The sequence below is a fragment of the Medicago sativa genome, chromosome 8 (assembly GCF_051527215.1).
Source record: "Medicago sativa cultivar Bolivia chromosome 8, Bolivia_mono, whole genome shotgun sequence".
In the NCBI taxonomy this organism is placed as follows: Eukaryota; Viridiplantae; Streptophyta; class Magnoliopsida; order Fabales; family Fabaceae; genus Medicago; species Medicago sativa.
Window position 1 is genome coordinate 68,321,425 of NC_140756.1, and position 72,089 is coordinate 68,393,513.

The 72,089-nt window shown below is 32.3% G+C and overlaps 6 protein-coding genes and 3 long non-coding RNA genes across 21 annotated transcripts; 6 read left to right on the forward strand and 3 right to left on the reverse strand.

Annotated features, from left to right (window-relative positions):
- The first annotated feature begins 2,281 nt into the window (after positions 1–2,281).
- Positions 2,282–2,650, forward strand: LOC146900868 (uncharacterized). The gene has a single exon (XM_085736987.1). It carries the CDS (start codon positions 2,282–2,284, stop codon positions 2,648–2,650), a length of 369 nt encoding a protein of 122 aa, XP_085593113.1.
- Positions 2,651–3,604: 954 nt separating this feature from the next.
- Positions 3,605–10,797, forward strand: LOC146900869 (uncharacterized). 9 transcript variants are annotated; one of them, XM_085738441.1, is made up of 12 exons: positions 3,605–3,685; positions 5,956–6,104; positions 6,217–6,487; positions 6,578–6,668; positions 6,753–6,877; positions 7,535–7,596; positions 8,064–8,171; positions 8,253–8,338; positions 8,471–8,558; positions 9,589–9,688; positions 10,049–10,318; positions 10,410–10,797. In XM_085738441.1, exons 1-11 carry the CDS (start codon positions 3,613–3,615, stop codon positions 10,099–10,101), a joined length of 1,206 nt encoding a protein of 401 aa, XP_085594567.1. In that variant the 5' UTR covers positions 3,605–3,612; the 3' UTR covers positions 10,102–10,318; positions 10,410–10,797. The 9 variants fall into 9 exon arrangements, with proteins under 9 accessions (XP_085594567.1, XP_085594573.1, XP_085594569.1 ...); XM_085738447.1 differs by lacking the exon at positions 10,049–10,318 and having other exon boundaries at positions 8,438–8,558; positions 10,487–10,797; XM_085738443.1 differs by lacking the exon at positions 10,049–10,318 and having other exon boundaries at positions 10,487–10,797.
- Positions 10,798–11,687: 890 nt separating this feature from the next.
- Positions 11,688–19,797, reverse strand: LOC146900870 (uncharacterized). 3 transcript variants are annotated; one of them, XM_085738438.1, is made up of 4 exons: positions 19,658–19,797; positions 17,692–17,810; positions 15,652–15,716; positions 11,688–14,282 (listed from the first exon to the last, which is right to left on the reverse strand). In XM_085738438.1, the coding sequence occupies exon 4, from the start codon at positions 14,254–14,256 to the stop codon at positions 11,968–11,970; it is 2,289 nt and encodes a 762-aa protein (XP_085594564.1). In that variant the 5' UTR covers positions 14,257–14,282; positions 15,652–15,716; positions 17,692–17,810; positions 19,658–19,797; the 3' UTR covers positions 11,688–11,967. The 3 variants fall into 3 exon arrangements, with proteins under 3 accessions (XP_085594564.1, XP_085594563.1, XP_085594565.1); XM_085738437.1 differs by lacking the exon at positions 15,652–15,716; XM_085738439.1 differs by lacking the exons at positions 15,652–15,716; positions 17,692–17,810.
- A 5,768-nt stretch (positions 19,798–25,565) lies between these two features.
- Positions 25,566–26,147, reverse strand: LOC146900871 (uncharacterized). The gene is made up of 2 exons (XM_085736988.1): positions 25,896–26,147; positions 25,566–25,811 (listed from the first exon to the last, which is right to left on the reverse strand). Exons 1-2 carry the CDS (start codon positions 26,145–26,147, stop codon positions 25,566–25,568), a joined length of 498 nt encoding a protein of 165 aa, XP_085593114.1.
- Positions 26,148–28,415: 2,268 nt separating this feature from the next.
- LOC146900872 (geranylgeranyl pyrophosphate synthase, chloroplastic-like) lies at positions 28,416–29,986 on the forward strand. The gene has a single exon (XM_085732072.1). It carries the CDS (start codon positions 28,658–28,660, stop codon positions 29,768–29,770), a length of 1,113 nt encoding a protein of 370 aa, XP_085588198.1. The 5' UTR covers positions 28,416–28,657; the 3' UTR covers positions 29,771–29,986.
- Positions 29,987–41,184: 11,198 nt separating this feature from the next.
- LOC146900873 (UPF0496 protein At2g18630-like) lies at positions 41,185–42,908 on the forward strand. Its single transcript, XM_085733983.1, has 2 exons — positions 41,185–41,330; positions 41,573–42,908. Exon 2 carries the CDS (start codon positions 41,608–41,610, stop codon positions 42,733–42,735), a length of 1,128 nt encoding a protein of 375 aa, XP_085590109.1. The 5' UTR covers positions 41,185–41,330; positions 41,573–41,607; the 3' UTR covers positions 42,736–42,908.
- A 2,732-nt stretch (positions 42,909–45,640) lies between these two features.
- LOC146900874 (uncharacterized) lies at positions 45,641–52,442 on the reverse strand. 3 transcript variants are annotated; one of them, XR_015022425.1, is made up of 10 exons: positions 52,220–52,442; positions 51,217–51,347; positions 51,040–51,124; positions 50,877–50,954; positions 48,745–48,875; positions 48,481–48,611; positions 47,838–47,895; positions 47,422–47,478; positions 45,963–46,169; positions 45,641–45,873 (listed from the first exon to the last, which is right to left on the reverse strand). It is a non-coding gene; the product is annotated as an uncharacterized LOC146900874 (long non-coding RNA). The 3 variants fall into 3 exon arrangements; XR_015022423.1 differs by lacking the exons at positions 45,641–45,873; positions 47,838–47,895 and having other exon boundaries at positions 45,986–46,169; positions 52,220–52,441; XR_015022424.1 differs by lacking the exons at positions 45,641–45,873; positions 47,422–47,478; positions 47,838–47,895 and having other exon boundaries at positions 45,986–46,169; positions 52,220–52,440.
- Positions 45,951–46,491, forward strand: LOC146900875 (uncharacterized). The gene is made up of 2 exons (XR_015022426.1): positions 45,951–46,089; positions 46,176–46,491. It is a non-coding gene; the product is annotated as an uncharacterized LOC146900875 (long non-coding RNA).
- Positions 48,979–50,882, forward strand: LOC146900876 (uncharacterized). The gene is made up of 4 exons (XR_015022427.1): positions 48,979–49,355; positions 49,604–49,787; positions 49,943–50,030; positions 50,767–50,882. It is a non-coding gene; the product is annotated as an uncharacterized LOC146900876 (long non-coding RNA).
- Positions 52,443–72,089: the final 19,647 nt, after the last annotated feature.

Consider the following 72,089-nt stretch of genomic DNA (forward strand, 5'->3'; position numbering starts at 1 on the left):
CATGCGACATCATCCAGAGTAACGATCATCTGCCCCAAGGGCATGTGAAAACTGTTGGTCTCGGTATGCCACCTCTCGCATAAAATCATCAGCAAAGCATGAGGCACTATGGCGTAGCCCGTGTAAACCAAATCATGTAGCCCGCTCGCCCTAAGCGGACCCCAAAACCATTCTTGATTATCGTGTGGACGTCGGAGATCCAAAATCTTAGCCCCATGATTAATGGCTTTTACTTTAAGCTTTTTACGAATCTAAAATAATAATAAAAAACCATATTTTAAACAACATAAACATTGTAAACATTTAAATAAAAAAATTACAAATTAAGACATTTAAAAATAAAAATCAGGAATTTAAATTGGCGCACATATTTCTAATTTAAGACAAAAACACATTTAAAACATACAAAAATACATATAAAAAAAAATTATAACATTTAAATTGGCACGCACGTGTAATTTCAATTTATATTACGCGCTGCATTTTAAATTCGTGATTTTTATTTTTAATAAGAACTTAGATAATTAAAAAAACACATATAAAAGTTGATATAATATTTAATAAAAAACACGTATAAAAAAATTAAAACATTTAAATTGTATTGCATATGATAATTTTAAACAATTAAAAATAACACTAACGTTATTTGAATTACACCAGAGCGGCAATGTCACATGGTTGGCGTAAGAGGCCAACAGAGATGTATATCCGGTCCTCCAGGAAAGGGAGGCTGATTAGGTAACGTCTTTGGGGTTATCGCTGCTACAATGTCATCATGGTCTAATACAGGCATAGCACCCTCCGACCTTTACCTCTTCCCCTCTTTCGTATATCTGCGTTTTGCCTTGCCCGCCTGGCGCTTTGTGTCATAGTTCGTATATGTGCGTTTTGCCTTGCCCGCCTGGCGCTTTGTGTCATAGCACATCTACCACTAATAAGCTTTGATGGATCAATTGGCTGCCTCTGATTCGGATCAGACATATCTACACAAAATTTTAAAAAATTAGCATCATTCAACTTAAACCTAAGCTAAACATCATTCACAACATACATTCATTTAAAAATCAAAACCACATTCAACCTAAATATAACCTAAACATCATTTCCATCAACTACAATTATCTATAACTACATAAACTAACTAAATAATCAATATAATTCTCATTTGGGCATTTTATCAAACACTTTGTGTGCAAAGTATCAAACATATTCAAATTGTGTTCATTTGACACCATTCAAAACCACATTATACTTAAACATCATTTAAACATCAATTACAACAACTACATTCATTTATATACTACATGCAATCATCAAATTGTCAATTCCTACGTCAACCCTAACCACATGCAAACTACTCAAATTCTTTATAAAAAAACCTAAACAAACTAACATTATGATTACAATTATTAATACTACTTACTTGTGATAATGTGGAGATTGTTGCGTTGCAAATCGTGAAAATGGAGATTGGAGGATTTGGAGAGAAATTGAGAAGTTTGGAGGAAATGAGAAACTGTAAAACTGAGTTTCTATTTCTGCATATGTTCAGGACGCATCGGTAGTTAACTGCCGATGGAACCGGCGGTAGTTAACTGCCGAAGTTTTCCTCGGTAGTTAACTATCATCGGTTCTTTTTCTCGATAGTTAACTGCCGCCGAAGCATTTACGTCTTTTACTGTGTTTTTCAGCCTTCTTTAGTGTGTCAACATCAATTTTCAAAAACTTTTCTAGATTTAATATTTTTGTTCGATGCCTCCACACATTCAAACAAAACCTATATAAATCCTTCTAAAAACACTGAAGCATTGACTCTGCTCTAAAAATGTAAAATATCCTATTTTACCAAAATATCTCTAAAATTAAAAGAATTTCAAACTAAAAAATGCTTTAATCCATCCAAGCTTAGGTGTGCTTAATAATAACCATTTTGGAGAGTTACCAACATCAAAGGAATAAAACCTTCTAGGAGATAAAGCAAACTCGACAACTAATCGTTAGAGTCCAATCCCAAGGAGATAAGGAGATATCATGTATATTTAAACTTTTTAAGTATCAAAATTGTTGTGTCCATGTTACTCTATCTATCGGCATCTTTTTAAGTGCCAATCTCGAAAGAGTCATCTAGGGGTCGAATTCCCTTATGTGATAGTGTGTTGATTCTCGATAGCCAATCGTCACAAACTAAGAGATCATTTCCAAAGAGGAAAATTGCACGTATTGGAAATTCATCGCGCTCACAAGCTTCAACGCCTACTTTCGAAGATCATACAATACACAAATGTCAAAGATCATGAGACCTTACATTGAAATTATTGTGAATTTTAAAGGGGATGATAATTGTGGATTCCGGGTCATAGCTAGACACATGGGCATGGATGAGGAATATCACATATTGGTTCGTAGTGCACTTATTCATGAGTTAAAAACTAATAAGCGAGACTATTTGCCGATATTTGGTTCGGAGGAGCGTTTTGAATATATCATGAATGGTTTACACCCTCCAACAAATAGTGATGGAATTGCATACATAGATAAGTGGTTGACATTACTGGATATGGGTCACATTGTTGCAACTTGTTACAATAGAGTTGTTGTTCAATTGGTTTCGCCCGAAAGAGGCCAATGTGAGACTTTTTTCTCAATCTGAGGTGCTCCACCACTTAACCCACATGCCCACATCATGTGTCTTAGCTTAATTCCCGGCCAATTTCTTTATGTTTATTTGAAAGGCGGTTGTCCATTACCACTGCCTTGTATGGAGTGGAAGAATCACAAGATTGGTGAGGTTACATTTTGATCTAATGGGATGCAACATCCCTAAGCTTGCTCCAATCACACAAACATTCAAGCTATTAAGCACTATTAATCACAAATACTGGGTAGGTTTACGAACCTTATTCAACCTATTAAACTATTTATCACAAACACTATTTATCTATAGGGAAATACTAACAAAAATGGGACACAACAACAACCACATCTTATGCCACTAAGTGGGATCGGCTACATGGATCAAATGACGCCACAGTGTTCTATCTACTAACAAAAATGGGAACTTTGTCTTAAATTGCGCATTCAAAACATTGAAACAATAAAAGGTAATTTTTTTCTACATAAAATTTATCAATTACCTAAACAAGTTCCCTATTTGTTATAATAGAAATAGTAAGAGGTTGAGTTCCAATTTTGAATCCTAAACAAGTTCCCTATTTGTTAGCATGATCATTTATTTATAAGAAAGAGTAAGGGACATTAAAAAAAGAGTAATGATGTATGGTGCAAATTGTATCCGACTAAAAAAAAAATGAAGTGTAAATGTTTTCCATTATCACCATGATGTCACCAGCTCCCCGTGAATTTCACCACAACTCCACAAGTGTCAAAAGTTTAGGTCAAGTAAAATTTTCAATCAAAACGGTCAACCACCCAAGGCAGGCCACTTTCAGTGGCAATATAAAACTCTACTGGTATTCTACTAAACTAAATATAAAAATAAATGTCTGTGGAAATTACCATTTTACCCTTTTGAGGGGCATTTTGGTAAATTAGTAAATCCTTGCTTACCCCTATATATATGTGTTGTTGAGAACAAAAAAAAAATAAGAAAAGATGAACTACAGAGAGAGAGAGGGTCGAGCTCGCCGTCGATTTTGCCGTCGAACACACCAATATTCTTCTTCAGGTTTTCTAGATTGCATGTTAAGCTTCTTCTTCAGTTTTTCTTTTTCTGCAGTTATATAAAAGGTTGGTATTTGATTTTGATTCCGCATGCATGTTCCTTTTTTCTGTTTTTTCTTATTTTGTTTGTTTTGTTCTGGTTTTGTGCGATATCATCACAATCAACGGTGGGTGTGATGGTTTTTTCTTTCAATTGACCGAGGTTTTATTTTCCCCTTTAATCGGTTTAGATTGCATTTTTTTTGGAGGTTGTTGTTATTATTTGATTTTTTGGTTGAGAGGTTTTGGTTTGTTTTTGGTTGATTCTGATTTACTATTGAAATTTGAGAATTTTTCTGATATGGGTTTTGATTTTAATATTGGAATTTGCTTGATCTGTTTGTTGTGATTGGTGTTTTGGTTACTGTATAAGGTTTTGAATTGGACAATTTATGATATTGAATGTTTGATTATGTTTTGAATTAATTGGAATATCTTATAATAGTTCTGTCAACGGGATATATGACTAACAATGGTTCTGTTGCATTTTTGATAAGTCAATGGTTCTGATACCATATTGGGATTCTTAATTTTTTATTGTCTTAGATATCTGTCAACTAGAATCAACAACGGGATATATGACTAACAATGATATCATGACTAACAATGGTTCTGTTGCATTATACAAGAGATTGCATTTTTGATAAGTCCTACATTCAAACCTTGAACCATTGTTATAACCTTTATGTAACTAAATCAATTCTCATCTAGCTGCAATGTTGAAATTACAAAATTGTTATATGCTACTGTGCCTAGATTTCTAATTTGTTAGAGAAAAGCAATAAGTTGTGATTAAGTTGCAAATAAATAGATTATAAGTCATTTGAATCAGTGTTTGTGACCAATTGATGTTAAAGATGGCCATGGTAATTTTTGCTATTGAATCATGATTTTGTTATTTCTTTTTGAAAACAGGGAGATTTTTGCTAAATTCTTTGGAATATTGAACTGATTTCATTAGGTGTAGGGCTTATAGATATGGCTACGTGTGAAATTTGAATGAGAATGACATTTGGTTCTGACAAAAGTTTGCATACACTGATTGGATTCCTGCTTATAAATTTGCATTTCAAGATGATAGTTTTTTATTTTAAATTCTGTATGATAAGGTGTGAAAAACTGGTATAGACTTCTGATGAAGAATTTGGAACCAATATTGGGACTGGTATAGTCTTGGTTTACTTTCTTCGATATATTGAAAGGATTGTTATCTTGAAGTTTGCTGAAAATCTTAAGTTCTTGTGGTTTAGTTAGTGACTTTGACAGATAGTGTTTGTCTGAGAATAAAGTTATAATGATGGTGTTTGATACAATATTTGAGTGAAAGATAGTCTCTATTTTTTTTCAAATTCCATACAAGTTTATCCATTTGTAGTTTATGAGCTATTGGACCACTTTGGTTTTATAAAATTGATTGATTTGAATTGTTAAAATCTGATGGTTAAAAATTTGCTGGTATAGTGTTGGTTTGCTTCTTTGATACATTGTATTGAACTGATTGTTACCTGAGAAATTTGCTGAAAATCTTTAGTTTTTGTGATCTAATTGGTGACTTTGGAAGCAAGTAACTGATTGGTCTTCTTCGTAATGTGTTTTTTTATCTTTGGTTAGCTTTTGCTTAAATTTTGCTATCCTAGCTGATATGAATCTGTTGAGCTATATATATCTTGACAAATTTGATGATAAATGGACGTATTAATACCTTTACATAATTATTTGTAGCGAGAAATGGTTCGTCAAATGAGTGCCATGAGATCTTCACTATATTGAGCTGCCACTTTTCTGATAAGAACCCGACAGAGCTTCGGTTTAACTTTTGCTTATTGCAAAGCCTTGAAATTTTCATGAAAGAGTTGAAAATGATATTGTGGATGCTTTCCAATTCTATACAGATTTACATTTTTTTTGTGAACTTTCGTATGTCCATAATTGGCCTTGCTTTGCTTACTGTAGATATTTTAGATTGCTTGCATTTGTATTGGTAAACAGTTTGATGAGATGACTTGATTAAACTTGGCTGAGCTTTGTTTAGTGAGAGTTTAGATGTATTGTTGATAGATTAATTGGAGTTTTGGCAGTCAAGATTTGTTGATCGCTGTTCAGTTATTTGAATGTTGTCGATTGTCTCTCGCTTTGAATACTCTTCTCTGTTTGCAATTTTTTGGGCTGAATCTTTGGTGATAGATGTTTTTGAGAATGCTCAGTTATTATTATTGTTGTCTATTTTTTTTACAGGGTTTTCGATGTCGAGGGGTTACAATTATATCAAGCATCTCAAAAAAAATCTGGACGTGTACAAGATTGGGTTTAGAGTGTTGGATTCTTGGAATGTTAGTGCTAGCAATGGGAACCAACATATGGAGTTCATTATCGGAGATGCTAAGGTTGCAGAAATTTACTTATTTTTTGTTGCAAATCTATTAATAAATAATTTTTTTTCATCGATGTTATATATTTGGATTTACATCCGTATTTTTGTTTTGTTTGTGGGTTTAGGGTGACTGTGTTCATGTGCTTACTCGATATAAGGAATTTGAGCAGTGGAGGTCGTTGATTGAAGAATGCAAAACTTACACTTTGTATAATTGTCACGTCTTTGACAATGATGTTGTGTTTAAGCATGTAGATCATCCTTTTAAGGTGGTGTTTGGTTTTGGCACAAAGGTGCAAAGGAACGATAACCTTATCGACATTCCTGCTCATGAATTCCGCTTCAAGCCCTTCAAGGAAATTGAGGATGGAAACTTTAAGACGGATGTTTTGTATGGTATAGCTATTCTTCCTTACTGTTTGCATTTTTTTCTTCTTTATTATTCCTTTTATGAATTTTTTAAGGGTGCCTTATTTATTTTATTAGAAATAATTGGGCTGCTTCATGAAATTGTGAAAACAACAACTGGTGGAAGTGGTAAAAAACCATCCACTAACATTGTGCTGAAAGACGAGAGGTATGATTTTATAATTTTTTGATATTGTTTGAAAGATTGTTTGGTAGATTTGATATGTATTTGAAAATTTGTTTGGTTATGTAGTGGAAAGCTGATCGATGTCACATTGTTGGAAAAATATTCTCTGGCTTTGATGAAATTTCTTGCTGATCGGAAGGACACCGGTCCTGTTGTTGTCATATTAACTCATGCTCAATGCAAACTTGCAGGTTGACATTGTGTGCATGTGTTATTTTGGCTATTATATTTTATTTGTGTTATTTATTTGGTCTTTATTGTGTACATAATGGTAAGCCTAATCTCTGCAACAACTGGTTGGGTTCGAGGTTGCTGATTAACTTGAAGCATCCAATTGTTGAGACTTTTAGGGCCAGGTGAGTTTGTTTTAGGTTGCATCTGATAGAGCATCTGATGAAGATTTTGTGTTTGAGTTTGAGTTTGTGTTTTTATAACCTATTTAGTGTATACTTCCTTATCGGCGGAAATAACCATTCATATATTTGATCTTAAATACATGTAGAAATCTCAATATTGGGGTGCATTACATAACAGTTTAAGGTGTTTCAGTTCTGGTTTTGGCCTGTTAAGACTTTAGTAAGAAGTGCATTATTCCTTGATGTTTATTCTTAGTTCATTACTTGGAATTTTTTTACAAGTTATGCTTGAGTTAGATGGAATTTCATTGAAGTGATTTTAGTGTAGTTGGTTTTGTGGTGCTATTATTCTGGGAGGCAGGCCTGAATCCTTTGGCTTTATGAGACTTGCCTATTAGTCTTATGTTTAGGTTCAATAACATTTCATTCTAACTTAGTTCAATCAACATGTATTCTATTTTTTTTCCGACTCTGTTTTAAATTTTGGTGTAGGAATATTGATCTTTGCATCTATTGTTTGGAGGTATACATTAACACATCAATATGCTCAGAAGGTAACACTTTTATCGATTAATTATGCTGCATGTTTTCCATTTATATCATTATTAGGGAAGAAATGATGACTGGACATTAGGAGCTTTGTTCTGTGGTGTCATGTCCTAAGCAACACAACCCATTTGGATCTTAAGCGGCTCTAAGATACTAATTTTTATTTTCGCTGTAAAATAATGCAGTAAACCATATCAATGTAGGATTTGTTCTTGCTTTGTACAGTTTGTAGAGATGGTAACTAAGCAGGAGTTGAGAATTCAAACTCCATTGATGTACCAAAGCTAGAATAACCTCCAGTGCAGTTATGATGTTTAATAAATGATAGTAACTATAAATGTTTAACCTTTGAAATTTTACTGTTTCAATGATTATCATTGACTTGGTTTTGCTCCAGGGATGAACTTAACTTAGTCGTCCATTGATTTGGTTTTCTTCTTTGTTTGTGACTAATTTTTTTAAGCAATTGAAGTTAGCAGAAGCAAGAAAAGTTTATGCTGAAGACAGGCAAGCAGAGGTTGAACTTCTTGAGAGATCTATTGAAGAGCTGGAAACTACCGTAAATGTACTAGAAAGCAATGTAAGTTGTTATTTTTGGTAAGATTTAACTGGAAGCTTGACTACCTGCATTGACATTATGCTTCACTAATTATTTTGTCAGGCTGACTTCATTAAAGGAGAAGCAGAACGACATTGGCTGCAAAGAGAAGATCTAGAAATGGAGCTATGTGCATTAAAAGATCAGATGTAAAATCTAAGAAATGCCAATGATGATATAAAAATGTTTTGGCCGTTTCTTTTCAGCTAAAGATAGTTTCTATCTCATAAGCATATGCAAATCTGCAGGGATGATCTCTAAAAACTATTTAACTCATGTAGATTTTTAGATGAAAAAGAGAAAAGCCTCGAAGAAGCCCAAAATCACATACAGGTTCTGAAGAGTGATATAGCAGGAAAAGGTGCAGAGGTAGGATTTTTGGACAATGTTTCTTAACAAGTACTTTTTCGACACTGATTTTTTTAAATGTTTCTTAGCACACTTATGGTTGATGTGATGCTAATTCTCTAACACAGATGGTGTTTTGGCATAATTGATGAGATATAAAATTGATTAGCTTTTTGGTTATATCATTGGTGTTAGTAAAATTGGTGATGCTTGAATTGTTTACTTGATGGGATAAAACTTGATGGGACAGAAATATTTTTGTTTTTTTGCAACATCTGAATGAAGAATTCTACTAAAGAAATAGCAGTACTGATAAATGTACATGAACATTGCATCTATGACCAATAAAGAAATCCTTAGCATGACATTAATTTCATCAAGAGATTTTTATTGCCTTTTTTGATACATGATCATTATGATAGCATATGTATTAAATAATAGGTGATTGCAATTGGATTTTACCAAATCAGAATCAGAAGTAGATTTTGTGTCAAGAAATGTATGTGTAAGTCAGTTGTGTGGAAGAATGAAAGTATAGTGTGGATAAGAGGTGGGGTTGTAAATATGGGTGGGAAAGAATGAGATGATTAGTAATCTAGCTTATTCTTTTAATTCAGAACAATGAAGATTTCTAATTAATTATGCCTGTTGTTGTCTCCTCTATTATATGTATCAAATTTGTTATTTTGAACTATATCTTTTAGCTGTGACAATCAAAGTTGAGTTTGAGTATGCTTCAGTTGAGTTTATGAATTATGTATGAGTCTCCATAAGTATGAGTCTCCATAAGTTATTGATTTGTGAAGTCGGATTTGTATTGCTTAGACTTATCTGATCATAATGTCCTCTTCCCATATCTCTTTGGATGCTAGAAATCTTCTATATAAAATTAAACTAAGTTATACATGTTTAATACTATTATTTTATAATAATTTATTTGTCATAGTCTGTTTACTGCCGCTTATTCTTCTCTTCTAATTTTATCGCTATAAGTTCCATGGTAGTACTGTCTGCAAGACATAATAATATTATATATGCAATGCTATTGTAGGTTTATAATCCAGCAAATGGTGAATCTATAGCAGATGTAGCATGCATGGGTGGAAGGGAAACAAATGATGCAATTTCCTCTGCTTTTGATGCATATAGATGTAAGAAACTTCACATTTTCATGCTATTATATCATGTATTTTGGACTAGAACCAGAAATAGGAGAGGGTTAACAGATGACTTATTGTATATGTTTTTGTGTAAGAGTTAATTTAAGTATTTGACTTCTCTGACAAGTTTAAACAATATATTTTATAGCATGGATAATTATAATATGCATACCCTCTTCTTATAGCAAGGAATCTATTTTGCATTTATACTTCATTGCTTCAATGTTTTGAGACCGAATCTAATCGCATTTGAAAATAAATCAGCAACCATGACTCTGAAAATGAATTTGATGACATACCAAGCCATTAGTGCTTGAACTACATACTGTTTTTGTATCTCTCATTCTGCAGCCTTGCAGCAAATTGAAAGATGTATTTCTATGAAAATCAAAATCTTTGTCTGAGGCTTCTAAAAGAAGACCGTCTCCAAGCCCGTCAACCAGAAGAGCTCCAGTATGAGAACCAGCACCAATCACTAAATCATCCCTGTAAGACGGGCTGATTAGGCTTCACATGAACTACATATCTGTTAATCTCAACATAGTTAAAAAATTACCTGTGAATCCCATTTGGAAATTGAATGTGGTGAATGACAAGAAAGTCTAGAGAGTTGTCTGATAGGTACTCGAATAACCTGAAGCCAATAAGATATTGAGATTAGCAAAGACAGAATTTATATACTAATTGGATTCATGTTGCCTTATTGATGCAGCAAATTGTTAATCATGTGAAGTATTCTCACCGCCTTGCTGCGTGCACTCTACTAATTCTGTCTTCTGTATAAGGCAGGTCATGGAGAAGCATAGTAGCATCAACATCTTTGAGAATTTCCAGGTCTTCATAAGTCTCATCCCCACGTACTGACAGTGTGGAATAAGTTGCATTCGTTATAAGTATGCCAATGTACATGGTTGCAAGGCTCTCCAAGACAAAATATTGACAAGAGGTGGCATTGGTCTTGAAATGTTAGCTTTGTCTAATGTCTGGGCTGGACAAACAATTTAAATATATCCATATGGCATAACTTCTATCATATAAGTGTGTGTATAAATATATTTCTATAATTATATATGAAATAAAGTCAAACTATTTTCATATAAGCTTAAATTGTTTTCATAAACTATCTTTTAGAGCTTTTGGAAATAAGATGATAGCAATTTATAGACACATAATCTGTCATTTCGCAATCTATCCGTCCGATATAATATTTTGTCAAAAAAGTAGCTAACCCCCGTGCGAAGCACGGGTTTGTAACTAGTTTTCTTTGAAATTCAGATAAAAAGAAAAGGAAAAATGATCTTTTACCTATTGTGATGTATGAGCATTCATATCAATTACATTACAGCATCTTTTTTTTTTCTTGAAATTTATGATGAAAGGAACACTGTCAAAAGTTGTTACCAAGGCTAAATTGATGAAAGGAACCTATAGTTCCATTCCATAGCAAAATTTTAAGCTCAGCTTATTGTTTGTGTATTTCAAAAGTTTTACATATCGTTAATCATTAATTATTTTTTAACATTCTATTTTTTATTTCACAATCTAAGATTTCAGAAGCTTACATGAAATGGCGTATACATCTAACTTTCTGAAAGAAAGGTAGGAGAAAGAATGAGGGGGACACAAGACCATCTTCCTCTTCACCTCGGTTACAGTTGAGTTGACACACAAGAAACTTCAAGTTACCCTTATCTTCCTTCTGCAGCATAGGATTAGCATGAGACCAATAGAAATTAAATTCGAAGAACAAGTAAAAATAATGAAACTTTTCATTGGCATCCAAACGAAACAGCTTGGATGTCATAACAGTCATACCGAATTTGAAGCATTCCTTTTTTGCTGTAAAAATTCTCGAGTTTCAGAACATACTTATAGTAAATACAAGCCAATGTATTTTTTCTAACAAGATTAATTAAGCATCAAATCCCATTTTGAACATGCTCAACATCCATCATTCTAACAAAAAATTATCGGTTTTTGAGCCAATAAATAAGCATAAAAGATTATATTTCTCACCAAATGAAGTTCACGATAGAATTATTGGGTCTAACAACAGGCCATAAACAAAACCAGCAGGAATATCGAATATCAAACTATTGCTTTAATCAAAACAAACACTTGCAAATCAAGTTTAACTTGTTAAATAGGAATAAAAGAACAAGGTTACTTAACATTTCATAACAAAAAACACCTACTCATCATAGCATAATACTTTCTGGTTTAGCAAAACCATTTCATCCTATGGAAAACCAAGATAAAGGTTAGAAACCTCAACAAATCACAGGTTTGTTGTCAAAGGCCTCTCTATCTTTCAACAAGTTGGGGCAGAATCTCTTTGCAAGAACTTCAACCTGCTCAATGAATGACTTGGCGGCATGCTCCCCAATATGGTGGGTCATTTGTTCCCATCGTTTCCTGCACACATCACCAGACCTATGCTCAAGTAGATTGTCCCAGTCTACCTCCTCCATGCAGCAAGCATCCAAAGCATATAAAGCGTCTATCAAGCGGAAGTCATCAGTATCACACCAATCACCACTAGCAACCAATGTTGATGTTAATTGCTCATACCACTTCTTGCAGCAAAATGCACTGTTTCGAGTCTCCAACTTGTGACCAATTGCCTCCCAACAAATATTATCTCGCAACATACCATGTTGTGATTTTTTATAAGGCTCTTTAGCCCTCTCAAGCAGATCTAGGTTTACTAAGTTAAATAAATTTTGATACTCCTCTTGGGACCAATGTCCTTTTTTTGCTTTGGTATATTTCAATCTGCGCCACGCATCTTTTACCTGAGCTCGACTTTTACCCAAAGCGTCAGCTACTGCTCTCCAACTAGCTCCATGTTGCTCATAGGTCTTTTCAATAAATTCAAGCTCTTCAGGTGTCCACTTACACCTTCCCTCCTTTTCTAACAAAGTATGAGCACGTCGATACACACTCTCATAAGGCCTCTCAGGTATGCTTTTTGCAATTTCTTTCCAACAGCCGCTAACCTCAGGGTGTAATTTGACATTTAGAACCATATCAAGACCTTCGTCTCCCAAACCATGAGAATCTATATAGTCAAAAACAGCTGCTTTGATCTTCTCATCTTCTTCGGGTGTATACCTTTTCCCACGCAATAAGCCGTCACAACATAACTTCTCCTCCACTTCATCAGCCCAAGTTACTTGTTTGCGTTTAGATGTTCCATTATGTGCAGAGTTAGGAGTTTCATTATGTGCACAGTTAGGAGACTCGCTTGTAACTGTCGTTGCTTTCTTTTTTTTCTTCATCTTTTTGCCTTGATCATTAACATCAGTGACAGAGAAACAAGCATCAGCATCACCTTCATTGCTAGGAGTTTCATTCTGTGCACAGTTAGGAGACTCGCTTGTAACTGTCTTTGCTTTCTTTTTTTTCTTCATCTTTTTGCCTTGATCATTAACATCAGTGACAGAGAAACAAGCATCAGCATCACCTTCATTGCTAGGAGTTTCATTATGTGCACAGTTAGGAGACTCGCTTGTAACTGTCTTTGCTTTCTTTTTTTTCTTCATCTTTTTGCCTTGATCATTAACTTCAGTGACAGAGAAACAAGTATCAGCATCACCTTCTTTGCTATTAAAATCATTGTTCTCCTTACTTTTCTTTTTCTGACACGGTTTATTCTTCTTCGTCTTGCCTTGGTCACGATTCCCACCTTCCTCAATTAGTTTCTTCTTCATTTTCTTTCCTTGGCCATCATCATCTTCACATTCATTGGGTTCAAACTTGCTATACTCCTTATGTTTACTTTCTTCACTTAGTTTCTTCTTCTTTTTCTTCATCTTCTTGTCTTGCTCACCCTCTTCACCTCCATTGCTTCTAAAGTCATTACACTCAGTACGTGTGCTTCCTTCAATTAGTTTGTGCTTCTTTTTCGTCTTTTTTCCTTGGTCATCTTCACATTCATTGCTTTTGAACTCACTATACTCCTTATGTGTGCTTTCTTCACTTGGTTTCTTCTTCTTTTTCTTTATCTTTTTCTCTCGCTCACCATCTTCATCATCATTGCTTCTGAAGTCATTACATTCCTTCAGTGTGTTTCCTTCAATTAGCTTCTTTTTCATCTTCTTTCCTTGGTCATCAGCTTCACATTCATTACTTTTGAACTCGTTATACTCCTTATGTTTGCTTTCGTCACTCAATTTCTTCTTTTTCTTTTTCTTCTTTCCCTGCTCGCCATTATCACCTTCATTGCTTCTAAAGCCGTCACCTTCCTCAAGTGTGTTTCCTTCAATTAGCTTCCGCTTCTTTTTCATCTTCTTTCCTTGGTCATCATCTTCACATTCATTGCTATTGAACTCATTATACTTCTTATGATTGCTTTCTTCACTCAGTTTCTTCTTTTTCTTTTTCTTTTTGCCTTGCTCGCCATCTTCACTTTTATTGCTTTTGATCAAATGTTGATCACCATTCCTTTTGATCAAAGGCAGATCAGTTACATTGCTTTCGGACATATATGGATCGCCTCCATTGGTTTCACCCTCTTCGCCTTCAGTTCTCTTGTTTTTCTTGCTCGGAGTCTTCATCTTCGTTTTGTGCCCCTCTTCAATGACTGCAAAATAAACCCGTCCATTATAGGACACGGCATGTTTATAATACATTTCTTTAAAATTAACAGAATAATATCAAAACATAAAACAAGAGAAAATAAATAATTCAAAATTAACTTGAGTTATTATAGATGTCATAAAATGGTATTATTTATTTAATCATTGTGGCATTCCCATATATTAATTGGTATAAAGTTATTAAAAAAAACGATATGTTAGTGTATGTGAAGTGTCCAAGAAAATTGTGTGTCCAGCAAAGCTACTATGTTAAAATCTCCACAAATCATATACTTAAAGTTAAAATAATTATATACAGACTGCAACAAAAAAATAATTAAAAAAAAGTACATTTAAAACAATACCCAATCTGATCTCAAGCTTAGAAAAATCACTTTCAATTACTACTTTCACAAACACGTATCAAATAAAAGTGAAAAGGATCTCAACAAAATGTAGGAACAAGTAAACCACTAAACCAAGAGCACCAAGTTGTGATTTCAAATGAATACAGAAAGAGGCCCATTCAGGATAAAATATAATTTAAAAAAAAAGGTATCTTATCTTATTCAGAACATTAGCACAAACGGATCATTAAGTATCAAAAAAATTTCACAGTAGTTTGAAACTCTAATAATAAAAAAGATGGTTAGTTTGAAACAAAGAAAAATGAAAAAATCAGAATGATATAGTCCGATTGTTACTATACCACACTACCCCCAACCCCAACCATATCAAATGCCTCCGGGCTAAACATCATGCATATCGAAAAGAAAAAATAATAATCATAAAGAATTTAAAAACCAGGGCAGGCAGAGGAGTCTACGAAGAGGACTAAAACGGAACTAATTGAACAGTCAAGTGAATATTGTAATAAACTAACTGAACCAAAAGGAAGAGAAAGTGAAATCTTCCAACACCACCAAACATATGGAACAATAAATTACATTGAACTAAATTATGAAAGAAACTATGAACTAAATTACATTGAAAACAATAAATAACATTTTTTATGCAATGCATTTACAATGAAAATCGTCTACCATCCATTTGTTGAAAATGAGCTAAAATAACATCATTGCTAATTGGTTCAAGAACATCTCTTTCTATAAAATAACATCTCTTTCTATGTGACTTCTTATATTGCCATATAGGATCAAGCGTTTGAAATAAGATTACTTTTAACATATGTACTTAACTAACTTTCTATGATAATAAATACAACATAGATCAGATCATTGGAATAACTTCAAGCAACGGGTACAAATCATCTTACGGTAAACATTACTTCTGTGCATTTTAGGAAACAAGGAGCAAAGAAAGCTCAGGTAACCCAAAGAGAAAAAACAAATCAGTATTATTTACAAAACTCACTTAAGAATCTAGAATGACAGTTTGAAGCAGCTACAAAATGAGAATATTCTCACACCTTAGCAGCCCTGCAACTCACGGTCAATTTTTTATATTTGATGTTCAGTTTCTTTCTATATAATTAAGTAATTAAGAGAATAAACTAATGTTACTTTCCCTCTAATTAAGCATATAAACATGATGAGGCAAGTCAATTCTTGAAGATGTAAAGCTCTAGAAAGGTTTCAAGTTTAAACCACATAACAACTTAAATCACGAAGATTATTTACTCAACTGAGGCATCGAAAAGATTAACTAGAGAACATGAGCTTGGCTATGTATGTTGATTAACTAAGAGTCTGAGAAGGTTCTGGATCCTAAAGCAAGCTTTGAAGGATGCTGCTAAAACTAGAATGGTTATATTTATCAGATTGGTAATCAATCAAAACTATTTGTAAAAAATAAAATAAAAAATAAAAAAGCCCAGATTTTTTAATCAAGAATGTATTTATATTTGAATTTAACTGACCCTATTGTTGGAAACTGATGGTTTTTTTTGGGAATTGTCTTGATTAATTTTTTTTCCTTGGAATTTGATCTTTGTTTTTCTTTATTTAATTTGAATTTTTTTTTTTGTGTTGGGTTGTTTGAATACAGTTTGCATTGTACAACAGTTGAGTTAGGGACACCTGGAGTGAAGTTCATGGTGGCCCTTAAAGGAAGTGACTTGTTTTGGGTACCCTGTGATTGCACAAGATGTGCAGCTACTCATAGTTCTGCATATGCCTCTGCCTTGGCTTCGGTGTGTTCACTTTCTTCTCTTTGTTTAGTCTTTTGTCTTGTGACTCAAGTTAAGTTGTTTCATAAATTCTTACTGATTATGATGATTGTGTATCGAGTTTGGTGTGATTTCAATGAGATGTTAAGGCCTTGTTTGAATTATCAGCTTAATTAAGTGCTTATAACATAAGTGCGCTTATGTATTCTAAAAGATAAAATCATGACAAATTACGTTTCATATAAGCTATAAGCTGTCCTTGAGAGTTTATGCAAATAGGCTGAAAACAGCTTATGCACATCTCTTAAGCTATTTCCATGATATGTGAGGGATGATGGTATGCTTTAAATTATATGATAGGATGTTGGGGACATGACTTGGTCTTCAATAAAAAAATACCGTCTCACTCAGGTCAATTTATTTATTATTTCATTGATATTTTAGTTTAAAAAATCTCAGGAATTGGTATATATTGTGGGATTCTTTGGCATAGTCAAGTTACTTTTGATGCTCACACATCTCTTAAGCTAGTTCCATGCTATGTTAAATGTATTATACTATCCTGTGTTTTACTACTGTTGGTTTTGTTTTTGAATGGAATGCATTACTATTGTGGCAGGACTTTGACCTCAGTGTATATAATCCTAATGGATCTTCGACAAGTAAAAAGGTCACTTGCAACAATAGTCTCTGCATGCACCACAACCAATGCCTTGGGACATTCAGCAACTGCCCTTACATGGTTTCTTATGTCTCTGCCGAAACCTCTACATCCAGAATACTAGTGGAGGATGTTCTGCACTTAACCCAAGCAGATGATAACCATGACCTTATTGAGGCAAATGTTGTATGTGTGGGTTAGTTTCTTTGTTAAATCACTAAAACTGATCTATCCAACAATAGGGATTTGCTAAATACATTCTTTTTTTTTTTGAAGGATTGCTAAATACATTCTATAACCCAAAATTAATATTACCCAGATGAAATTTCACCATTTAACAACATGATTATCCATAACACATAATGAATCAAGATAATAAAGATCAAACCCATAATTATTTCACAAAAAAATTAGCAAAATCATTATCAAAAAATAAAATTTCCTATGAACATCAAAATCATCATCTAATCAAATATATAGTATAGAGCACATATTCTTACTTTATTACATTGATCTATTTCAAACACATTTTTTGTTTAAGAAATGAATTGAAACACAAATCTAGGTTTTTTCTAAGAACAGATATTGCACACTCAAACAGGTTAAAATCAATGAATCCACTTACTTGAAAATAATCCACAGCTCAACTGATACGAGACGATAGTGAAGCAACTGACTGACGGCGAAGGGTGAGAATGAATGACGGCGGCAATAGATCACTGCAGCGGCGACAAACTCTGATTTCTGAAGTGACAAAGGCAGAAATGTGAGAATTGTGGTGAAAAACTAGAGGCGTTTTTTTTAAGGGTTTTGCTTTATAGTTTCTAGAATCGGGCCAATCCATTTCTTGTTGGGTTACATGTTATCAAACCCAGCCAATTCCGGCCCATTTTTTTTATAACATTTACAGTATAAGAGATGTCTTAGGCAATTAAAATCGGACCTGCCGGTTGGACCAGGAACCGGACCTGTCGCCGGTCTGATTAAGCTAGAAAACCGTCTTGTATCAGAACCGGAGATCCGGGATATCAAACGGAAAACTGGGGGAAACCGATGGTTCGGAAGATTGCGATGGTCGGACAGGTTAAATTTAAAAGAGCCAATAAAATTTGATGTTAAACAGTACAGAATATGATTACATCAGTCAACTCCACTATCTCCCTTTTTAGACTGAGCCAGTAGAATTCTCTATCATGGATGACCAACAAAAGTTTACATATGAAAAATAAAATGAAAGAGGTTTCGGAATAGTATTTCTTAAAAAAGAATTTAAAACAATGATCTAAAATTAGAATATAAAAAAATACATGAAAATTGAAAAAGAACCAAACAAACTCAGGCATATTCAATGGGATGTGAGGGTTTTTTTCTTTTGTGAACGGGGAAGTAAGAAATGAACTACCAATAAATGAGCTACTTATGTCAAACTTGTGTCATGTAAAGTAAAAAATCAATTATATTAACAAAAAAAAATTATTGAACCTGTTGACAATATACCTTTATGTATCTAAAATGTTTGAACAAGTTAAACAGTAAACCAAGAGCACCCAGTTATGATTTCAAATGAATAGCAAGAGGCCCATTCAGGATAAAATATAATTAAAAAAAAGGTATATTATATTATTCAGAACACTAGCACAAACGAATCATTCAATATCAAAAACATTACACAGTAGTTTGAAACTCTACTAATAAAGAAGATGGTTAGTTTGATACAGAAAGAAAAATGACAAAATCAGAATGATATTGCCTCCTTATTACTAGACCACACTACTCAAACCCCTACCCTATGAAAGACCACCCTGCTCAACTTCAACATGCATATTGAAATTTCTTTAAAATAATTATCAAAAATAAAAAAACCAAAGCAAGCAAAAGAGTTTCAGAAGAACACTAAAACCGAACTAATTGAACAGTCAAGTGGATATTGTAATAAATTAATTGAACCAAAAGGATGAGAAACTTAAATGAATACAAATATTCATATCTTCATTATTCACCACAACCAACAAGAGTAACCATTCAAATTGGGGTTTGTAGCGAGAGAAACACTCGTCTGGTGCATGACAAAAGTAGAGCTATCAAAATAGGCTGCCCAACCTACTTCGGGCTTTCTCAAGCCACGCCATAGGTTATGTCCGATAAGACTTAATGCCCCACATTAAACACAGGCTCTCAAAAATGTGAATGAATCCGGCCCTATGCAGGCTTATCATCAACACGGCACATAATTGTTGAATTAAAATAATTTTTCCCAATTAATGTTTAAGAAAGAATATTAAAACTCAGGGTCATCCCAATCAAATTGGAGACCCGACTCTCGTGGTAAAAATGGGCCCAAAAAATTGAACCTAAAATTTTGTTTTTTCATATCTAATACATATTCTATCTCTATTTTCCTAACATCATTTTTCCATTTATTTTTGTTTAATTTCACTGATCGCAATTGTACAAGAACAATGAAAGAATCTATAGAACAAGATATAAATCACTGGGTAAAGTTACAAAATAAACAATTAAGAAACACTGAAACTCGCAAAGAATTTAGCAATTAAAAGAAGGAAAAAAGAAAGATCGATTTTCAAACTAACCTTGGTGGTGTGTGTGGCTGGACAGGGCGACTCGGCAGCGGTGGTTGAGCAAAGTCTGAAATGTGAAATGGAATGCGAAGTTGCCGTGCCGATACGAGAGGCGTTATTTTGAGGGTTTGCTCTATGGTAGCTTCTAGAGTGACTACCTATTACTTTTCTCACTCTATTATTTTCTCACTCACTCTTTTTTTCTTAACAAAAATGTTTAGACGATTGTTGTTCTGTCATTCAATGTGTGTTAGAAACATAAGTAAATGACTAAAAAAGCCAGCGGCAGTTAACGGATGCCGGTTTTTTTAGTTATAAGCCAACGGTAGTTAACTACCGTTGGGATATTTTAGTATTTTACTTGTGTATTTAGGAAATATTGAAAGTCACAAAAGCAATTTTCAAATGTTTATGAGATATCGGATTATATAATTCAGATAGGGTTCGAATGTGTTCGGATTATATAATTCAAATGTTTATGAGATATCAGACTATATAATTTGGATACGGATCGGATGTGTTCGGATTATATAGTTCAAAATAAGCTTATATGTAAGCAACCATCAGAATCTCTCACATTTTAACAGTTGTGATTTTGTTTTTAAAAACAACAAAAAAAATAAAATAAAACATGTCAAATAAAATAAAATATGAAAATACCGTCAAAAGTTTCTAAAAATCAAATAAAACTAATACAAATTAAAAAAAATTAATTTAATTTCTTTTTGGATTTTTCTAAGAATATGAAAAATTTTAAAAAAATGAAAAATGGGTCTAAATGATGAAACTTTGAATTTTGAGGGGCGGAGTCTTGCAGAAAAATTCCTTTTAGGGGAGTCTTGATCTTTGACTTTTTTTTTCTTCTGATTTTCTGAAAAAGTTTCAGAGTAATATGATCAAGTAACCTGAAAACCGGATTTTCGATTGGAAATAACTAACAATGACCTATAACATAAGGATGAGAATTTGGAAGATTAATATGGTACTTAAACTGGTTATCCATGTTACAAATTTGCTCATAATTTGTGTTGATACAATTCAGATTATATAATCCAAATTGTTTTTCCCATGTATGAGGGTGTTTAGGGGTGTTCGGATTATAAAATCTGAATTGATGAAAAACTCTTTTTTTTTCACCCCAAAACAAAGGGGAAATTCAATTTGGATTATAGAATCTGAAAGTCTCATGGCAATTAACTATTGTTGATTGTCGCTATATGGACGGGGAGTGAATTACGGTTTCATACATGTTTGATGTATCAGGTAGCTCACATATACTACAAAATTCACTCACCAAGTTTCTTCTCTCTTCCGTCCCTAATTCAAAAGTTCATTTTTTTTTTTTTTTGTAAAAACTTTTTCTCAAATATTTGAAGAATGATTGATAGAATATTTCTACACTTATTTGACGTCAAAAAACAAGTAGTTCATATTTTTACTCGTTTTGAATTAAATTAAACGATATAATGCAGAAATTGTCCTTGTTCATAATTATTTTCTTTCTAAAACATACTTTTTGTTATCACCGTAAATCTTCACCTCTCTCACTCAAAAACATTCATGAATGTGTAACCAACCTCAATGAAAGATTGAATGACAATGTTAGATTACATATTAGTGTATGTAAGTGAATTTATTAATTTTCAATTATGAGTTTATGAGTTTTTCATCTCTTTCTGTCTACGATTTCATTTTTTTTATTCATTTGACAATCGTTGAGTTCAGTTCACCTACCCGTTGTTTAATTTACAATTTAAAGGTTCATGTGAATTTATAATTTTTCTCTAAGTTTATGTAGCCTATGTTTGCTAGTTTGGATGGTTAGGGAGGGGAGAGCGTTTAAAAAAGAAAGGAGCAAGTGGAATAAATAGATAACTTTGAAAAAAGAAAGTTTTGGAGGGTTCATTTTTTTTCGTAATACATAATCCTTCTTATTTGGAGACCTTAAGAATTGTATTGGATGAGGGTTTCGAATGATTTTGTATGAATTCTTCAAATTCAATCAATTTTTTTTTAAGAAATTCAATCAATGTTGTTATAATATTTTTAAAATTAAAAATATATTAGTTACAGACATTAATTTATCATTATCTAAAAATATACTATTTCAAACGAATGTGAAAGATTTATTCATTTTTCTATATATTTTCCACCTACCAAAACTTTACATTCCTCTCAAACTCCCAAACAAAGGCTCTGTTTGGTAAAAATAAGCTATAAGCTAGCTGATAGCTGATAAGCTAGCTGATAGCTGAAAAGCTAGCTTATAGCTGATGACTGATAGTTGATAGCTTATAGCTGAAAAGCTCGCTTATTAAAAATAATGTGTTTGGTAAAATTAGCTGTTGACGTGACTGACAAATATAAAATGACATAAATGGACATGTATTTTTTTTTATTTTTTTATAAATTATATACACATTTTGTTTACTTATTTATTTAATTTTAAATATTTGAATTTATTTTAAATTACTTTCATTTCCAAAGTGATAAAAAAAAATTTATGAATTCAATTAATATTTTTTATTTAACTAAAATGGTTTTACTATTCGTTGTAGATTTTATTTAAAACTATATATTATATTATATGAATTGAAAGCAAGTTAAAAGAAAAAAGGAAAACTAACAAAGAAAATATATGGTAGTAACGTGCAAGTGGCTTTGAACCAGAAAGTTGGTAGTTTCTATTTTTTAAAGATATAAAAAGTGGGTAGTTACATATGAATATGGGTAGTTTTTTCTTATTAAAAAAATAATAAATAAAATTAATAAGGTTAAAATTGGAAGATAATATAAAAAGCTATCAGCTATAAGCTCAAAAGCTACTTGAAATAGCTTCTCAAAAAAAGCTATAAGCTCGTGAGAAAAGCTCTCTACCAAACACATCATGTTTTCATCCAACAAGCTTATAAGCTAATCCAACAAGCTATAAGCTAGCTTCTCGTAGTTACCAAACACAGCCAAAGTCACAATGCACGTAAACCGAGTTCATGTATCATACGTAATCATAATTTTTGTATAGATTGTACATAAACTCTGTTTGCAAGCATTATGTGACTTTGGATGATAATAGTTTTTAAAACAACTTACAAGATTTTCAATCAATTTAACAACCGCACGTTAAAACCAGCTCTGATATGATGTGATGTATACGCACATGCTCGACGCTTAGCAAGTGCAAGGTGAGCTACGGTGCTGGGCCACACAATTTTAAGAGCCACGTTTTTTTCTTTAATATAACACCTAAAAGTGTTAGGTATATAATAAAATATAAAAAAATCAATAGACATCTTGTAATAGTTTAGCGGTAAAATAGAATGCACTTGGGTACTTGGACTTGAGATTCAATCTTGAGCATTTGTTTGAATTTGAACCAAATATAAAAGTCTCAATTACATACACAAATACTAGGCCTTTACAATTCAATATGCATTTCAGAGTTATTTATGAATGTAGAAAATTACTATATATCTTGAATTTTTTGTCATCTATTTCCATTAACAACCAAATTAAATCCGTTAAATAATTAGTTTTTTTCCTATTGTTTCAAGTTTAATCATGCATGCTAGTACTAATTTGCTACTATTTTTCCCTGATATTAGTATTAGTTTGTCACTATTTAGATAGTAAAGACACTTTTTTTAAGCAACAATAGCTAATATACTTAAGACCCATTTTGCACTAAACAAAGTGATGATTCGTTTTAAGTTTTTGGCGTTTCTTTTCATTATGAACCCAATTATTAATATTAAAACAATTAGTGGTTAGGGAAGTTCAACACAAGTTAGTTAGTTCCTCCCATACAAACTTAGTTTTACTTAACAAGAATGACTATTTTTTTACGTTATTTACAACTTAAATAGATGATCACTGTTGCTTTAAAAAATCTTGTTTTTCCATATAAGGACCCATTTTTAATATTTGAACATAGCATCTGATTCTATCAAAACGATGTATATGCAAAATCATTTCATTGGGCATACACAAATTGAGTTTGCGTATGGTACATGAAATGAATCCGCACTTGCCACCGCCAATCCATAACACCAAAATGTAGAAAATTAAAAAATCACAACTTTTCCTACTCGAAATTGAACTAAGAATCAAGGTAATCTCAATATTAAACTCAAAGACTCAATTGAATCACGATAAAATTGTGAATGACCAAATTGAATACTTACTCTTTAAATTGTTTTCTCCACTTTAAATTTAATAATAAAAGTAATTTTTTGGTAGTGACCGGGGTTTGAACCCCAGACCTTGCATATTTTATGCATTGTCCAACCAACTGAGCTAAATTGAGGAGGACATAATAAAAGTAATTTGTTAATATTGTTACGCTCATTCTTTTATTTATAAATTCACCTTATTTTATATAAAATAATATGATTTTTTTTGACGGAATCATGACAATTCTTGTAAGACTGATGAATTAAATTTACACTTTTAGAAAACAAATGACACAATCAATGAAGCATGGTGAAGGAACGCAGTAGAAAACACCTGGCCCTTCGAATTAAACCCCAAATCTAATACAAAATCCTTCTTATTTGAAAAACTAAACAATTGTGTTTGACAAGAGTTTTGATATACTAGACCATCGACCCATGCTATCGCACGGGTCATACCACGTAGAAGTTAATCGAATCAATCGCAATAATGTAAAACAGATTTAGTTAATAGACGTTTTATAGCAATTTAAAAATATGTTCCCTCCTAAGACAACAATAGCAACAAAATCAACTGGTAGCATACATTACAAAAAGTTTTGAACATTAACCATCAAGATACAATACGAATAACTTCACCATAAACAACATTTGAGGTCATATCAGTATTCTCTCGATCTCCATCAACGATTAGTATTTTCAAACGCTGTCTTAAAGTGACCCTGGAAATTGCAACGTACAACTGACCATGCGAGAACACAGGACTCGGCAAATAAATTCCAACAATTTTAAGTGATTGCAGCCGTTTCTAAGTTTTTTTTATTAAAAATAATTCTTATTAAAAGCAATTACTACCTATTTATTGCAGCCATAAAAGCAATTAGTGCAAATTAAATGTATTTTTCTAAAAAAGTTTTTTTGTAAAGAAATTATAGCTAGGTATATTCACTTGCGTGCTTTTAATGTGAATGACTATAGTATTCTATTGGTAGTAATTCCTATTTATTGCAGACATAAAAGCAATTAGTGCAAATTAAATATATTTTTCTAAGAATTTTTTTTGTTAATATCATCATTGCAGTCATGAATGCTTTCAATACGTAGTAATTGGCAGAGCAATTAGTGCATACTGCATAAAAGCAATTCTTATTCAAAGAAAGTTTTTCTATTAAAAATAATTCTTATTAAAAGCAATTAGTACCTATTTATTGCAGCCATAAAAGCAATTAGTGCAAATTAAATGTATTTTTCTAAGAAAGTTTTTTGTAAAGGAATTATAGCTAGGTATATTCACTAGCGTGTTTTTAATGTGAATGACTATAATATTATATTGGTAGTAATTCTTATTTATTGCAGATATAAAAGCAATTAGTGCAAAATAAATGTATTTTTCTAAGAAAGTATTTTGTTAATATCATTATTACAGTCATAAATGCTTTCAATACGTAGTAATTGGCAGAGCAATTAGCGCATACTGCATAAAAGTTTTCAATTGCAATCAACTACGATTTCATCAATTTTTTTGTGATGCAATATAATTTTTGCCACTAAACAGAAAATTAAAGATGATACGGCACGAAAAAGAGAGCAAACTAAACTGAAAAGACAATAACATAAACCGCACTACATACTTTTTTTGCCTTTTTTTACCTATGCAAAGCTGATAATATTTGAAAATAAAAACTAAATTATTCTTTCTTTCAAAGAAAAACTTAAACTATTACTAATAAAAAACTCCAGTCATGTGTTTATCAATGCTTGGATACGATAACATATTTTTTGTCCATGACGCACTTGCACTTGAAAATCAACACGTCTCTGCCCTCAATACCATTGGCAGCACAAAAACTCGTCCAACCTTTTCCGAACATCACATTTGGTATGGGGTCGTCTGTATATTTGAGTCTCACAGGAATTATATTGTCATAAGGTCCACACAACATGACGTAATCGTGATGTTTCACTCTAAGGAATTTGCCAAAAGTATCAGGTAGTTCCTAAAAAAAACTATTAATGACAGACAAAAATTGTTTATTATAGCATATATCTAATTGAATAGCAACAAAAAAACAATAAACAACCTTCGGTGATTTCGTCGATCCATATCCAACGATAGGAACCTCAAAGGTACAATAACATGATGTTGCCGCACTCATGGAATGATAGGGTGGATAATCAGCTAGTGTAATAATATGAGCAAAAACAAAGATTTGAAATCTACTTCCACCTAGGTACTGGAAAGCAATAATCTTACTTCCACGAAACTCGTAGAATAATCGCAATGCACTCCAACCATCTGTCAACAACGGCCGACAAACTGATTTATTGAACATGACGTTATAAGTATTCCCATCACCATCTAGCAAGTGCCATTGCTCCGGTAGCTCGTAGAATTATTCGGCAACGAAGAATGGTTGCAGTTCTCCGACATCCTAGAAGTTAGGCAGAAAAAGATTACGGAATAAGTTTACGGAATCCGTCCATCTTATTTAAATAGAAAAAGATTAAATCATCAAGTGAAACAAACCTGATTTTGTACATGCACTGTGAAGAAAGAACATTTAACTTTAGTGGTAAAATTTGGGAGAAACTTTACCTTAAAACGCATATCTTCCTATAACTCTATTTCAGATAGCATTAAGAGTTAGGAGACGATAAAATTTGGTAAACGCATATCTTCCTATAACTTTAGTGGTAAAATTTGGGGGAAACTTCACCTTTAGCAATCATTAAGAGTTTCTGTAGATAAAAATGATGGTTGGAGACGATAATGGTGGGAGATGATAATGGTAGAAGATGGTAATCGTTAAGAGTTATGGTGATTTGATTAGCGGGAGATGACAATGGTAGGAGATGGTAATCGTTGGGAGTTATGGTGATTTGATTAGCATTAACTACGTTTTTAATGGACATTATGACATATCTGTATGAGAGAGGAAATGAGTAGTTTGAAACATAGCCTTTGAATCAACGACTGAGATTAGATTAGCAATGAATTTAAATCAACGGCTGAGATCAGATACATGCTTAGGAGGGAAAAAAGCTAGTGATTAGGGCAAACATGATAGCTTGACAACTATAGCTTTTATTATAAAGGAAGGATAAAGGATACCTACATTTTCAATTGCCATTAAAAGTGTGTTATTTGTTTTCAATTGCATTAAAAGTGTGTTATTCGTTTTCAATTAACATTAACTAAGTTATATGAGAGAAAATGAGGAGTTTGAGAATAGAGATCAAATCAACGGGTGAGATTAGATTAGCATGTTTAGGAGGGAAAAATGTTAGGGATTAGGGCAAATTAGGGCAACATGCTTGCTAACCAAGTCTAGCTTTTATAATAAAGGATGAATTTTTCAAATTCAAAATATGCTGTTTAACATTTTTAACTTTAAGAATGTATTAATTACAAGTATTAATTTATCGTTATTTAAAAGTATACTCTTTTAAAAATATGAAAGATTTATCCATTTTTCTCTATATTTTTCATCTCCAAAAGCTCTCCTCCTTCAAACTCACAAACAAAACCTTAGTATACGTAAACTAAGCTCATGTGTCATACGTAAACTGAATTTACGCATACATTGTACATAAATTCCGTTTGCGAGCATTATGTGACTTTGGATAACAATAGTTTTTCAAAACAAGTTACAAGATCTTTCCAAAAAAAAAAAAAAAACAACTTACAAGATTTTCAATCAATTTAACAACCGCACATTAAAACCAACTTCGATATGACGTATACGCAAACTCGGTCCACGTAGACATACACAAATTGAGTTTGCGTATGGTACATGAAATGAATTTGCACTTGCCACTGCCAATTCATAACACTAAAATGCAAAAAATTAAAAGATCACAACTTTCTCTACTCAAAATCGAACTAAGAATCAACATAACCTCAATATTGAACTAGGAGACTAAATTGAGTGACGATAAAATTGTGAATGACCAAATTGAATATTTACTTATAAATTGTTTTCTCTACTGTTTTTTTTTGTAGATAGACGAAATGATAAATAATCATTGAATCTCATATACACAAGTAAAAGCCTCACAATTTCGACATTTTTGTCGGTTGAACTAGAACTTCTATATAATTGTTTATCTCCACTCTAAATTTATGATAATTGACATATATCAATTTGTTTATAAAAGCAATTTGTTAAAATTGTCATGCTCATTCCTTTATTTATAATTTTTCCTTATTTTTGTTAAAGGATAATTTCTCCTTATTGAGTAGTATAGATGAATTGCATTTACATGTTTTTTTAGGCAACTTACATTTACATGCTAAATATTAAATACTTATGAAAAGAATTTATCTTTGTTGGACAAGAACCACAGAAAACAATTGACACAATTAATGGAGCAGAGTGAAGGAACACAATAGAAAACACCTATCCCTTCGAATTAAACCCCAAATCTCATACCATCCTATCTTGTATATTGTTCACTACACATCACACTCACCTCATTGGTGGAAACTGTCCTTATCTCCACCTTGCCCACACCTCTTGCCTCTTTTTTGTTCCCACTTTTCATTCCCATTCTCTTCAATTTCACCTTACAAAACACACAATCAAACCCAAAAAATCACTAAACGTGACTCACACATTCACCTACAATCCCCTCTTGAAACACATGCAGTCCTAAATCCAAACCTTTCAACTCAAATCTCAATTCTCAATTCTCAATACACCCCACCATAGTCCATATATAAAGAGAGTACAAGAGAGAATATAAGATAGCAACAACCTAAGGAAAGAACAACTCCTTAAAAAAAACATAAACATTATCATCATAACCCAAACACAAAAAAACCTAAGAAACAAACATAAACATGAGTGCTGTGAATCTTAACACATGGACACACTCCAATTTCATGTTCAATCAAGTTACTACTACTGCTACAACTAGATCCAGATCCAGAATCCCATCTTTCTATTTTACCAAAATACCCATTTCAGTTTCACCCATTAAACCATCATCAAAACCCAATTCTTCTTTTTCTGTTTCATCATTACTCACAAAACAAGAACCAATAGAAGCAGAGGAACAAAACCCAATCTTCAATTTCAAATCCTACATGATAGAAAAAGCAACTAGGGTTAACAAAGCCTTAGACGACGCCGTTTCATTACGCGAACCGTTAAAAGTTCACGAAGCGATGCGTTACTCTCTCCTCGCCGGCGGAAAACGTGTCAGGCCAGTTCTCTGTTTAGCCGCCTGCGAACTCGTCGGCGGAACCGAACCGATGGCGATGCCGGCCGCCTGCGCCGTTGAAATGATCCACACGATGTCTCTAATCCACGACGACCTTCCTTGTATGGATAACGACGATCTCCGGCGAGGTAAACCTACAAACCACAAAGTCTTCGGAGAAGACGTTGCTGTTCTCGCCGGTGACGCTCTTCTCGCTTTTGCTTTCGAACATATCGCTGTCTCCACCGCCGGTGTTTCTCCGGCGAGAATTGTCCGTGCAATCGGTGAATTAGCAAAATCAATTGGCTCGGAAGGACTCGTTGCTGGACAAGTTGTTGATATCAACTCAGAAGGTTTATCCGATGTTGGACTCGAACAGCTTGAATTCATTCATCTGCATAAAACTGCGGCTTTGTTAGAAGGTGCTGTTGTTCTTGGTGCAATATTAGGTGGTGGAAGTGATGAAGACGTTGAAAAACTGCGAAAATTCGCGAGATATATCGGTTTATTGTTTCAGGTTGTTGATGATATTCTTGATGTGACGAAATCTTCACAGGAGTTAGGGAAAACTGCTGGGAAAGATTTGGTAGCTGATAAGGTTACTTATCCTAAGCTTTTAGGAATTGAAAAATCGAAAGAGTTTGCTGAGAAATTGAACCGTGATGCACAAGAACAACTTTCTGGGTTTGATTTGAATAAATCTGCTCCTTTGATTGCTTTGGCTAATTACATTGCTTATAGGCAAAACTAATCTGTTTTGTTTATTGTTGTAATGTTAAATGATTAAACAGTTTAGGAGATTTAGATTTGTTTATGTTTTGGGGAATGTATAAACTAATTATTGAATTACTTCCCCTTTTCTATGTGTTTTTGTGTTCATTTTTGTTATAGTATGAATTTGTAATTAAAATGTTGTTATATTATATCATCCATTAGGAAAAGCATACTTGTAGTATGTTTATTTGAAGAGAAATGATATTTGAATGAAGGAGAGGATGGATTCTGTGTTAATTCTGTAGAGGTTATTGAAACTTGAAGAGCTCTACTTTTAACTCCAACTCAACGCATAACACCATCCCCAACGGTGAGGTTTTAACCATTTAAGATGAGATACGGTACCTAATGGGTACCTCATTGAGGGAATTTTTTTTTAGGGATCTTCTAAGATCGAGGGTCTCACTTAAGACTTCCATTCTTAAGTGGACCCCACACTACTTTTTATTAAAATAATGGTTGTATTGTTGGAATGTAAATGACGAAGAGTTATTGATAGAACCCATTTAGACCTTTTACCTTCATCGGAGTGACTTAATGCTTATTAGGTGTTGTTATTAAAAAATTATAAAAGAGTCCGTAAGATCCATATAAGAACTCTAAATTGAGGATCTCTATTGTGGATTGTGGATGCTCTAATACGCCTATGTTCGGTATCACGGTAGATATGTCACAATCACAGTGATCCAATGTGATTTTTCATTCAGTATCATGGTCGATATGTCACAATCACATTGATTCACTATGATTTTTCAATAGCTTCTGCAAAATCATGACGCGTAAGCTTGATTTTGACATATTAAAACATAAAACATACACTGTCATTTCAATGGCATATGATTGGTATCACTGGGGATTTATGGAGACACCCTTGTGTTGCAAAAAGTTGCATTGTCTCATGTTCCTTCTGCTGTCTAATTCTCAGCTGAGTATGAAAAACTTAGCTGCTGAGGGAATCAGTAGGTTAGCCATTTTAATTCAACATTGCTCTCAGTGATAACTTGTTTATAGGGATTGGGTAAATATTGTATCATCAATCTTGTTGACTCTTCAATAGATTCTTACAAGCAAACCGATTGGATACTGTTTGTTATTTTCAAATTTAACATAAGCATGTGATTTAGTCTGTCAAAGAAAAAAAACATGTGATAGTCGATAAAAAAACACCAGCATGTGATACACATGAACTTGAAATTGAAAGTGTTTATTACGGTTAGGTGCTTCAACCACCATCTTCTTGTCACAATTATGAGCAAAAGTCTATTTTTAAATAAAAATTTACTTTTTATTTTCATTGAATAAATGATGTGTTCCGTTTATATTATAGACCATATACGTTATTTAGTCAACAAATTTAAAAAATAAATTTTTGCTTATAACAGTGACCGGAGGGTGTATATACATGAGTTCTTTTTGTTTGTTTTTTTAGAGGAATATCGCAACCTATATTTGACTCTCATGGCTGACTTTGAAACGGGCCTTTGTGTAAAGAATTGTTAGACAAAGTCTGGTAATTCTATCTTGAATTAGTTATGATTAGTTGAATTTTATACTTGATTTGAATGTCGTACCAATGGCAACCTCTCTTAATCATTAATTGAGTCTCTTTGTCCATTCAAATTGTAGGTTCTCTGTCATTGTTCATTAACAACTCTGGGTCCACCTTTTTTGGATGATGTCAATTCTTTTTGCTCGATGCTCATCGATACTCATTTATTTTGAAGCGGAAATGATCAATATATTATGATAAACAGATAAAGTACAAAGCTAATACTGCACCAGGTCCATATTATAATTCGATTAAGCCTCAAGGTATTTTTTTAGAGGAAGCCTCAAGGTATTCTTGTTGGTTTATATGGAAAACTTGAAATCAAGCCTCAAGGTATTTGGTCTATATGGACTAAATACATCACTTGTTTAATGAAATTAAAAATTCATATTTTATTTATGAGAAATGATATTTGTACAACCATTTTGGTACAACTTTTGTACAACTTTTTCTCTCATACTCACATTATGTTTTTATTCTCTCTCTTCCTTTCTCTCTCTATTGTTTTTGACTAATGAGAAGAGAGAACAACAAAATTGTCTTAAAGGTTGTACTAAAATGGTTGTCAAAATCTCACTGATCTTTACTTATAATAAGGATTGAAGATGGTTGCATGCATTTAGGTGAAACTCGAGTCTTCTCATGCAATAAATGTGAAGCCATAGTCAAAAGATTCGTCTCTAAATGAGTGTTTGTTAATGAATTATTTATGGGGAAATGTCTATTTGAAATTAATATATTTCTTTTTTTTTTTTTTAGGAAAAATTACTATATTTCTTAAAAATTAATGTTGTTTAAGAATTTGTTTATGTTTTCCTATATTTTTTTTTTCATGTTACAACACTTTAGAAAATAAAAATCTAAATACTGTTTATGATGTTGAAAGCTATTTTTTTTCTTTTTAAAAAAAATATAAAGCTATTTTGAGTAATTGTTTTTTAGAAAATTATTGTCAATAAATCATGAAATTGTTAGTTACGGAGGACTCGAGTTCGATTCATGTATGAAATAATTCTTAATCAAAATTTACTTACCTCACGACCTAACTTCGAATCACTAGAATTCTTTTCTTTAAGAATCAGAGGATTAACATAAAAAAATGATCAACACAAATATTTTTATATAACTTTAAAATAAACTTTAAATTACTAAAATATTTTACGGAAAAATGACTTGTACTAAATGAAAGAAACTGATCCATAATAGTATATGTATCAAAATACTAGTAAACATTCCCTCAAAGAAAAAAGTAAACAAACATTTATGTCCCCAAAGTCGAGCAATCTCTAAAATTAAACAATCCAGGTATTAGATTTGATTCTCTCTTGTGCTAATTTTGGTGGACTAGTTTGTCTTCTTTAAAAAAAAATTGAAATAACAAATTAGTTTAATAAATTAAAAATATCAATCAATTTTGTCTTTCTACCCAAAAATTTATTTTAATAATCATGCGTCAATATTAATAAAATACTTACACATTAACTTGAATCGTCATAATGCAAACAAGTATGTGTGTGTTTGGTTGTGTGTTTGGTTTGACGATATGCACAACAAAGACGAGTTTACCGTGAAATGTAGAAGCTCCAAATTAGAGGATTTCGATTTGGTACATTTGGAGGATCTCAAACACATCTTATAATCTTTAGAGTATGTACGATCAGCTTCGTTGCACTTCAGTTGATCTTAGGCAAAACTGATCTAATACTTTGGAGCAGTATGATAATCTCTGCACTTCACATTTGTCAAGCACCTTGGGCACATCAAACCCTTCAGATATAAGGTTGGCATTAACGACAAGTACATCATGTTACGTAGCATCCTCAATGTAACATTTTTGGTACCTCCGTGAATCAAAGAGGACCACAACATATTCCATTCCTATGCCATATTCCGGTTTACTCCATATATAATTACTACGATTTTGCTGCAACTTGAGGGTAGATGGTAAACATTTTCTAAGGTCACACGTGCAATTAGAGAATTTTATTAGAGAGCCGCTCCAATAATTTTCAATAATAAATAAGGTCTAAAATAAGTTTTAGATATATATGGTTTTTTTGACAAAATAAATATATATGGTCTTTTTTTTAAAAAAAAAAAAAATCAAAAATGGAATATATTAACGAAGGCAATGAAACCCCCTGGCACAAGGTGTATCAAGGAGGCCATCCCAAAAGGACAAACAGTCAAGTATAATAATTACAGAAACACAGTCAGTCGATACCCAAGCACATCAAAGGGTTCGACCACCATCTATGAGAACCGTACATGAAATTGGCATTTTTAGCCTTCAGCCACCATAGCGAGTGGTACTTAACTCTATCTAAAAGCTGCAAACTTGAGGTTTGGATGTTATTAAAAATCCTGTTGTTACGCTCATTCCAAACCTGCCACACACATAAAAGCCATAAAAGCTGAAGAAACGATCGACGCTTCTTCGAGTGACCTGTACAATGAATAAACTGATAAAAGTGATCACTGATATTGTTGGGATCTACTCCTATAATACCAATTCAGGACCTGATTAACTGCCACAAGGAACCGAACACATCACAATGAAGGAACAAATGAGCCACTGATTCATCACTGGTGCACCCTGCCACACATCTCGCGGCGTCGTGGTGAATGATCCCGCGCCTCACAAGATTAATCTTGGTTGGCAACCTATCTTGCAGAAGTCTCCACGTGAAGATTAAGACCTTTAGAGGTACCTGCTTGTGCCAAACAAGATCCAACATGCCGTCACCAAAGGGGGGGTGTCTGCGTAGTCAGAATCTGATAAACACCTCGCACAGTGTAACCACCAACAATGTCAGGATCCCACTGCCACCTGTCATGAATATCAGCCTGCAAAATCAAACCATTAATAAAATTCCTACACTCCGCTAGCATCTCTTCCTCCCACACCCACAAACTTCTCCTCCACCTCCACGCCTCACCCCCTTCCTCCCAGCCAAGGAGGTGCATCTCAGCCACTGTGCTCAATTTAATCTAATAAAGATTATCTTTTTGTTAACAAATTTAAAGAAGATAACCTTATTAGCCTTACGACACTTTTTTATTATTGCATTATTCTCCAAATACATTTCATTTTGGCGAAATAGCACGTTTGGTCCTTTTAGTTTGACAAAATTTCTAAGTTAGTCCTTTAAGTTTCAAAAGTTTCAAATAGATCCTTTTAGTTTGATAGAATTCCCAAGTTAGTCCTTTAAGTTTCAAAAGTTTCAAATAGGTCCTTTTAGTTGACAAACTAATTCACCGTTACCCCCTGCTGTCAGTTAATAATTAATTGATGTTGATGTAGTAGTTAAGTTGTTGACTTGGATCAAAACGTTGCCTTTTAAAAGCTTCAGGGTCTCAAAATGTTATGTTTAATGGTCACAAATGATCATTCTAGCACTATAAATGCCGTTTAATAGTGCTAGAAAGGCGTTGTTGTAAATAGCTGGCTTTCTAACACTATAAATGATCATTTGCGATCATTAAACGTAGTGTTTTGATAGCTGGAGCTTTTAAAAGGTATCGTTTTGATCCTAGTCAACAACTTAACGGCTACATCAACATCAGTTAAACGGAGATTGACAGCAGGGGTAACGGTGAAATAGTTTATCAACTAAAAGGACCTATTTGAAACTTTTGAAGCTTAAAGGATTAACTTGGGAATTCTGTCAAACTTAAAGGACTTAATTGAAACTTTCGAAACGTAAAGGACTAACTTGAGAATTCTGTCAAACCAAAAGGACCAAAAATAATATTCTGCCTTTCATTTTTCAATAAAGTTTATTCGATAGTATAAAGTGACGTGTGAAATATAACCTAGTCAATTATTTTGAGACCGATGTAGTCATTTCTTTTATCTTTTATTCGTCTTCCACCATCATCTACAAAAATGAAAAACTGGATTGTTGAATTTTCCATAGTTTAGAGACATGGAGTGGCTCTAGACTACCATAACCATCCATCTTTCTTGAATGCCATCTCTATGAATGCCATCTCTTATCATTTACTCCCTCCGTCCCTATATGTAAGTCCCCTTTGCATTTTTCATATTTCTTAAGAAAAGATGTCTCTGTAATTAATGTGTCTGTTTTGTGTGTTAGTATTACCAAATTGTCTTTTGTTTGTATGCGTATTAAATTTGACTTTTCATATTTCAAGACAAATTAGTAGTATTAATTAGGGGTATGTTTAGGGAAAAAAAAATAAATACATCTAGTAATTTGAAAAGGGATTTACAATTAGGAACAAAAATAAAATCAAATGGGTGCTTAGATATAGGGACGGACGAGTATAACACGTTTTGACCCCGTAATAAAAGCTTATGTTTCATGTTTTTCAAAATTGGCAATGAGGCATATCGTTCTTAAACATTACTAAGACCCGAATGAAAACAATCTATATGACTTTGTGGTCTCTCTTTGATAAAAAAAAAAAGAAAATAATCAATATTTTTTTGTTATTCAAAAGAAGCAACATTCATTCATTTAAACTGGTAAAGTATATTAAAATCAAACAAAAATTCAACATCGTTAAAAACAAAAAAGGAGAAATTTGTAAACAAACTCACAACATCCTAGTTAATATAAATGACAACATACCTACAAATAATGTGACAAAATTAAAGTGATTGTGATACACATGTCTCCACATCTGCAACGTTTAAGACCTAGACATCTGATTGAACCGATAATAAATTGAAGTTGATTTGTCAAGGCGGGAAGACAACCAACACCGCACTAAGACGACAAAATTACGAAACAAAAACATAGTTCTATGTGAAAATAACTTATTTAGTTTAAAAGAGAAAAGAAAAAGTAAAATGGGTAATTTCATGCCAAAAAAGATCCATAACTACCCCTCAATGAAGAAAATGAAAAAGAGATGGTAGATGGAAAAACTAGGGCCGACCATTAGTTGGAGCAATTAAAAAACACATGTAAATATCAATTAATCATATAGGTAAACTTTAGAAATCAATTATGTTATCTGTGTGAGCTTGGCTCAGATATTGCATATTATATGCAGGGGTCGGAGTTCGAAACTCGGACACCCCACTTCTTCACATTTATAATGTGTGAGTTCTGGCACTAGACTACTTGACAAAAAAAGAAATCAATTATGTTATTGGAACATAGAAAATGGAGGCGAGACCGTATTTTTATACTCCCTCCGGTCCTTAATATAAGAAGAAAAACCAAAAAACGCAAAAAACAATACAATCATTAATTGTTGCAACTTTTTAAATAATTTTACAAATATACCCCTATAGAAAGTTGTGAACCATTAAATACATTTACCAATATTAAAAAGACAAACATTAAATGAAGGATATAAAAGTCTTTTATGCAATAACTACACCTTAAAACTTGTGACATTTTCTTATAAATAGGACCAAAAAATTTTTTGAAAATTTTCTTATAATAAGGACCGGAGGGAGTAGTTTCCTTTTAATAAAGACTGCATTTGATTCAGTATATACAACTACAGTAATGATTTGACTATACAAAACACGAAAAATATCTTAGGTCAAATATTTTTTACGATTATGATTGTTTCAAATTAAAGCAAATCTTAAAACCGTGAATAAATTTAAAAAGCGTAATTTACCTCATGTAATATTGATCATTTTCGATTTTTTACTTTGTAAATTTTTGTTTTGTTTTCGTCCTTGTAAATATTTTTTTTTGTTTTGGACCTTCATAGCAAATTTCTCCCACTTTAATTTGAAAAAATTTCAGTTTACCCCCTATAATTTGAGCAAATTTTGGCTTACCACCTGGTAATTTGTGCAAATTTCGGTTTACCCTCTGTCATATCATCGATTTTGTACACTCAGATGACATATGGAGTATTTTGAAACAAATATTTTTTACAAGGACAAAATCCAATTCTTTTTACAGGAGATAAACCCGAAAATGACCTATATTACAGGAGGTAAATTATTATTAAGCAATTTAATAAATATATGTGCCTAATATGTGAGGGTTCTCAAGTAAGTATATAATTGAGGATTATCCTTAATTTTGTGACGGGAAACTACGTTCATTCATTAATGAGAAACATGATCAATAAAAATTGAAACAAAGTTAGATGTGCTGCAACAATACACAGAGAGTGGATAGAAGTCAAAAGGGTATTATTATACCAAAAATAGAGTCCTAAGAATTGAACCAATTTCTTCTCAACACGTTCATCATCCAAGCAAAAAATAGTATCCACAGTCTTTAAACCTATCTAGCTGCAAACCCTTTATTTAGCCTTGTGCAACCTTAAATTGACTAAAAATGTCGTGTATATAACCAATCTAACCACATACTAAGGAGTCTTTTGAAGGATGGAGATAATGTTGACATTAGCAGCCACCAAATCCCTGCATCCAAAATGTAATTCCAAGAAGCCATACACATATGGGGATTTTTAGATGGCGCAATGGATATAAACTTAAAATAATCCAAAACTTAAAATACCAATAAGACGCAAACCATGAAGCAGGACACATAGTTTTTTTTTTTTTTTTTTATCTGAAACCCAACAATGTTAAAAATATTAGCCTCATGATGACTTTAAAGGAGCTCTAAACCCATATCTGCAATTGGAGGAGAGAACAAGGAGTGGAAGGCAAAGGAAATAATTAAGGTGAGAGACGTTCCAACAAAGAAGAAACCATGGCGGTGAGGGGTTGATGCTCAAGGCAGAGCTTCCAGTAAATGGAAGCCCTAACGAGGTTACGCTGAAATTTTGATAGTTTGGAATTCACCTTAATGATTATTGGTGGCGAAAAAAGTGCAGGAAAGATGGAATTTGAGGTGGATAATTTGTGGGTGGGATGGAGAAGAGAATGGAAGGTGATCTGACCCAATCAGCAGAACGACGTCTGGTGTGGTGAGTTCGTTGTTCTCGTGAGCTTAGAACGAGAGAGGTGGTGTACCTGCAGACACTCAAACGATCAAGTTAGTATTTTGATATGGAAAGAGGTTAAAGTTAGAATAAATCGTACCTTAGGGATTCTGTAAAGTCCCCTTTTATAGATGTACATGTTACCGTTGTTTTTGGCTTCGTAGTCGTTGGTCAATGTTAGACAGTGGGATTCGTATCCATCGAGCATTATGAAATGGCAATGATGGAGGCAGTTACGATTCAAGGGTTTGAATAGTTGCTATGTATTGCTACGAGCACCCTTTCATATATTGGGGGTGTAAGGAGAGTAGTTTTGGTCCATTGCTAGATTGGGCCTGCTTATTGGGTTTTGGACGACGAGCATTGACTTTTGGAGTAAAGAGTGATAACTTCGAGCAAATTGATGTTTTTTGCGATGGAAAATAGCATGCTCGTGGGAGCTTTATGTTGTTTGTGGCTCCTAGGAGTTTTGGTTCGCGGGAACTAATTTGTAAAGGAGCATAATGCTCGTGAGGAGCTCATGGTTTGTTTTAAACCTTGTGTTAAAGATTTGGGAGAGTGTAAAACTGGTATGACACTTGTAGTTTGTGTGAAAGATAAACCTTCGAAGACTTCGATGATGAGGCCATCTTCGTTCTCAATGATAATCCCCTGCTCCATTGCCTTTTGAGTTCGAGGATCCAACGACGAAGATGGTCCAAGTGGTTGTTTTTTCATCCCCAGTGGATGAGGTCATCTCAACTACATAATTGACAAGCACTTGTGCTTTAAGTGCTTTCGTAGCTTCGAATTTGATGTTGAACTCTGATAGTTCTAGTGACCATCTCATCATTCGACTTTATTTGTTGCATTTTATTAAATTAATTTACGATTTAATTTTCAATCAATTTTAACTTAAAAAGTTAAGACCCCTAAATGATTCTTAAGATTTAGTTACTTCTATTTACTTCGAATTTCTAAAAAGTCTGCGTCAAACTCCGACCAAGAAAAAGTGTGAAGGAAGATAACAAACAAATAATTTAATATTTGTATGATTTATAACTTAGAAATTCAAATTCTTACTAGTTTTTCCTCAAGATTTTTTTTAATAATTTTAGTTTATCTTATATTAAATTAAGAATCGATAATAATTCATCTTTATCATGTCATCTGTATAATGACAAAAGTTGAGTTATTTTATTGTAAAAAAAAGTAGAATTATTTAAAAAAGATAGTTACGACGAGTGAAATACATTTAGGTTTGGTAAAAAAAATAACTACATTTATTTAGGTAACTTTGTTTTTGAAAATTACATTTACGTAACTTAATCTTTTTACTTTATGTAATAATACCATTTTACTGTATTAATCTTTTTTTCCTTAGTCGTCAACACTCAACATAAAATTTCTCCTAAAAAAACACTAAACATAAAACAGTGAAATACCAATAAATAAAAAGGAGTAAATCGTTTTATCAAAAAAACATCAATAAAAGAGTATAAAACAATTTCTAAAAAAAAATTACAGTATACATCAATTAATGAAGAATAGAAAACTCTAAAAAAGCCAAAAACACATTTTCCCATCTCAAATGGATATTATTTGTAAGACTAACTCAATTCAAGTAGATATGGTTAATGTAGACATCTTTACAAGATTCAAATTGAACATCTTTATCGAAATTGAATTCGAGACCTCATACTTGTATATGTGAGTTTAAAAGAGTGTTTGACAAATAAAATGATTGAACTCAAATAGTTAATAAATTTTACAAAAGAACATATCAAATCGTCCTAAAGAACCAAATTCAAATGAGTAAGACAATTGATTTTATTTATCTTCCAATCAAACTTTACGAAAATTTCATTCCATAAAATTCAGAAGGTTAACAAAAAAAGATTCAATGTTTGACACACAAAACAAAATCTCAAGAAAATATTATTTTTATGGAAAATGTTAACAAATGTCGTAAGAACACTTTTAAGGAGTTTAAATAATAATTTTTTATAGAAATTTGTGTATTCAATACATTGAAAATTAAAATTTTAAATTTTTTAAAAAAATAATTTTTAATTAAAAAACTTTAAAGAGTGTCCTAAAACACTTGTTAACCGTACTCCTGTGAAGCCCGGATACGAGATACGATACAGATACGATACTGCACCGATACGCCGATACGGAAAAATTTCAAAAATCAAGATACGATACGGCTGGGATACGTTAATAAAAAAAATTATATAATTAAATGTACAATATAATTATAACCATTTTTTAATATGCAAATATATTAACAAACACAAGAAACCAGGTTCGTAGCACATTAACATAAATATAAATAATATTGACGATTAAGAGAGTGGTCATTAGTCAATTACATACGCAATATATACCAAAGTCGTCCGATACCAAGACTTCGACGGTGGCCAAAGTGGATGGCGACCACTTTGGAAGAAAAAGTTGAAACCCTAATTTCTTAGAAAGGGAAAGATGCAATTGTTTGTGTGGTGTGGTGTGGGTCGTACTGACACCAAAGTGGTGTGGGTCGTACTGACACCAAAGAAAGATAAAGGAAATGTATATATATATTATAGTAATATAGTGTTTTTATTCTTATTTTTTAAAAAAAAAAAACAGAAATCAAAATAATATAAAGAAACACAAGTATCTGTGTGTATCGGGACGTATCGGAAAGTATCGGATAATTAATTTTTAAAAAAATAAAATTTAATATTTGGATACTCTCCGGATACGTATCGGGAAATATCGGGCAGGTATCGGTGCAGGATACGCAGGGGATACGGTACGTCATCCATTTTGAAGTATCGGGGCTTCACAGCCGTACTCTATTTTTATTTGAGTTCATTCAATCACTTTGAAAGAATCCATATTTTAAAATACATTAACGAATTAAACAGACAAATTATTATTAAAAATAATATAGTACCCCATTTATCCTTAGTCTTAACATCTTCGAAATTTCATCAACCATGTAATGAAGACCAATTCTTTGTTTTCCTTTCTTTGACTTTGTCTCTCTTTCTCACTCTGCAACCTTGCAATTCAAAGGAAGAATTCTGAGTGAGTATATTCTCACACTTCAGCTCATACCCAGGTAACCAAAAATTCCAACTTTTTCATCTGGGTCTTCACAATTTTCAGTATTTGCAATTTGGGTTTTGGATCTAACAAAATTCAACACATTTTTTGTTTTTTTTTTCTCTTTCTTATTCTGTAATTGAGCTCAATTTTATCAAATTTTGAAACTTTATTGCTAATTTTAGAGTTTAGTACTATTTGTGATTGATTTAAGGTAGTATAGAAGGTGTGAAGTGTAACCTGAATTTTTGCATTTAGGGTTTAAGAGCTTGGATCGGATCTGAGGTATTAAGATGGGAGGGAATTCAAGCAAGATGATGGTTGATGCTAATGATTGCACAAAAATGGGTACTCATTCTGTGTATGCAGCTGATTTAAGCTCATATGAAGCTGCATGTATCAAGGATCCAAACTTGCAAAGTTTTGATGAGAGTATTAAAGAGCATACCAATAGGGTTATTAGTTCTCTTGCTACTGGTGTTGAAGTTAGGTCTTTATCTTTCGATTCGCTGCGAGAAGTTACTGATAGTTTGCTTGAGATGAATCATGAAGTTGTTAAAGTTATTTTGGATTGCAAGAGGGATATATGGGGAAACAAGGATTTGTTCGCATTGGTTAATGATTATTTTGATAATAGTCTCCAGACGTTGGAGTTTTGTAATTCTCTTGAGAAATGTTTGAGACGGGCACGCGAGAATCAAGTGATTGTTAAGTCGGTGATTACTTATTTTGAAGAAGAGGTGCAAAATGGGCTTGAAGGGGGAACTTGTGTGAAGACATTGCAAGAGCTTAGGAATTTTAAGGATGCTGGGGACCCTTTTACGGAGGAGTTTTATTTGTTGTTTCAATCGGTTTATACGCAGCAGGCAACCATGTTGAAGAAATTGCAAATCAGAAAGAGAAAGCTTGATAAGAAGTTGAAATCACTCAAGTCATGGAAGAGGGTGTCAAATGCAATTTTTTTGGCTGCGTTTGTTTCGGTGTTGATTTTCTCTGTGGTTGCAGCTTCTATTGCTGCTCCGCCCGTTGTAACAGCTTTGGCTGCGGCGTTGGCTGTTCCGTTCGGGTCGGTTGGAAAATGGTGCAACTCACTTTTTAAGGGATATGAGAAGGCTATAAAGGGACAAAGGGAAGTAGTTAGCTCAATGCAGCTTGGTACTTACATTTCATTGAAGGATTTGGACAACATTCGGGTGCTTACAAACAAATTGGAACTACAGCTTGAATCGTTATTGCAGAATGCTGATTTTGCTCTTAAAAATGAGGATGTGATAAAGCTTGCAATCGATGAGATTAAGAAGAATATAGAAACTTTTTCAGAAACATTGGAAACTCTAAGTGCAAATGCTGATAAATGCAGTCGACAGATAAGAAAAGCGAGGACAGTCGTTATACAAAATATAATCAAAAGACCTGATTGAGATGAGGTCTTAGAATTGTTTTATTGATTAGTTTCTCTTGATGGCAAGGCTACAATTATGAAGTATGATTCAATACCTAGATTATAGCTTCAATAAGATGCCTTTTATAAAGAGAAATGAAGATATAACTTGTGTAGAACATCTATATATTTATATACATACATAGTTACAAATGTGTTTGCTGTTGCCTGCTTGGTTGTTTCTGATTACAGTTGTGCTTGATCAAGTGCATGTTTGGAATTATGGCAAGTTTGCCAGGGAATCACGGTGAACCACAATGATTTTGGTAAAACTATGCTTTGGAACTTCAACAAATCATGGCCAAACTCGCTGTGATTCCAATTATTATAGAAAATTAACATCGTCTAAAGGTAAATAATGACATCATGAGATGAGAACTTACATAACAAAACTAGGACTTAAGATGGTGATGTTAAGTGCAGCCTAACTTTAGTTTGGGAAAAATTTAATGGCACAGCTTCACGGTTAGGAGATGGCTAAGTATAAATTTTATGTTTCAATGTATGTTTAGTCCATGGAAATATAAGATTATTTTTTACACTTAGGTTGACCTGGTGGTATTGGCTTAGGATCTGTGAGTCTGCTCATCCTAGTTTTTGGTCTCTGATGTCATCTTTTCGTTAAAAACTGCTTACGTGGTTGATGGTATTCCATATGGTCATGCTGCCTTAGATTATTGATCATATGTGGAATTGCTGACTCAATTTACACCTTCAGCAAGAAACTTAGAAATTAATCTCCACCATGAATCAGAAACTCTTTGAAATTCATCTCACCATCAACTCAGAAACTCATCTCATCTTCAACCGAAAATTTGCTAGTTTAATCTCCCTTGCAAATGCCACCACAAAGCCAAACTCATTAACAAGTCACACCCTCATCACAAACAGAACCAAATGTTCTTCTGTTACCGCACCACTTGAAGCTAATAGAAGGTATGATGCCAAACCCAATTAATAGCACATCAATTGCTTACAATATCATACTAAATGGAATATTTGAGAGTCAAGAATGACAACAAATAGTACAAGTCTATACTAAATGGGATATTTGAGAGTCAAGAATGACAACAAAATGGCAAGAAATTAAGAAATATGACTTTGTAAGGAGGAAAAAAAAAAAAAACTACAAGGTAAAAATTGGAAAACTCTATTTACAAGACTAAACATATGCTTAATCTAAGGGCCTGTTTACTTTTCAACAACATTTCAATTTATTTTCAAGTTTTACTTCGTATGTGTGTGACTAGAATGACATTTAGTTATGAAATTTTCTTTTTAATTATAGCAGAAAGAAGATGGAAGCTAACTAGAGATAATGTATTTCCGAAAACACTGAAAATATGTTTTAAAATTTTTCAGAATTAGAAAAAATATTCAACTATTTTAAAATTAATTTTTAAATACATCAATAATATATTGTATAATGTTTATTTTATCAGTGGAATTGAAACAAAAAACTCTAAGGTAAATATGCCTAAATTTTAAAAGGTTGGAAGTTGAGATCCAATGAAAGTTATGCCGCATGAGTTGAAGTAAATTCATATAGAGTAATCTAGTTTTGATTCTTTGATATATGCAATTTCATATCTCAAGTTACAGAGTACAACAAGTGTTTAACTATGATACACCCTAATGTATCAAAATAGAAGCACTCTTCGAGTGAGTGTGTGTACTCTTTAAGAAATTAGGAAGAAGAAAGAGGAAATTCAAGAGAGAAATAGAATTTCTTATCATTCATCATATCCGGATTGGTTCAAGTGCAACTCTACTTGCTCTCAAATCCTTCATCTAATGAGGTTGTATCATTCCCCAATCCCCACCCCTTCAATCTGACCTTGTCTTAAAGGTGAAATGATGGAAAAAAATAGTATGTAATTGCTCCTAATCAACAAGCTGCGAGACAATTTTTTCTCTCAAGAAAACAGCCCCCAGGATCCCATTGTTTGAAAATGAAGTGCAAAGAGCAATCATACCCATGAAGGACTATAATGGCAACTAGGAACATACAGGGCACACTACCAATTTACCCAAAAGTTTTTGCTCATTCTCAAGTGAAATGACAAAAATGCCCCTGCGTGAGTTAATTTTCGCAACATGAGTTAACTCATGCTAGTGTAAATCTCTGCGTGAAACTTGGGAATGAGCAAAAACTTTTGGGTAAAGAGCAGAATTCAAGCATTATAACTTTTTGGTCATTTCACTTGGGAATGAGCAAAAACTTTTGGGTAAAGAGCAGAATTCATAATGCTTGATCACAAAGAGTTGATGAAGTTGTAGTGCTATATCATAACCATTAGCAACATGGATTCTAATGCCAACAACATTGTATGCTAACTCACCGAGAGTTTATGCACCAACACAATATTTAGAAGGCTAAACTGCACTTTTCGACCCTTGAGTTTTAAAAAGTTGCGATTTTAGCCCCATATTTAAAAAAATGACAATTTTGCCCCCTTTTGTCCCAAAATTGCTGAGAAGAGGCCACGTGTCCCAAAAAAGGGGTCATAATCGCAACTTTTTGAGAAGATAAGGGATCAAAAGATCATATTTCCCTTATGTTAGGGGGGTCAAAAGTGCATATTTCCCTAAACATAGGGGGTCACTTTTGTCATTTCTTTTTATAGGGGGCCAAAATCACAACTTTTTAAAACTTTAGGGGTGAAAAATGCACTTTAACCTATTTAGAAATTCCACTTCTTATAACAACATCAAAACCCTTGTCTATCCAACTGTTGGTTTCATACTGTTCATCAAGAATGGGATTTTCTCAGAATTTTGATTTATTTTAGTTGGAAAATCATTTTAATAGGGGATGGCCCAATGGAGTTAGTAGGAATGGTAGCTATTATTGCTAAGAATAGGTAACTACACCTATTAACATATTTAATTTTAGATTTGGCTTATTATGACCATGTGTTGATCCTACAGGCTACAGGCTAAACAAAAAAAATATTATAAACAATATATCCTAGACGCTCCACCCTATATTTTGCTATATACATAAAGCATTCCATTCATCTTCCATTCATTTCCTTCCAACTTGTTTTCATTGTCAGATCTCTTCTTCTGCACATTCAACATATTTCTGTGGAGTTCTCTTTAAGTTTTTCTTTCCCTGCAGAATATTGTGATGAAAGAGGTGGTTATTAGAAAATGCTATTACAAGAGAAAGTGATTAAAGACAAACAACAGATGAAGGAATACAAGAAATTGATTACTGCTGCCAACCACTATTTCTGAATTTATTGAAAAAATAAACTGATGAATAGAATGTATATGATGAAAAGAAGACATTGATGGTGTTGATCTGGCTATTAGAGGCAATATGATGGTAGGTTCAATGATAATCAACAATACTCAACAGCTTCCTTATATTCTCCAATTGACATGTTAGTTGTTTTTTTGTTTTCCCTGCAGAATTGTTTGAATATAGATAAAATTATTACAAAAGCTATTGCATGTGAAAGGTGATGAATGAGAAACAACAAATATGAAGGAATGTGGGAGAAATTGTGTACTACAACAAACCATTGTGTAGTACAAAGATATTCCTTATGTTTCTAATCCTTTTGTGGTTTTCATTATTTTTTAACATCCTCTTCGTTTTTGTTGATGAAATCCTTTATAATGAAAGCAAATGATATACTTGGGGGTTATTAGAAAAGCTATTGCACGGTAAAGGTCATTAAAGAGAAATAACAAATGGGAAGGAACAGGAGAGATTGTTCACCAATGCCAACTGTAATCCCTACATTATTTTATTTTCACAAATGCAAAGGTATTCATCAAATTTCTGATATACATCATTCTAAGGTATTCATTAAATCATATATAAAGTTGGATTTTTTTTTCACTAAATCATACACAACTTAGACTGAAATTCAAACTCAAGAAATTAAAAGTTTAAAGTTTAATTTTTTTTATCCATACATCGCTAAATTATAAAAACAGATATACTCAAACTCAAAAGAGACAGTGAATAACATTAATATAATAAATGTCAAACAGAAGTGTATTGAAGCAAGCTATCAAACAAGATGAAAATACAAGCATTAAATGCCTCTTAGCAAATAAAATATTTGAAAGAACAGTCCAATGTATCACCAAAAATAGAATTTCATGTTTCAATGTTAAATTGCAAGAGGAGATTAGAGTTCAAGATTTAAATTTGGAATGTGTGATATATACATAAACGAGTAACCAAAGAAATTAGAATAAGGATAAAGGTCTCAAAAAAATTTGAAGATTTTTTATTTTTTAATGAAAACTGCCCACAAAAGAAGAATTATTTTTTAAAAAAAAATACATTCACCAAAAAAAGAACATTTTATTTACTGTAGGGTTAATTATAGGGTTTTGTCAAGAGAAAAAGAATATGATTCAAAATTCATCACAAATTTATTCATTAAGTATAAAATTTAACACTATTTATAACTCGGTTTAATTACCCTGTAATGTTTTTTAATTCTGGTTCATAAATGCCTATTACATGATTTATTTCTTCAATCTAAAATTTAGCAGCTTGGATACAGAATTTTAAGTGCAAGTAAACTCATCACTCTATGTCACTTAAAGTTGATAAAAATTGTTGTGCAAGGTATAACAATTAGCAACAACAAACTAAAAAGATAGGATAAAACATAAGTTCACCAATTGTACATACCGCATTGGTAATAATTATTTGCAAGAAAGAATATGATATGATGTTCCATAAAGCAACCTGAGGAAGAAAATTAAGAACATGATAGGTAAATACTAACATTTCATTGTGAATAACAAGTAGGTTAAACAAGCTTGATCATGATCATCAACAACATAACATTTCATCCTCATCTTATTCTATGACAATTGGCATAAGGGACAAGATTACTTTAATGTCCTAATTAAAAATATTATTTAAAATTAGGAACTTTTTATTTTAGTGTTGTCCAGATGATGCAAAAATTGTCATTCCACTATCCTAATAACTTAATAGGCCTTTTGTCCCATCACATCTATTCGAAATGCTTGGTCTATAAATACAAAACAGTGTAAATTGATTAGCGAAGAAACATAATTAAAATGGAGAAAAAAACTTACAGTAGGTGAATCTAGGAGAGGGAAGTGGTTGTCTCTCATCGCCCTCAAGGTTAATGAACTGGAAATGTGCATATTAATTGCGAAAAACAAGAGCAATCAGTTGAACGCATAAGAGACACTAGAAAAAAAGAATCTGCATGATGTATCCTAATTTCGAAGAAAAATTCTCAATTCACAAGTTTAAATTTAATTTGATTCTTTTCATGTAAGCATTCCTTAAAGCTGGAAATAATATAACTTTTGCTTGAAAGATTTCCAACAGATATCGCAAAACTGATCGAATTAATCATCATTAATTGTTTTCTAAATGTAAAGTTATTTGTTAATTTAAAAGTCAACAAAGGGAAATTTGTTTGTTTTTTAGGGTTTAGGTGTTTATTTGATATTGGTACTATATTCAGGATGCTAACATTATATACTTGCTTTTTTAGAATGTATGAAATAGTAATGATGATAGTGTTCAAATGTATGATTCAAGACGACTGTATCATGTGAAGATGATTTTTACTGAATCATACAAGTTAAACTTTAACTCAAACCCAAGATATTAGCAAGTAAAGTTGTTTTTTTTCTTCAAATGATCACTATATCACCAAATCATAATTAAGTAATCCATTCCATAGTGAAGAAGATAATAAATTACCATTTGAATCAGTTAGAAATAGAGCATCTACCCTGCAAACAGCCATTCAACGAAAAACTTCATAGACCGTTCATGTTTCAGGCACCATCAATGACTTTGAAAGTCGCAATGATGTCAGGTTCATCTCCCCCCTAATCCAAAACAAAGTTATCAGTGCATGAAATAAAAATGTTAATAGAAAGTGCAGGAACATGAGACAATATGTTAGAGTGCAGTGTCATAGATTGTTATTTCTCTTTCATAGTGAAGAAGTTCATAAATTACCATTTGAATCATTTAGAAATAGAGCATCTACCCTGAAAACAGCCATTCGACGAAAAATTTCATAGACCGTTGATGTTTCAGGCACCATCAATGCCTTTGAAAGTCGCAATTATGTCAGGTTCATCTCCCCCCTAATCCAAAACCAAGAAGAAACAAAGTTATCAGTGCACGAAATAAAAATGTTAATAGAAAGTGCAGGAACATGAGACAATATGTTAGAGTGCAGTGTCATAGATTGTTATTTCTCTTTCATAGTGAAGAAGTTAAAAGCTTCTTTGTTGAATTATCTCATGTAGAGTTAAATTCAAGTTTTGAAGTAAAAAATATATGTTCAGATAGATTAAGTCTTTAGGTTTTTCAGTAAATATGACACTTCAAATTACTAGAGCTTTAGGTTTTTCAAAGTGTCATATTTGTCATATTACTTTTATCAAGTATGAAAATAGTGCTCATAATAAAACTCATTAGGACTCGATTCCTAATGCAATGTTTATATGTCGATGCATATGATTTCGGAATCGATACCACTCCGCAGAGGGTTGTGGCAGCGCCACTGGGGGATATGAGTATCTCACTCATCTATCAAACTCGATGATCCACATTGGGATAAGGTGGTTCCTCAAGCTCTAATTTTGATAAATGTAGTTTCTAATTTATTTATTGAAAGAACATCAAGCTCTATTTATAGACTATACTAAGGAGTGTTATAGAGATCCCAGCAGTTCTGTAGTTAAGCATTAAGCTAATAACAGACTTGGCAAAAGCAACTTATTTATAAATGATGAAAAATACCATTCCTATCTCTATTTTAACTTATGCATAAGGATACATTAACCAACTCGGAACATGATTTCATCAGGTGCACAAACATTTATAATTTAGAACTGAAGCTTATGGCAAAATACTTACAATTGGTACTTACGTAAAACATTCTAAGGCAATCCTCCTTGAATTCAAAAGTAACAAAAGGTATCATGAAGACATAATTGGAAAACACAAGAATGGAAACAAAGAAGAGGAGTTTTATATTGGTTTTAATGCAGGTAACTCAAATTATCTTTTAATCACCAATTTCTCACAGATCACAGCGCCCACTACAAATGATAGGTTTTTAGTACTTAATATTTTATTAGAATCATGACTGATGATTATTGCAGAAATATAGATTTTGAATCTCATAAATTTGCAAAATTTACAGAGTAGGTGCAACTGCACTATCACAAGGAAGACACACTGCTAATTTTCCACTTATTTCAAGGAGGATTGCCTTAGAATCTAACTCAGAGGTAAATCTAGCATAAATAAATCTAACTCAGAGGTAAATTGTACGATTAGATTCAAGGTTTGAAGTAAGCATAAATATATCTAACTCAAAGGTAAATAATAAAATTAGATTCAAGATTAGAGGTAAAAAAGGGCAAGGATCCTTGAACAAATCAGTAGGAAAAATCAGCCAGAAATAGTCAATACCGAACATGCTTAATAGATCTACCATTTGATGTTTATTGAAGGTAGTCCTTATTTTTTTTAATGAATAGCCAATAATGGAAAAATCTTTCCAACTATTTAAGAGAAAAACATCAACTTTTTTTTAAGTGGTGTTACAATGTAAGGCAAAAAGAAAAAGAGAAAAACATTAACTTATGTTACCGTTTATTTTCTCTTATTTTAAATTGAGTACTAAAAGAAAAATTCAAGATACATGTTAGGACCTTCTTTTAGACCCAATTAGAGTACCATCTTGTCATTATTCTTATTGGAATTATTTAAAGCAAAACAAATACAAATTTACTTGCAATGATTAGTTTTTACATACAAATCATAAGCAGAGGTGAAAAACACTTGCGTTTTCATCTTAATGGAAATATGATTAGAGTGCAAGAGAATAGTTGAATCTTTCAATTTTGATACAACATGTCCAATGTTTAAATATAACTCAACAAAATGTTGACAGAATTGGAAGTCTCTTTGCTTGATACAACATGTCCAATGTTTAAATATAACTCAACAAAATGTTGACAGAATTGGAAGTCTCTTTGCTGGATTGTCTTATGCATTGAAAACCAGTTTGCAATAGCATTCAATAGAAGTGAACAGAAGGACCATATGGTGTGTTGGATGAGTATGATTACCTTGATTTTGTAAGTGGTTATCTCCAAAATAAGTAAATTCAAGAGGTGATTTTTCTTTCTTTCTTCGTAATAATTGTCCTGAAAAGTAAAACCAATTAAAGTGAGAAAACAACAAGACAAAAACAAACCAAATGGTTTATCTCTATTCGGCCATATTCCTTACCGAGGTTTGTTATCTGATTCCAGCTGGAGAATGGAAGATGCTAATTAGCTACCAAGGTTGTGTCTGTTACACACTTTTGAGACCCCTGAACACAATAATTTAGTTAATTAACAGTGAATTGAAGTTATAGGTTGACGTTGATCATGTACAGCAAAAATTCTAAAATAAATAGGTAACCTTTGATTTTATAATCCTATATTTGCAAAGTCTGTGGTATATCATTAGAGTGACTGCCCTTATAGCAAGTTTGAAATAGATCAATCACAAGCATTGGCAAACTTGAGAGATTCTCTCAATTGTTCCTCTTTCTGCAAGTAAGTTTAAATCACCTAGCATTTAGAAAAACATGTACAAGGAAGAAAAAAGAAATATACGTTGAATAAAAATAAACCAGAAAGATATCATAGAGTTAGTAAACTAAAATATTAAGACAAACTAAAATGCAATGGGAACTTTAAAAAATTGAACACTCTTTTGAGAGAGAAAAGAAAATGAAAACATTAACACGTTAATGTAATACAACCTAAAATATTAAGGGACTGTTTGGATAAGCAACTAACTGTGTTTATTCAGCAAGAACTTATCATATTAATGCTTATGTATTAGCTACTTTTACCATTGAAGAGAGAATGAGAGAAAATTATGCATAAACTCCACATAAGATATTTCGTTAAGCTACTGTACCTTATTCATGAAAATAAGTTGAATATTATACCAGCGTCAAATAACTAATTGAAACTTTACTTAAAGAACTTATATTATACGAGTGTCATAGACAAATCATACAAGGTAATCACAAGTTGTGCACAGTGACAAATCACAAAACATTCGAAACTATATAAACATATAATCAAGTTGTGCGAGCAAAATGAAAGCCTTCCCTCACATTTCCTACTAATTCCCAAACAAAACTTCATAAACATATAATCAAAAGTTCAAGTTCTACACAGTCGCAACACATTAACAGGTTTTCATAATCAAAACCTAAAGTAATCGATGACAGAAGAGAAAAATTAGGCAGCAACAGATCCTAAAGTAATGCAGAAATAATTCAAAGTTTCACTCACTTTCAAAATTAAATCAACGCTTTAACCAAATTCACTTGCCCTTCGACAAATACGAGATGTGATTAAGAATTTAAAGAAACGTTTTCTATCATAGATCTGAGAAGGGTAGATACCTTGAGAAATCGCAGAACGGGAACGAAGCTAAGGCGCGTGCGTTCACAGTTCAGCGAGCAAAGAGATAAAAAGTTGACGAAGATGGTGATGGATTTTGATTCTTTTAATCTCTGATTAGGGTTCTGAATTGTTTGCATAGAGAAAAGAACGAACGAAAGATGGAGAAAGAGGCCGCCGTTCAATTGATTTCACAGTGCGCGAGTGTTTTAGGTTTAGGGTTTCTTTGTTCAGTACTTCAGTGGATTATTTGGGCTGGATCCTAATTGGGCTGTCCAGTGGTCCAATGTAAGAAAAAAAAAAGAGTTTTACTTTTCCCACCCTATGACTTTCCTCACGCGCTCTATTTTTTTCCAATTTTACCCATGGTCCGGGTTTCGTATTCTGGATTGAATTTGTTAGAATTTTGCAGATGTTTCCGGATTTGAAAATCCAGAATAATATTTTACTAGAACTTTTAAAATTTTAAGTTTTACAATTCGTATTCCCACCTTATGATCATATTTTTAAAATTTGCAGATGTTCTTACACCAGGTGTGGATCATGACTCTTAAGTTATAGCTATTTGTATCATCATATTTTTATTATATGCTCTAACACACCAAAAGTTATTTTTATTATATGCTCTAACACATCATATTTTTATTTGGATATGAGTTTGGGTTTTTCCCAATTTAAAAACATGGCCACAAGACAGGTTACATGGATATAGTACCCACCCGAACCCTTACCCGGATCCATCTCTGAATGTTAAAAATTACTTTATTCATCTTTTAATATAGATAAAAACACAAATCCTAAATCATTTCACTCAGTCGCTAAGAAAGTCAATATGTGTTTGTACTCACTCGAGCTCTCTCTCTCTCTCTCTCTCTCTCTCTCTCTCTCTCTCTCTCTCTCTCTCTCTCTCTCTCTCTCTCTCTCTCTCTCTCTCTTCTTTCATATCTCATACTTTTAGTCTTTCTCTTTCCTCATTGCACTAGGGGATGGAAAAACTTCTTTTTGTGTTTAAAAAAATGATTCACTTTGGGCACGGGGATACCCGAACCTGCCAAAGACAGGGATGAAGTTCTACTTCTCATCCCCGTTTGATATGAGTAAGGTAACATGTAAGTATATGATAATCGAAGACGGGGATGGGAAAGGTAAAACCCGTCCCACCTTGCCCCATTGTCATGCCAATGTAATTTGAAGTTTGATCGTGAGGTAAATATAGTCTAACCAAAAATTGTTTCATCCAATGATCAAATTCGGGTTGTCCTGAATATTTCGTCATTTATTTGTTGTAGCTCATCTTTGAACCTGAATAACCTTTTTTTTTACAATACCAAAAAAATGAAATAATTTTTTGTTTTTAGTTGTGTTAAAACGTTACATGTTTTTAGTTGAATGTTTATTCTATGTTGAACGTAGGTTTTGGATGTCATTATTATTTTTTTGGTATGAAGTTTGTAATTTGTATTTCTATTTCAAATTTCCATTAGTTTTTGTTTTTGTGTTTAACATATAATTTATCTTTCACTTTGTGCAAGAACTATTTTTCCTTTTTACATTTGTGTGTGCGAGTCAATTTTTTTTCATTTGTATGTGGAAATAAATATTTATCACCGTATGCAAGTTAGAGCTGTCAAAACGGACGACCACGTGCCGAGCCAAAAAGCCCGGTTGAAAAAGGGGCTCGAAATATACTACCCGAGCCCGGCCCTACAAGGGCCGCGGGCTAAACGGGCCGTTCCGTATTAAAAATTATATTTTTAAAAAAAAAGTATAATAAAATACTCCTAATATTTTTTTATGAATTATATTTTTAATATGTTTAAATAATTCCTAGCATAAAAATAAATTGTAAACATTTTCGTACAAACGTCGTAAACTAAAACGGCGAGGAAAGAAATTTTAAATAAATTAGATACGTTATAGTTATAAATATTTATATATTCGATCTTTAAAATTATAAATAACGAAACGAGTAAATTTTATATTACATTTATATTTATGTTAATTCATTGAATTTTCACTTTTATTTTTTACTTTGATAATCAACTAAGTAAATAATTATTTGAAAAATATATAAAATTTATAGAATTATTTTTGTTACTTGTGTGAATCCTGACTTTTTAATTATAGCTATTTGTATTATCGTACTTTTAATATACGTTGTAATACGCCAAAAGTTATGTTGAATTGAGATGTGGCTTGATACTTAACCTCCCAACTATTATTTGACGTGGCCTTTTTTTGTGTGTTAACCATCTGGTGTTTTAGGAGAATGGATCCTGGTAATTAGGCATAGCACCAAAACCCATACTTGTGGGTACCCGCGTAAACACACTCTGATTGGACGGGTTTTCCCGCTTTGATTGGGTTTGGCTTTTCCTTGATTCCAAAACATAGGTACATGACATGTTACATGGATATATATACTCACCAGGAACCCATACCCAAACCCGTCCTTCGGATGTTAAAAATTACTATATTACTCTTTTTTATATAAATAAAAACTCAAATCCTAAACCATTTCACTCAATCAGTAAAAATGTCAGTGTGTCTGGACTCAGTCGAGTTTTCGATCTTCCTTTTCCACATGTCACGCCCTCGGTCTCTCTTTTCTGCAGTACAACATTGCCCTAGAGGCTGGAGAAAACTTCTTTTTGTATTAAAAAAATCATTCGCTTTGGGTATAGGGATGAGATACCCGAACCCGTTGGAAACGGGGACGAGATTCAATTTCTCATCCCTGTTGAGTATGAGTATGGTGATAGGTAAATATATGGGAATTGGGGATGGGGACGGGGACGGGGACGGGGAAGGTAAAATATGTCCCCACCTCGCCTCATTGGCATGCATACCGGTAATTTGGAGTTCGATCGTGAGATAAGTATAGTTTGGCCAAGAATTATTTCACCAAGGATCAAACTCAGGTTCCCCCGAACAATTCATCATTTGGTTGAACTCATTAATCACTTGAACCCAATTAATTTAGTAGTTGTAGCTAATCTTTGAACCTAAATGACATTATTTTTTACACTAAAAAAATGAATTTTTTTGTTTTGTTTTTAGTTGTGTTAAAGCATGTAATGTTTTTAGCTGAATGTTTATTCTATGTTGAACGTAGGTTTTGGATGTCTTTTTTTTTGTATGATGTTTGTAATTTGTATTTCTATTCCAAAATTCCCGTTATTTCATTTGTTTTTTGTTTTTGTGTTTAACATATGATTTATCTTTCGTTTTGAATATGAACTATTTTCTCTTTTTACATTTGTTTGTGCGAGTCAATATTCTATTTTTATATTTGTTTGTGCAAATCAATATTTATTACTGTAAAATTTGATGGGCTGGTCCGCGCTGTTTTGAATTGTTGTAATGTTTGCTTTTAACTTCGTCTCAAACGTTTGGTGGTTAATTTTTTTTGATACAATTTGAAGTATATTTTGGTTATATTGGATTGTATTTTGCTGATTTTATTTTCATCCCAATCATATTTGTAACAATTAATTTTCTTGCCGAATCCTTCGAAATCCGCTGTTTGTTCTTGGGTTTGCTTTGCACATGTGCGTGAGATACATGGCTTGAATTTGGACTATATTTTATTTTCGGAGAGAGTACTTTAATTTTAGATTATTTTTGCTGTGTGAATATTAATATCTTAAGATTTAATGGTTGAACAGTCTGTGAAAGGATGTGCTCTTTATCAATGCATCTTTAGCACAACAGAGTACAGAAAAAGAGATTGTATTCTTCTCTGTGGATTTCCCCTTGATGGTTAATATTATGTATGTGTGCTTTGGTGGTTTTTGTATTATTGCTGCTGTTGCTGAGTGATAATATCTATTCTTAACCGAATATATTTGGTCTGCTCACGTTTTCGAACTTAAATAAAAATTAACAGGATATTCGGCCGTGCGTTGCACGGGTTCGTACACTAGTTAGTGACTACATGAAGAAAAGTAGTAAGAGTTTCCATTGAATAAGAATGAAATGTTGCCACCTCTCCTTGATTGACCTCAAAAACAGTGCCACATAGTGAGTTTAACCGTTTAAATTTATCCAGCCATTGTAAAAGTAAGCCAACAAAATATGCACATGTTCCTTCAAAAGAAAAAAATATGCACATGTATATAGACCATCTTGAATACATAGTGATTTGTTGGCAATCTCATTAAGGTTTCAATATAGCATCACCTCCATGACTGCAACAACTGAATCAAACTCTACCTTGTTAAGTAAATGTTGCATGGAATTTGAAATTGTCTTGTGAGAGAAAATATCATCAATGTGATGCGGATTATGTAAGGATAGTAAGGAACAAAATGGAGCTGCAACCATTAAGAAAAATATGTTTATGCCCCAATCAACAACCTCCCCTGTCACTTTTGTTGAATCAAACAACCTTGGATAACAAAATTTGCTCCCACAATGTGTAGTATAAATCAAAAGTAGGTTCAAATCATGCAAATCATCATCGCAATACAAGGGAATAGACCCACAAATTCCAAAGAACCCATCAGCATGCATATGGACATTTACAAATGTTGAGAACCTATGTGTAATCATGGGAACAAAAGAAGCTTCTTCAGATACATAGCCAAGTAGGGAAAAGAGTCCTAATGTATCAAAATAGAAGCACTCTTTGAGTGAGTGTGTACTCCTTAAGAAATTAGGAAGAAGAAAGAGGAAATTTGAGAGAGAAATAGAATTTCTTATCATTCATCATATCCGAATTGGCTCACTGTTACATCATATATAGCCAATCTTGGTATAATAACTTGCATAATCTAAGGAAAGAGAAATAAACGGAATCGTAACTTTAGGAAAGGAAATAAACAGAACCATAAAATTAGGAAAGGAAAATAATCAAGTGCAATTCTACTTGTTCTCAAATCCTTCATCTAATGAGGTCGTATCAAACTACCATTTAGGTTTGCATAATTGTCAAATGTTTCGTATTGAATAATCAAATGTATAGCTTCTTTCTTGGATTTGTCATGATTAAGAAAATTTAAATTCAACAAAATAGGGAAAATGAAGTGGGAAAAGTTCATTGATATAGTTAGAGATTTGTTAGTATTGATTAAAGTAGATACTAGCTAATTATGATTAGTTGCTAGTCACTTATATTGGTTATTATAGAATAACCGTACAAGGTTCATTCTATACATTATAATCAATCAATTTCGTTTATTAATTCCAATTTTTTTTATTTCTCTTATTTTATTATTCTATTTATTAGGCTCTACCATGCTTCTCAACATGGTAGTACCTGTAACCATGACATTCACCATGAAAGCTTGCATTCCCATTGAAGAGATCCTCCACTTCATTCTTTATTTTTATTTTTTTCTTCCATTTTCCACCTTAATTTCCTTTTCATTTCTTCTTTATTTTTATTTTCTTTTTCATTCTCTTTACCCAATAAAATTTTCTTGACGTAGCCACCATCAACTACATGTACAAGACATAGCCATATCGAAGTCCTACAAGTTGCAAAATGTTTTAAAATCTTGTTTCAATTACAAAATCAAAAGTTCTTTGCAGTTTACTTCGATATCTTATTTTTTTTCCTTGTTTACATTACAATCAATATTTATACATTCAATCATGGTGTGTGGCCAGCATTTTTGGCACTTCACGCTCCCAATTGGATTTTGAAAGAAAGGTCAAATTATGATTTTTGGTAATTCTTTCTTTATGTAGTTTAAAATATCTATTAGTAGACACCATAGTTCTCTTATACGATGAGTGTCAATGAATATAAACAATTTATTTTCAACAATGATTCACATTTTGAGAAATGATATTGTACAATTATTATAGGACAATTTTTAGGATAAGTCTCTCTCATACTTTTATTGCGTTCTTATTCTACATCTCCCTCTCTTTCCATTATTTTTGTCCCAAAAAAGAGAGAAGAATACTCAATAATTATTAAAAAAATTGTTGTACAAATATCATTACTCTTAAGTTTTTTCTTTAAAGCCTGTAAAGAATAATTTCTTTATTATTTATATAAAATCAATTTAATTTATAACAAACGAGGCTATATCTTGCTTAGGCATTCGTTTTTGGTTTAAATTTTTTGATAGCTTTGAATTTCAGAGGCCATGTATTGTTTTTCTTTACGGGTCAAATTGTAGCTAATTGGAGTGTCAGATTTTGAAAAGTGCTCTTAGAGACCTAGTAAATGTTAAACAGTAATTAACTATAGTTTGACACATTTTTTAAATCACTTAAACCAATTTAAAAGTTTTTTAGTTGATTTAAAAAGTGCCGAACGATAATTAATTGCCGATCAATAGGTGTATGTGAGCGATTGCTAGGTGGCTAAGAGCAATTGTCTCAGATTTTTGTAGTTGGGCTTTGGGTCCGTAAACAATATGTTGCATTTCATTTTAAAGCTTTAAATCAACAAAAATTACTCTTTAGGATTCTATTTTTTTCTTCCAGCATCCCCAAAAATACCAAAATACCTATAACGGCAGTTAAGTTCCGTTCACTACTCAACGGTACGTAATTGTCGTTTACTAATGTTCCAAAGACACTTAATTGTCGTTGCGTTATGATCTTATACCAGAACAACAACTCCCACTTCTTCAAAACACAATCAAACTTCCTCCAAACTCCCAAATACCAACCTCCATCCAATTTCTTCAAATACACGCTACTCATCACTATAATAACAAGTGTTCAAATCCATTAACATTGGTGATATGTTAGTGTATATGGTTTATGTAATTTTTGTTGTTGTAGTAAATAATCAAATGCTTGCATGTTTGCACTTGTTTAGACTAGGATTAAGTTCAATGAGGTAGTTTAAAACTCGAAATAACATAATGAACTGAGAATATTTATATTGCACTCCAACTGTTTCATGAAATGCCATTACGAGTTGTTCATTGATTTCTTTCATTTTTTATGTTGTGTAGATATGGTTCCAGATATACTTGGGCTAAGAAGGCCTACGTAAACTGGCAGTACACGAAAATAGAGAGCAACACATAACCCTCCTTCTAAAAGGGGACGGGGGTGTAGGAATGATTCGGAAGGGACCTCACAGACGGGTGTGTCCCAGGTGGTTGACCCTACACATGATCAATATCATGTGACTGAGGAGCAGTACTTTGATCCTATTGAGAATCACTACCACAGCCGTACCGAGGATGAGTACTACGAGGCTGAGTAGCATCATGAGCAGCATTACGCACTGGCACCTGATGCTTTTCTTCGGGGGACTTCTGATCTAACTCTACCGTTGTTATTCGCTAATCATGTCGCCTTTCGCTAATCATGTCACTTACAAGATTTGGAATGATGTCGATGTAAGTGATGAGTAAAACCGCAAGTGCACGGTTCTACCGAAGTAGTAAAAAGAGTATCGTTCCGACAGGGAGTTATGAATTCAATTAACTTTTAACAATGATTAGATTGAAAGTTTAAAAGGTAGAAAGTTGTATTTTTGTTTAATTAAAAGAAAATAACCATAATAAAATAAAGGCGCCTTGAGATCATTGGTTCATCATCATAACAAACCCTTCACAAACAAACCCTAAACCTAACCTAAACCTAAACTTTATATTTGGCCTACTTTCTAAAGACAAGTTTCTCTTAAGCGTATCAAAGCTTCTCTCGAAGTCATTGAGTGTGTTCCTCTAGCAACCACGCCTATTTTCATGGTTGATTGCTATTAGAATCCTTGGAGAACGAAACTTTATGTGTCTCAAGGTTTGCTAGACTATTCTTATGTTTCGCAACCCTTGTTTAATTTCACTTGTTCCAATATCAAAGCTCCGTTGTCGCATTATGAATTGATATTTGTGATGATGAATTAACAAATACTAACCCTCCGCTGTCGCATTATGAGTTTGGTATTTGTTAATTCATTATAAAAACGATGAAATTGGATTAGAAGGTAGATTTATATAAAATTAAGGTTCATGGCTTGGTTTGATTAGGATTAGGTCATTAGACTCATCCAACAATCCCAAGACAAAGAAGTCTACTCACTAACGTTCATTGTAGACATAGAAGAAGAAGAAGAAGAAGAAGAAGAAGAAGAAGAAGAAGAAGAAGAAGAAGAAGAAGAAGAAGAAGAAGAAGAAGAAGAAGAAGAAGAAGAAGAAGAAGAAGAAGAGATGAATTGTTGTGATAGCTAGCTACTCTATTTATAGTCTACAATGACTTAAGCCCTAAGAAATATAACACTAGAATGTTCCACAAGAAACCACAGGCTTTTAGGTCAGAAATAAACTAATAGGTAGCGTGTCCGGGAAGCAAAAAGCAGCAAAAGAGACATCTAGGGGTTGGCACGGCCGTGTGGCTGGTGGCACGGGCCGTGCCAAGCTTCTGGCTTGTGGTCTTCATATTTTTGCATCAAATCTTGTATTTTTAGCCAGAATCAGCTCTGAATCCTCTTTCTTTTGCTCCAAGACTCAATCTTTCAATTATTTGATCCTGAAATATAATAACTTGCAATTGAAGTAAAATAGTTCTAAAAAGGAAATAATATTAAATAAAATAAACTCAAATCTAAATAAAACAGACTCAAATATTATATTAAAAACACTAATTATTGACTCATCAGTAAGTATAGTTACATTACTATATCGTTGAAATGTTTATTTTGGTTAATATATTTTAACTTTTTTTTCTCTGTATTTCAGAGTCATACTCGTGCATGCAAAGCCATCAAACATGGGAGGAAGATTTCTACACTTATACACTCAGCAACACATTTCGAATGGTTATGGACTCCATTTATAGGTTTGAGTCTTTTACATATTCTGCATGCAAGGTTCACTAGTTTGAGTGGTGCCATGCTTACCGCTTTGTTAGAGAGGTGGCATGAGGAGACCAACAACTTTCATCTACTTGTTGGGGGAGATGACCTTCACATTGGATAATGTGGAGTGTCTTCTATATATTCCAATTGAAGGGGAAATGATGGATCACGAGGAAAAGATCTTTGAGGAGACGAGTGTACAACTGAGGACTGAGTTGCTTGGTGTTGTTCAGACTCGTGTGATTGATGAGTGTCATCACCAGTTTGGTACTTTTATAAATATTCCCTTTCTGAAGCAATTATATGAGGAGCATCTCAATATGAAAACTCAGTTGGAGAATATAGCTGAGAGGGAGGAGGATAGAGAGGATGAGAGAAATAAGCGAAGGCAATGGTACGTGAGGGATTTCATGCTCTTTCTTGTCGGATGTACCATATTCACCAACAAGAGCAAAAAAGCACATTGACCTGATTTGGCTTGATGCGATGCGAGATCTAGAAATGATACATGAGTGGCCATGAGGTGGGGTAACATTGACTTATGTGTACCATTTTCTGTCTGAGGTTACCAATTTCATAAAGAGCTCCATCAGCGGATACATGACCCTATTTGATGTAGGAATTTATTTCATCTTTATCTTTGTTTTATGGGCGTTGCTAACCGGTGCCCCCGGGCACTGGTTAAGGAGCAATAAATGAACAGATCTTACTTCAATTAAAGTGATAAATAAGTTAACTAATTAAAATAAAAAAAGTTGTATTTAATACTCCGTCAAATTTCCTTTTCCATTTTTTTCTCCGTCAAAGTTGTAACTAATTAAAATAATTGCTTAACATTTTTTTTCCTCCAATTTTTTGTGAATTGTTTTTTCTTTCAAACCAATTCACGGAAAACCTATGCATAATTAGCAACATATTCAATTAAAATAAAATCTAAAATAAATTAACAATTCCAAAGATAAAACATAACCAATTAAAATATCAAATACAACCTCTCAAAAAAAAAATATCAAATACAAAATGTGTAAAAATTACAAAATCTTCTTCAAAACAAAATAGGATTTCATGCTTGTATCACAAAATAGGAAATTTGATAGAGTATTGAATGCACATTTTTTTTTGAGCAAACATTTTTCTTATTTTAATTAGTTGACTTATTTATCACTTTAATTAAGATAAAACAAGGGAGATCTGTTCATTTATTGTTCCTTAACCAGTGCCCCAGGGGCACTGCTGGATAGCATTATCTTATTATAATATGTTACTAAGATATTGATATGTCTGAGGAGTACATTGTTTGTTTTCATTTTCAGGCATGTTCTATGGGGTATTTCAAACACTTATTTACAGGGTCGTCTATTCCCCTCTATATTCTAGACCTGACACATGTTACCCATTTTGCTCTTAAGAAGGGTCACACTTTACTGGGGCTCTAAAGAGGCATCCTTGATCGTCTGGTGGTGGACGACTTCATAAGGACGCGAGTTTGATTTCTGCGTATTTTTAATAAAAAAAATATTTAGCACACTCTTTAATATTCCTAGAAAAATTGGAAGTTATTTCTTAAAAAAAATGGTATACAAAATTTCATAGGAACCCACTTTCTCATCCTTTAGCTTTGGAATAATTTCATGGGAATATTAAAAGTTATGAAAAGTAATTTTTTTCTCATAAACTCATATACCCGATAATAATGACTTCTCATTCCCTACTATATATTCTAGAAAAAAGGTAAATCTTAAACTAACACCGCCTTAAAATAAAACTAACTACCAAATTTTTTTTTCCTTTTTTGTTAAAAAACTACGAATTTATTTTGGCAGAGCCGTAATGTAATTCACAACGTTTGAATTTAGTTTTTTAAATAAAAATAATAAAGAAAAAAATTAGTACTAATCAAAGTACACTTTGTGCGCGAGTAACCTGTTTGTTAGAGAGTTGGAAATCAACGTAGGATCTAAAGCTGATCGGGAAAGGTACCTTTGTCCCAGTGAATAACTTTCGATGGCAGGAACGATAACCAGGAAGGTTCAAGTGTAACGTGGATATGCATCGTTTTCCAGCCATTTGAATTGCGTTTGTATCGACAATTGTATCTGAGACGACCAAAGAGCTTTCATGCTAGCCAGAAAAAAAATGGCTCAATCCGTTATTATAAGTGGATAGAAGGGAGGCTCTGGGGGCTTTTAAAGGCTATGCAATGGGTTAGGGATCTTCATCTACCTAACACGAATTTTGAGATGGATTCAAAAACAGTGGTAGACAACATTTATAGAAACAAGGATAGCAAATCAGACCTTGGCGCAATCATAAAGGATTGTCGTCGTCATCTATTAAATACAGATCTATTAATCTCTCGTGTTAGGTTCATTATGAGACAAACAAATGAAGTTGTTCATAGCTTAGCTAGAGCAGCTACACCTATAACTAGTTTCAATACTTACTATATATCATTTCAACGTGTATCGAAACTCTAATCATAAATGAAATACATTAATCTTGTTTTCGTCAAAAAAGAAAGTACACTAATGATGGTCCTCTAGCAAAAAAAATAAAAATAAAAAATACAACAAAAAGAATAATATACGTACTGATGTTCAGTTTATTATCGTCACATATGAAATTTGAATTCCATCCTTTGAAAGTCAAACTCTGATAATTTAGTTTAGTTTATTCTCATGAAATTACTAGTATATGGACATTTTCTAACTCTTTTTCTCTTTAACACTTATTTTGTATTGAATGAAACTTATACAAGTCTCATAATTTAGAAATAGATCTCACATAAAAGTTATGAGACCCACATAAAATTCTTCTAAATAAAAAAATAAGCTTTAGAGATAATGTTGTAAGAAAAAGTGTTTTTAACGTTTCTCTTAATATTATGAAAATGGAATCAAAGGATTACAATGGTATTCTCTCAGTTTTGTCAAACATAATTAGATTTTAAGACGTGTTAAGAAATGTGTACATGCAGACCGTGTTCCTTTAAAATTTATCAGAACAAAAAAACGTGTTCTAAAGAAAAGAAAATGTGAAACGTGTTGTAAACTATAATTTGTTACATAAAAATGCAATTTCAATATCATAGGGTGGACAGAATTACAAGGTCTGTTAAGACGCCACACATAAAATAAAAATACAATATTTGTCACAAAAAAAAAATACAGTAAAAAAAACATACATACAAAATATATCGTTGTTAAAATTCATTATTCATCCAAATAATCGTCATTTCTTTCATGACTTAAAAAAATGGTAGAGTGATGAAATGACATTTAAATTCATACATTTATGACCAAACAATTCCGGTATCCCTAAAAAAAATCAGTATATTGACCGGTTTTAAGGACCCGTTTGTTATAGATTTAGAAAAAATGGATTTTTCTTTGTTTTCTAAAAATGATTTTTTTGGAAATTTACTCAAAAATAGTATAAGTTATTTCAAACTCATTTGGTATGATTACCAAAAAAAAAACTCATTTAGTATAAGTTAAAAAAGAGATTTTGACATTGTCCGAGATTTTATATAGCAAAAATCACTTTTTTTTTTTAAAATGGCATCTTTCAAAAATGATTTTTACAAAAAGTTATTTGAAATAACTTTTTATTAGAGTTTTTTTTTTCTTCAAAATTTTAGTATCCAAAAAAATTATAACAACATTTTAATATAAGTTGTTTAAATGATTTTTTCATTTGAAGTTTTCCTTAAAAATTTATTTGTTAAAAAAATTATAACAAAAACATATTACACTATAAAAATCTATTTTTTTTTGAACAAACTAAAATGAGATATATTATGAACAACAATGATTCACCCCGCACAAGATGTGCAAAAGGCAAACCAACCAAAAGTATTTACAAAGTGAAGGTGGCACCAACAAGAAAGCACCACCAAAACAATTAAAAATTACAAGTGGACACCCATGGTCCATAATTTTTTAAAAAAATTATTTTTAAAAAAGCTATAACAAACAGGTCCATAATTTTTGGACTATGAATTTTTTTAATAGACACTTTTTACGTATTTTATTTTATTATGAACTAAACAAACACTATATGTGAAGATTTGAATATCTCTTTTTAGACAAAAAAATTACTAAGGATAAAATTGATAAGAAAAAAGTCACAACAAAAATTTGTATTCGTTTTATATAGGGTAATAGTCATTTTTATCCTTGAATGTCTAACGAGTAGTCACAATATCCGTTAATGTATCAAAATTTTCAAAATAGTCCCCAATTATGCACTTTGATAGTTAAAATAGTTCTTGACGCTAGAAAAATCACTCAAAACTCAAAATACCTCTTTTCATATAGAAACCGATATGACAATAATTAAGTATGTATAAGGACTAATATAGGAACCAATATGAAAATAATTGGATACAATTTTATAACTTCTATTATTTTTATGAATAGAAGTGAAAATTACGAGCTTTGACACTAGTTTTGTGTATAAGATAGATAAAAATTTGTGTAATTTAGATTTGTAAGAAGAATTATTAGATAGTGCGATAAGTAAGATCAATAGAGAATGAAAGATGAATTACTCTCATGATTGTTTAGGTTTTTAGGGTTACATTAACCCATGACACATAAAACTTTCATTGGGAATAAATGACGTAACACAAGAACAAAAATCAAAGATAAATATTAGTAATTAGTTGTTAGATTAATATTTATTCTTTTGTTCGAGTTTGAACACAAGACTTACAAACTCCCGGCCTAATGCATAACTGTACATTTAGGAACAAAGTTAAGTTAATAATGGTTGACCTAATTTGTATTATTCCATGATTCATAACTGATTATTGCCAATCCATCATTAATTATTTAATAATTAATCAAACAAGATGATCATGAAATTTTTGCAATCCTAATCAACAAACAGCAAAGAAGGAAATGTGTAGAAGTTAATATGCATATTGCCAGGTTTTGCTAATTAAATCCCCATATTCCATAATCTATTTCGTCACACTTAAGAAATTAGTAATATTTTAAAGCAGCCTAATGATAAGCTATTCTAATGATAAGCTGATGATCATTCATCCCAAACATGCACACATTTATAATATCGATTTCTTATAATGAATGTTAATTCTAATTCAATTTCTCTGACCTAATAGATGAATATATGCCACCAGGATTTGGATAATTGTAGATATGTATCATCTTTAATAATAGAACTGGATAATTCACACGTTATGCGTGCAGCCCATCCAAGGCTGAGCTTCATCATTCTGATCTGGCAGATTGAACTAACATTTAAATACTTCAATTTTAAAAAAAAAATATTATTTCACCAAAAATATACATATTTATTATGACGAGAAGTGGGAAAAATGCTTAGGTGACCATTGTTGTATTTATCATGAAAAAAATTAAACACATTGTTGCACACCATTCTTTTTATTAATATATATATTTTACATTTTACATGTGTTCATCAGGAATATTTTCTTATATTTTTTTTATTATAGTGTGTGTTGGACATTTATCCATAGTCAAGAGACATTGTTTCGGCTAATTATTATTTCAATTATATTTCATCCATTCCTTTAAGGTCATTACTATTAAACCGACTTTTTTTAAAATGCTGATTGGATGATCACCTTCAAATATGAGTCACAGATCGAGTCAGATCATAATATATATTCTGCTTTCTTCTTCAAAAAAATATATATTCTGCTTTCAATATTCGATCTAATGCCTCAATAAATGTCATTCTTACCTTTTTTTTCTTAGTATAAAATGTCATGCTTGCCTAACATCTGGCAAAACTAGGTATGATCATCATACTTGTAAGAATGTCAACTATATTTTTAAGACTAGCATGTGTTGAATTTTAAATTTCAACACATTTTATTATTGAGAGGTTTGCTTAAAACTTGAGAGGTTTGCTTAAAGAATCTGAACCCATTTTATTATTTCAACCTGACTAATGTACTGTTGGTGGTCAATGTCCGTATGCCCTAAATAATTTTTCCAGCATCAATGCCGTCCTACTTTAAGAAGAGTAAAAGCTAGAGATTATAGTTGAATTTCCATATCGTACGAAGCGTGATTTACATTCTTTTTAGCACATTATTAATTACATTTTTTTTATGGGTTTTTCTATCCTATGCAACATTGCATAGGTTAAGGTGCAATAAATATCCCTCTTTATCAACATAAACTATCAACATAAATGTATTTTTTAATGAAAAATGATAAAAACAAAAAATCTTCTCTCCCCTATTAACCATTCTATTTAGTGTAATTTGTATCTTATGAAAAACTAAGAAAAAAGAATATTAAATACTAGTCATCTTCTAAATACAACTCAGTGTAGTTAATCTTTATTTTTCCACACTATTTTCTCCTTCAACGTTAATTCTTTTCACACTATTTTTCTTGCTATCTAAATTTTTGGAGTTAAATTTGTTGATGTTAATTAAATTCTACCATGATATTCCTGATGTGAATCTCATGTCCTAATGCATGGATAATTTTTTCTTGCTTCATTCTAATATTCATGAGTTGGATCTCTCGTGTTAATCCATGGATAAATTTTTCTGGCTTCTATCTAATATTCCTGATGTGGATCTTACTAATTTGTATAATTCTTTCTGGCTTTTATCTACACGAATTTTTTTTCCAAAAAATTATAAATTGATAGAGAAATGTGGTTGCATATTATCTGTGGATAATTTTCCATGTTTTTATTACCAGAAGTAATCTTTATTGTTGCAGTATGAAATTATAAAAAAAAAAAATTGAATGATTAATAGATGGAGTAACAAACCACTTTTCAAAAAAATAATATAATTAATATGTTAGTTTATGTTGAAGAAAGTGATACATTTATTGCATCTTAACCTATGCAATGTTGCATAGGATAGACAAACCCTTTTTTTATTGATAAGACGATTTTTTAAGATTTACAACACTCACGTAACTTTTGCACCAATCACTTACTCTAAATCCCGATGATTGTGATTTAGGTTTGAATATAATAAATTATTTATAATTCTTATGGTAAATTTTGTTAAGGTTTGTGGCTCTTTTCAACAAGACTTTATTAAAATATGGTTGAACTCGAAATTACTAGAGCTAGAGACAATATAAAAAAAAAAAAAAAACTACCGGTGAATTTTAACCAAGCAATTTGAGTTGGTCAATTGAGTTGTTAGGTTAATCACGTCAACCCATACTCATGATCACTATTGGTAAAACAGAAGAGGTGATCCTCTCTTAAATTTCAACAGGCTAAACACCGATTGCCAACTCTTTCCTTGAACGGCATAGCATCTTTTATTGTCTAAACTCACTATCGTGTTTCTTACTACTTATGATATGATTATGACATGGCACTTCGATTCAAATTAAAAACGATGATTATGACGTGTCATTACAAGTTACTTAAATTTTAGAAAAGGAATTGTTCACCGTTTTCAGCCACAATCTTGTTGTGCCGTACAAACAATCACTTCCTAGCTATCTCCTTTCAATCTAATTTTTCATGAAAATATCACCTTAATTCTTCTATTGCAAAACACAGCCAATAATTCATATTTGAGAATATCACAAAACAAACCTTGAATGACGGCAAAAAATTTAGTCCACCCAACACAACCTTAGAGAGAATAATAATAGTAACTATTCTATCATGATTCATGAAGTATAATAGAATATAGGTGGCATTTAGGGTGGGTGAGGGAAAGAGTTTCCCACCATGAGAAAGTTATTTTAAACCATTAGATTAGAGAGAAACATTGATTTTATCATGGTCTATCTACACTGTATTTTTTTTTGCTCTTTCATCATCTTCTTCAACCCAACAACCCCCAGCAGACCCGTCCTCCTTTCAATGCCCTCACCACTTCCAACCACCGCCGTCGCCGCCGCCTCTTCCACTCTCCCCCTCCCTCCGACAGGCCACCCTCTCTTCCGTAAAAGACGTTGTTGTCAACTACAACGGCAACACATTCATAACAAACTCCACCTGAACCTTTGTATGGATAGTCACCGTGACACGCCTCAATCTTGTTAAATCTCTAATAGTAGCACTACTGGTTTCTTAAAATAAAAATTCACACACTTGTATCTTCTACCTCCATTGATGTGGTTGAAAGCTGTTTAATTATATTCCAAAAAAATTAAAAAATTATAATGCTTATTCATGATAGTCAATTATAAAGCTCATCCATAAAATTATACAATGATTCACCCGTTTGTTTTGTGGATTTTTTCACATGGTATGTTAACATTGTTTTTTACATGACGGTGGATTGGAAGAATTGGGTATGATGTAGATTCAACATGACGGTGGTGAAAGACAAAGTGAGTGAGGTTGTGGATGATATTGCTGGTGGTGGGTGGCATGGAGGAGAGACAAGGGTTGGGGTGAGTGAGGTTGAAGACAAAATGAGAAAAGATATGATGTGGGCAGTCTATAATATGATCAGTGTTCCTCTTTGATCTAATGGTTTAAAAAAACTTTCCTATGATAGGAAACTCTTTCCCTCACCCACCCTAAATGCCACCTAGAATATATGCTATAGAACATTGCAGATAAACTCCACCCTACGCCTTTCTTGCATCGTATATGAAACGTATGGTCACAACATAGACACATACATTTATGCCATTATTACGATATGGCATGGGAAGTTATGCGATATCTATCCCTTCATTGCACCCTCATATCATATTGACCACTAAATAATGACTATTTTACGCTATACGTATAGAAGATGAATAATTTGATTCTGAAAATCAAGATATAAATATGGAATTTGTCTTTCTTTTTATTGATTTTGATTAGGGTGGGAATAAGTTGGACCAAGAGCTAATTTTTGCAAGTCTTGAGTTTGGTCGGTTAAATAAATTACGATTTAGGTCTGACCTGCAACCTATTATAAACTATTTTTTTTTTTTTGAGAGATATTATAAACTTGTTTATTAGGTTCGAGTTTGACACTACGGTCTGATATATCTTATTAGTATGTTTGAAAATTTATTTAATATGAACGTAATTAAATAAGTAATATGATATACGGTTAAAATTTTATTTCATGGGCATAGTTGTGTAGTTTTTTTTTTTTTTTTTGAACAAGCGGGATAGTTGTGTAGTTAATTTGAAAGGGGTTATAAAAAGAAAGGTATATATAAAAAAAATCTCATTTTTATTTGTAAGAATAATTTGGACCAATCTTATGACACTTTATTATTTGTATCTAAATTAATTTGTAGCGTGAAACTACAGTGGGATGTTGATATATATGTTGTGGCTGGAAATAAAAATGTAAGGTCCGTTCGGTGTACATGATATGATAGAGACAAGATAATATTAGAAAATGGATAAATATAGATATGATCGTGATGGGATAGACACTTATTATATTATGCGTTTGATGTATACATGATGATAATATTGTTTTATCTTATTATATGTTTGGTGCACACTTGTTATTAACATGATAACAAATTAACAACGCTGTAACATATTCATCTCCACCGTTCGTCCCCTACGTCATTCCATTAGACTAGAAACAACACCATTATTTGATCTGAAAATCTTCCAACTCCATTTGATTTTTAGGTCACATATATACAAAGTTAGCACAGTTTATTCATAAATAGAAACCAAATCGAGAGATGATGGAGAATTATTTGAATTGGAATTAGGGATGTCAAGGGTATTCATTGATACGCATAGTATGATACCCGTCTCCATCCTGTTTGATAAATATGTTACCCGTGTCCGCCTCGTACCTGCGTGGTTACACGCTTTATGGATAACCCGCGGGTATTCATGGATACCCATGCATTTTTTAATTTATTTATTTTTTGATAGAAAAAATAACTTATTTTTAATTACCAAAAAACTTCAACTTTTAAACATCCATACATAATCCATTCAAATTTCATAAATCATACATAATCCATACAAAATTCATGATTCTTACATCATGTGTTTCAATTTATGAAGGAACGAAATAAATGACATAAAAGAAAAGTAACCAAGACACATATAAAGAAATTACTGAACAAAGAAGTGATGAATTTTTTCAAGAAATTTTTTTTAGTTTCACACAAAAAGATTAAATCAATTCCCACGTAGAAATTTAGAAACAAATTGAACTATTCGTGTATTAATCTAAAATTAGAAAGCTCTAAAATATAAAATAAAAAAAAAATAATCATGCTAAGAAGAAGAAGAAGAAGAAGAAAACCTGGGTGCACCAAAAGGGAAGAGAAAGAGAAAGTTGACATAAGAGAAAAGTTGTCTTACAGTCATACAATAAAACTAAACTATGGTTTTTTGAGACCTCAAACTCATATATAGGGGTGTTTGCGGTGCGGTTTGGTTCGGTTTTGAGGCTAAAAGTCATTCGAACCGCAAGATAAAAAAGCATGCAGTTTGGTTTGACTGACTTTTAAAATGAAAACCAAATCAAACCAAACCAATGCGGTTTGGATTGGTTCGGTTGTTGCGGTTTTTTGCGAGACAATAATTTTTTTTTGCTCAACGTTAAAATCAAGTTAAAAGTTAAAAACAACTTATTTTCAACAATGTTTCAAATTTGATCCAACATTACAATTTTATTTTCATCCTCCCATCAACATAAACTAAATTAAAAACACGAAGAAAAACAATTCTCTTCGGTAAAAAATTTAAAAGTCTAAGATTTTATCATTCTCTAAAAGTTTACATTGAGTTTCTATTAAAGATATATCTAACATAAACATATATGCAAATTCAAGATATATCTAACATAAACATATATGCAAAAGTGCAAGTATAATTAAATTAAAGCACATAAATGCAATTTTAAAATCAAAAACATAGAAAAGAAAACTTAACAAGAGGAACAATATGTCTTAGTAAAAAAAATAAGATTGGAATTGATCATCAATCCTACGCTGAAGCATATGGATTGGAATTAGGAAGAAAATAGTTGGAATTGATATAGATTGGAATTGGGAAGAAAATTGGGAAAAATAATGAAAAAAGAACAAAAAATGAAAAAAAGTAGAAGTAGTGGGAGTCGAATGAGATCTTGTGAGGAATAGAGGATACGTGTTTGATAGCTTTATGTTATCAGGTTA

What these genes read in the sequence shown, in the direction of transcription:
- LOC146900873 (XM_085733983.1), top strand. Translation starts at nt 41,608, where the DNA reads ATGGGAGGGAATTCAAGCAAGATGATGGTTGATGCTAATGATTGCACA.
- LOC146900871 (XM_085736988.1), bottom strand. Translation starts at nt 26,147, where the DNA reads ATGTTCAATAAATCAGTTTGTCGGCCGTTGTTGACAGATGGTTGGAGT. An exon ending in GATCGACGAAATCACCGAAG is followed by an intron (nt 25,812 to 25,895) that starts GTTGTTTATTGT and finishes AGTTTTTTTTAG; the next exon opens with GAACTACCTGATACTTTTGG.
- LOC146900869 (XM_085738440.1), top strand. Translation starts at nt 3,613, where the DNA reads ATGAACTACAGAGAGAGAGAGGGTCGAGCTCGCCGTCGATTTTGCCGT. An exon ending in TAAATGTACTAGAAAGCAAT is followed by an intron (nt 8,172 to 8,252) that starts GTAAGTTGTTAT and finishes TTATTTTGTCAG; the next exon opens with GCTGACTTCATTAAAGGAGA. An exon ending in TGTGCATTAAAAGATCAGAT is followed by an intron (nt 8,339 to 8,470) that starts GTAAAATCTAAG and finishes TAACTCATGTAG; the next exon opens with ATTTTTAGATGAAAAAGAGA.
- LOC146900870 (XM_085738439.1), bottom strand. Translation starts at nt 14,256, where the DNA reads ATGAAGACTCCGAGCAAGAAAAACAAGAGAACTGAAGGCGAAGAGGGT.
- LOC146900868 (XM_085736987.1), top strand. Translation starts at nt 2,282, where the DNA reads ATGTCAAAGATCATGAGACCTTACATTGAAATTATTGTGAATTTTAAA.
- LOC146900872 (XM_085732072.1), top strand. Translation starts at nt 28,658, where the DNA reads ATGAGTGCTGTGAATCTTAACACATGGACACACTCCAATTTCATGTTC.